The sequence below is a fragment of the Triticum urartu genome, chromosome 7A (assembly GCF_056163025.1).
Source record: "Triticum urartu cultivar PI428250 chromosome 7A, HENAU_Tu73, whole genome shotgun sequence".
NCBI classification, from domain to species: domain Eukaryota; kingdom Viridiplantae; phylum Streptophyta; class Magnoliopsida; order Poales; family Poaceae; genus Triticum; species Triticum urartu.
This window is the reverse complement of record NC_141879.1, coordinates 537,187,900-537,259,988: the sequence shown is the minus strand read 5'-3', so window position 1 is coordinate 537,259,988 and position 72,089 is coordinate 537,187,900. Positions and strand designations below refer to the sequence as shown.

At 43.3% G+C, this 72,089-nt stretch overlaps 1 protein-coding gene across 1 annotated transcript; it reads right to left on the bottom strand.

Moving 5' to 3' along the window:
* Positions 1 to 42,585: 42,585 nt before the first annotated feature.
* MIOX1 (myo-inositol oxygenase 1) lies at positions 42,586 to 46,157 on the bottom strand. The gene is made up of 10 exons (XM_087534520.1): positions 45,929 to 46,157; positions 45,655 to 45,754; positions 44,322 to 44,608; positions 43,846 to 43,905; positions 43,705 to 43,757; positions 43,490 to 43,612; positions 43,325 to 43,394; positions 43,131 to 43,209; positions 42,952 to 43,033; positions 42,586 to 42,847 (listed from the first exon to the last, which is right to left on the bottom strand). Exons 1-10 carry the CDS (start codon positions 45,957 to 45,959, stop codon positions 42,821 to 42,823), a joined length of 912 nt encoding a protein of 303 aa, XP_087390646.1. The 5' UTR covers positions 45,960 to 46,157; the 3' UTR covers positions 42,586 to 42,820.
* Positions 46,158 to 72,089: the final 25,932 nt, after the last annotated feature.

Sequence of the window (72,089 nt, the reverse complement as noted above, 5' to 3'; positions counted from 1 at the left end):
CTTGGCGAAGCCCTGCTGGAGTCCCGCGCTCCTCCACCATCACCACGCCGTCGTGCTGCTGCTGGATGGAGTCTTCCCCTACCTCTCCTTCTCCCCTTGCTGGATCAAGGCATGGGAGACGTCACCGGGCTGCATGTGTGTTGAACTCGGAGGCGCCGTTGTTCGGTGCTTAGATCGGAATCGACCGCGATCTGAATCGCCACAAGTACGACTACCTCATCCGCGTTCTTGCAACGCTTCCGCTTAGCGATCTACAAGTGTATGTAGATGCACTCCCCTTCCCTTCATTGCTAGATTACTCCATAGATTGATCTTGGTGATGCGTAGAAAATTTTAAAAATTCTGCTACGATCCCCAACATGTAATGCACCAGTATCAAAAAGAACAAGGGCTGTAAAAGAGTTAACCAAAAACTTGCCAATAACCGCGTCTGGCTGCTCTTCAACCTCCTCCACGTTGACGTGGTTCACTTGTCCTTTGTTGAATGGATTGGGCTTCTTTCCAGTGCTCCCATTGCCGATTCCATTCTTCGCTTCTGGGCAGTCCGTGGCATAGTGTCCAGTCTTCCCGCACTTGAAACAAGTAACGTGGCTTAGGTCTCTCTTTGCAGGTGTGGCTAGATTGGAGCGGTTCTGATTGCTGCTTGCTCCATTCCCATTCCCATTCCTTGGGATAGTATGACTATGGTTACTTCCTCCATTATGGGTGTGGCTTCCATGGTTATGAACAAGTCCTCCCGAGTTCGGGGTTAGGCGAGGCTTCTACTGAGATCCTAAATTATACCTTCCTTGTCCGTACTTCCTCTTACGGTTCTCAATCTACTGCTGCTTCCCTTCAATCATAAGAGCCTTATCTACCAACTCCTGGTAGTTGTTGAATGTTGCCACCATCAACTGCATGCTCATCTCATCATTTAGCCCTTCCATAAACTTCTCCTGCTTTGCGGCGTCTGTGGCCACTTCATCAGGGGCATAACGAGATAACTTGCTAAACTCATCCGTGTACTGAGCCACAGTATGGTTCCCCTGGCGTAAGTTGCGAAACTCACGCTTCTTCATACTCATAGCTCTAGTTGAGACATGGGCTGTACGGAAAGCTTGTTGAAACTGATCCCATGTCACCGTGGCTATAGGGTAGGTGACAGTGTAATTCTCCCACCATGAGGTTGCTGGTCCATCCAACTGATGTGCGGCAAAACGCACCTTCTCAGCATCGGTACATCCTGCAGTGGTTAGCTCCCTTCCAATCCTGCGGAGCCAATCATCTGCTACTATGGGCTCAATGCTACTGGAAAACACCGGCAGTTGCAACCTCAGAAAGCGGGCTAAGTTGTCAACTGGTGGTGGTGGCGGTGGATTGTTGTTGTTGTTATTGTTGTTGCCTTGGTTCTGAACTAACAACTGCATCAGGGTATTCTGCTGCTGGATCAACTGAGTGAGCTCCGGTGGGAAGGTAAATCCAGGGTCACGTCTCGGGGGCATATGATGGGTTTAGAGGGGAGAGATTAGAATGGAATGAGGTCTAATGAGAAACCACTACCCATATGCACATGAGACAAACACAAACATTTCACTCAATCAATCAAGCAAGGGCATACAATCGATCTAACTATCGTTACAAAAGTGCTCGAACTATACTATTTACATGGTGGAATACTACTATTGATGTGGTGGTCTACTAAAAATATTCTTCGGTTGAAGACTCCATGATGTCTGCTCTAGCTTTGTCTTCATAGTCATCATCGCTATTGTCGGGGTCCAAGTCGGTGTCGTCGATGATGATGTAGTCCTCTAGGCGAATCTCCTTGGGTTCTTCGTCTTCTCCTCCTGGTGCGGGGTCTCCCAGGAATACTCCTAGCTTCATTGTTAGGTCGGCATTCTTATCCATTAGTACGACGATTTCCTCCTCATAATCTTCACGTGTAGCCTTGAGTTCTTCCTCCAGTTCCATGATCCTTGTCATTGCCTTCTTCAGGTCTATCATTCTTGCGCACATCTGGTTCTCCTGGCAACGAATATGTTGGTTTAACTCCTGGATGAAAGCTGCAATTGATCTATCCTTCCTGGTGCTGATCATCTCCCATTGCTCGTCTCGGCGCCCACAAATCTGATATATAGTATCCTTAAGCTCCTTATGATAAACTTCTCCAATGTGTCCCATGGTGATGTGAGCTGCCATACTCTTTCCTAGACTCCAAGTTGGTGCATCGAAGGAAAACTCTATGGGCTTAGTGACTGGCATGAATGTCCTTCCTGGTACTTGAACTTGAATCATCCATCGCTCCTCTTCTGGTAAAGTGGCGTTGTAAGTCCCGGTGAAACTTGGTATTCCAATGTTCAAGTACCTAGTGACTTCCTTCAAGTGTCGTCCAAAGGGGGCGTCTTCATCCGGTTGTGCAAACTTGTTCCTCGCGTCTGCCATCCTAAAGAGTAGAAAATGGAGAGGAGTCAGAAATGAGAAGAGAATAGTGATCTAGGGCTTTTAGCTTAGTGGTCGTGTCCTACACTCAGCTGTGCTCTGATACCATCTTGTAGCGACCCGACCTCAAACGGTCAAGTCTCTGTGCTTCAGTGTCATCCCTGGATCGGTAATGCTGACACACACAGTACTCGAGGATTTATAACAGAGTAGCAATCACACACTTATTACATCGAATGTCTCAAAAGAGAACTTATTACAATAAATATGGCTTAAGGCCATCTAATATGATAACAGCGGAAGGCTTGGAAGATAAAGTGAGTCTATCAACTCCAATGGCATAGCTGAGTTGCACGGCAACGACCTAACGAACCTTACTCCTCGTCTGAAAAGTCTGCAACATAATACGTTGCAGCCCGAAAACGGGCCAGCACATGGAATATGCTGGCAAAGTAACACAATAGAGCAAGAACAGAATAATGCTATCACTACATGCATATTTGGCTGGTGGAAAGCTCTACAGTTACAGTTTTTGCGAAAAGCCAATTTTTCCCTACAACAAAGGAATATATTTTATTTAACTATCATGGTAGTTGAAACATCATTGAGAAGGTTCCTCCAACTCAATCCCAATTAAAGTAATTAACAACCCAACAATATTATTTTAGAGTGATGAGATACTTATGATACTCCAAGTACTAGATACTCAAGATGTCCATAACCGGGGACACGGTTAACCATGATTAGTTTATACACTCTGCAGAGGTTTGCGCACTTTTCCCCACAAGACCCGATCTCCTCCGTTGGATTTCTCGCACTACACGGTGTTTGAGAAACGGATGACCAAGACCCAGTCTTTCAGAAGCATTAACCCCTTACTCCGGGCAGACCATACCAACCTACAACCCTCTACCTGCTGATCCACCTCTTCGGGAGCTTCACGCAACTTACTCAACTATGCTAGAGCCCATAATAGCTTGTGGCTGCACACGGAAGTTTCTAGCATGAAAATATCTCAGTTCCCTTTGATCCTGGGTGGCAGACCATAGGATTATCACACGGGTACTCCGGGATATCCTAGGACAACACTGGATTCCCCAGGTGCCCAACAAACAATCCACCCAGATGTGTATTCAAGTTGCCACCTTAAGTTGAACCATTAATTAACAATCTCACATCTGTCATGGATTTCACTCACCCAAACCACGTCTACGAGCACAGCATAGCGATATAAGCAATTCGTAGAAGTAACTCCCAAGGGTTTGAATATAACAGGGCAATAGGTTCTACCTCATCAACTACTTCCCAACCCACATGTTAATCACAACCTAACCATGCAATGTTTGAGGATTGGAACTAATGCATAAAAACTGGGTGATAAAGGGATACGATCAAAGTGTTACTTGCCTTGCTGATGATCCGCAAAACCTAGGGACTCGTAGTAGGACGCTTCGCACTCCGGGTGTTCTATCGCAAACAAACAATAGCATACATAAGCAATCAAGCAAAGAAACACGAGTAAATCTCAAATAAGAAGATCTAACTAGAAATTTCAACTTAAGAACTCCGGTTTACGAAAAGAATCAAATCAAACGGAGCAACGAAACTCAAACTGCGAAAGAAACAAGATTCGTTTACTAATCTGGACTATGGTCAAATTTTTACAGTAGCAAAAGCTTGTTCAAGTTGGTTAAACGGAAAGAGGGCTTCGAGAAAAAGATCTAGGCGCTTGAATCGCCTGATTCTGACAAACGAGCGAAAAGATAAACTAAAATGAAAATCAAATCAGAAATCGCGATTAAAAATAATCGCGGAAAATCCGAGAAAAAGAAAACTGACGAACAGGCTAAGGAACGAGCGTTCGTTGTCTGCAGCTAACGAGCGAACTCCGTTCATTGAAACGAACGTACGGACGAACGTCCGCAAAGTAACTAAACCGAAAAAACCGGCGAACCGATCTATCCAACAAAAAACTAGGGTTTAAAAAAACCGAACCGGTCTTTATAAAAAAACCGAACGGCGCTATACCTCCGGCGAGGTCCGGCGTGGCGGGCGGCTCCGGCGAGCGGCGGGGCAGCGCGGGACGGCGGCGGCGCGGCTGCGGGCGGTGGGGTTGGCGGCTCTGACGGCGGGGTGGCTCGGGGTTCAAGGGGGGGTCGGGGCGGCTTATAAGAGACGGGGGGTCGGCGGCTTGGAGGAGGGGGCAAGGCGCGGGGGAAACGGAGTCCCGGTCGGACTCCCGTTCGGCGGCGGCGGCGGCGCGGTCTCCCGCTCGGAGACGAGGCGCGGGCGGCTTGGGCCGGCTCGGCTGGGCTTCGGCCCAGTCGGGCGCTAGAACTTTTTTTTAAAATAATTCCGCCAAAACAAAAAATCCTAGAAAATAAAATAAAAATCTAAAAATTCCAAAACAAAATTTTCCCATCTAAATAAAATATTTAGAACAGGATGAACATTTTCTTGGCCCTAAAATGCAACTTTGAAAAACGTGCAATTTTTCTAATTCAAATAAAATAGCAATAAACTCTGGATAGAACAAATATTTGATTTTAATACTTTCCCTCCAATATTTCATTTATTTTGGAGAAGTCATATTATCTCCTCTCATATATTTTATTATAAAATATTTTTGGAGAGAAAAATAATTAAAACCAGAGTTCCTTGTTTCGATGTTTGGTAAAACCCAAATAGGAAAACAGGGAAATCCCAAACTCTCTCCAGGGGTCCTTGAGTTGCTTAGGATTTCGAGGATTGCAAAAAGAAATTCAATAAAATATGATATGCATGAATGATCTATGTATAACATTTCCAAATTGAAAATTTGGGATGTTACAGTTATGCATTAGATCATCATTGCATATCATATTTTATTGCATTTTGGTTTGATCCTAGAAATTCTACGCAACTTAAGGACCCACGGAGAGAGTTGGGGATTTCGTTATTTTCATATTTGAGTTTTCTCAAATTTTGAAAAGAGGATCGTTTGATTTAATTTATTTTCACTTCGAATATTTCTTTTATGAAAATAAAAGGAGAGGGGATAGAATGACTTCCCCAAAATAAAGAAATATTGGAGATTTAATATTAAAATCAAATAAGATTTTATTCAGAGTTTTTATCGCTATTTTACTTGAATTAGGAAAAATATGCGTTTTTCAAAATTGCATTAGAGGCCCACATAAATGTTCACCTTGTCCGGTAGATTTTTAGAGGACGGGGAAATTTTATTTCAGGATTTTTGGAGTCCGTTTAGTATTTCTTTTATTCATTTTTCTGAGCGAAATTATTTAAAAAGAAAAGGGAACCGACCTACGGGCCGTATCCGGCCCGGACTCCTCCCCAGGCTCCCCTTATAAGCGCAGCCTCCTGCCCCCGCAGCCCACCGCCGCCGCCCAGCCCACCCGTGCCCAAACCCTAGCGCGCCGCCAGCCGCCGCCGCCGCCCGCCGGATCTCATCGCCGTTGACCAGTCAGTTTTCTTCGGTTAAATCCCGATTTTTTTTATTTTTCTGGTTTAACTCGTTAGATCGGTTTTTCCGTCGGTTTATTTATTTTGCGGACGTTCGTCTGTTCGTTCGTTTAGACGAACGCCGTTCACCCGTTAGTCACAGACAGCGAACGTTCGTTAGCCTGTTCGTCAGTTTTTCTTTTTCTCGGGTTTTTCACGATTATTTCCGATCGCGATTTCTGATCTGATTTTCGTTTTAGTTTATCTTTTTGCTCGTTTATCGGAATCAGGCGATTCAAGCGCCTGGATCTTCGTCTCAAAGCCCTCTTTCTGTTTAACCAACTTAAACAAGATTTTGCTACTATAAAATTTGACTTCAGTACAGATTAGTAAACGGATCTTGTTTCTTTCGCAGTTTCAGTTTCGTTGTTTCGTTTGGTTTGATTCTTTTTGCAAACTGGAGTTCTTAAGTTGAACTTTCTGGTTAGATCTTCTTATTTGATTTTTACCCGTGCTTATAGTTGAATGCTTATTGTATGCTTGTTTGTTTGCGACAGAGTACCCGGAGTGTGAAGCGTGCTACTACAAGTCTCTAGGTTTTGCGGATCATCAGCAAGGCAAGTAACACTTTGATCATACCTCCTTACTACCCAGTTTTATTGCATTAGATCAATCCTCAAACACTTGCATGATTAGGATCTGAATAAATTGTGGGTTTTGGGAAGTAGTTGAGGTAGTACCTATGCACATGTTTATTTTCAAACCTTGGGAGTTACTTCTACGTTGCTTATATTGCTATGCTATGCTCCTAGACGTGGATTGGGTTTGAGAGTATTCATGACAGATGTTATATTGTTAACTAATGGTTCAACTTAAGGTGGCAACTTAAATACACATCTGGGTGGATTTCTTGAGGACACCTGGAGTACCTAGTGTTGTCCTAGGATATCCCGGAGGACCAGTGTGATCATCCTACGGCCCGCCACCTAGGATCAAAGGGATCATAAGATTATTCATGCTAGAAACTTCCGTGTGCAGCCACAAGCTATTATGGGCTCTAGCATAGTTGAGTAAGTTGCGTGAAGCTCTTGAAGAGGTAGACTAGCAGATGTAGTGGGTTGTAGGTGGTATAGTCTACCCAGAGTAGAGAGTTAATGCTTCAGAAAGACTGTGTCTCGAATCTTCGACCATGGATGTATTCGAGTATTTTGGGGAAAAGTGCGCAAACCTCTGCAGAGTGTATAAACTAATCATGGTTAGCCGTGTCCCCAGTTGTGGACATCTTGAGTATCTAGTTCTTGGATTATCATGATTGATCTCATCACTCTTAATTTAAATTGATTGGGTTTAATGATGACGTTTAATTGGGATTGAGTTGGAGGAACCTTCTCAATGTTTAACAACTACCATGATAGTTAAATAAATTTATTCCTTTGTTGTAGGGAAAATTTGGCTTTTCACAAAAACATATTAACCTTACAGCCTCCACCAGCCATTTATGCATGTAGTGATAGCAATTATTCTGTTCAAATTTCTCTTGTGTTACATTGCCAGCATATTCCATGTGCTGACCTGTTTCGGGCTGCAACGTTCATGTTGCAGACTTTTCAGACGACAAGTGAGGAGCCATAGGTCGTTGTCTTCCACTCAGTGATGCCGTTGGAGTTGATGGACTCACTTTATCTTCCAAGCCTTCCACTGTTATCGATTTAGATGGCCTTAAGCCATATTTATTATTTTATGTTCTCTTTCGAGACATTCGATGTAATAAGTGTGTGATTTCTACTCTGTTATAAATCCTCAAGTACTATGCGTGTCATCATTACCGATCCAGGGATGACACTGATGCACAGAGATCGGAATGTTTGAGGTCTGGTCGCTACAATCAGGTACTAAGTTCATGATAAATTAAAGTTCAATTAATCATATTACTTAAGAACTCCCACTTAGACAGACATGCCTCTAATCATCTAAGTGATCACGTGATCCATATCAACTAAACCATGTCCGATCATCACGTGAGATGGAGTAGTTTTCAATGGTGAACATCACTATGTTGATCATATCTATTATATGATTCACGCTCGACCTTTTGGTCTCAGTGTTCCGAGGCCAGATCTGCATATGCTAGGCTCGTCAAGTTTAACCCGAGTATTTCGCGTGTGCAAAACTGGCTTGCACCCGTTGTATGTGAACGTAGAGCTTATCACACCAGATCATCACGTGGTGTCTCGGCACGACGAACTATAGCAACCGTGCATACTCAGGGAGAACACTTATACCTTGAAATTTAGTGAGAGATCATCATATAATGCTATCGTTGATCTAAGCAAAATAAGATGCATAAAAGATAAACATCACATGCAATCAATATAAGTGATATGATATGGCCATCATCATCTTGTGCCTGTGATCTCCATCTCCAAAGCACCGTCATGATCACCATCGTCACCGGCTTGACACCTTGATCTCCATCGAAGCATCGTTGTCGTCACGCCAACTATTGCCTCCACGACTATCGCTACCGCTTAGTGATAAAGTAAAGCAATTACATGGCGATTGCATTTCATACAATAAAGCGACAACCATATGGCTCTTGCCAGTTGCCGATAACTGTGTTACAAAACATGATCATCTCATACAATAAAATTTAGCATCTATACATAAACCTGGCTCGGATGCCACTGTTGGGGAATGTAGTAATTTCAAAAAAAATCCTACGCACACGCAAGATCATGGTGATGCATAGCAACGAGAGGGGAGAGTCTCGTCTACATACCCTCGTAGACCGTAAGCAGAAGCGTTAAGAGAATGTGGTTGATGTAGTCATACGTCTTAACGATCCGACCGATCCAAGTACCGAACGTACGGCACCTCCGAGTTTAGCACACGTTCAGCTCGGTGTCGTCCCGTGAACTCCGATCCAGCAAAGCTTCGAGGGAGAGTTCCGTCAGCACGACGGTGTGATGACGGTGATGATGATGCTACCGATGTAGGGCTTCGCCTAGCCACCGCTATGATATGACCGAGGTGGATTATGGTGGAGGGGGCACCGCACACGGCTAAAAGATCAATTGATCAACTTGTGTGTCTTGGGGTGCCCCCTGCCCTCGTATATAAAGGAGCAAGGGGGGAGGCTGGCCGGCCCTAGCAGGGCGTGCCAAGAGGAGGAGTCCACCTCCTAGTGGGAGTAGGACTCCCCTTTCCTAGTCCCACTAGGAGGGGGAAGGAAGGAGTGGGAGAGGGGAAAGGCAAGGGGCACCCCCCTTCCTTGTCCTATTCGGACTCAAGGGGAGGGGGCGCGCTGCCCTGCCCTGGCCGGCCCCTCTCTCTCTCTCCATTGGGGCCCAACAAGGCCCATTAACCCCCGGGGGGTTCCGGTAACCCCCCGGCACTCAGGTAAAATCCCGATTTCACCCGGAACCATTCCGATGTCCAAATGTAGGCTTCCAATATATCAATCTTTATATCTTGACCATTTCAAGACTCCTCGTCATGTCCGTGATCATATCCGGGACTCCGAACTACCTTCGGTACATCAAAACACATAAACTCATATTACCGATCGTCACCGAACTTTAAGTGTGTGGACCCTACGGGTTCGAGAACTATGTAGACATGACCGAGACTCGTCTCCGGTCAATAAAAAATAGCAGAACCTGGATGCTCATATTGGTTCCTACATATTCTATGAAGATTGAGGGAGTCCTAGATTAGGGGGTCTCCGGACAGCCGGACTATATCCTTTGACCGGACTGTTGGACTATGAAGATACAAGATTGAAGACTTCGTCTCGTGTCCGGATGGGACTCTACTTGGCGTGGAAGGCAAGCTAGGCAGTACGGATATGGATATCTCCTCCTTTGTAACCGACCTTGTGTAACCCTAACCCCTTTCGGTGTCTATATAAACCGGAGGGTTTTAATCCATAGGACAACATACAATCATACCATAGGGTAGCTTCTAGGGTTTAGCCTCTCCGATCTCGTGGTAGATCAACTCTTGTAATACTCATATCATCAAGAATAAATCAAGCAGGACGTAGGGTTTTACCTCCATCAAGAGGGCCCAAACCTGGGTAAAATATCGTGTCCCCTGTCTCCTGTTACCATCCGCCTTAGACGCACAGTTCGGGACCCCCTACCTGAGATCCGCCGGTTTTGACACCGACATTGGTGCTTTCATTAAGAGTTCCTCTGTGTCGTCGCCCTTAGGCTTGATGGCTCCTACTATCATCAATAGCGATGCAGTCCAGGGTGAGACTTTTCTCCCCGGACAGATCTTTGTGTTTGGCGGCTTCGCACTGCGGGCCAACTCGCTTGGCCATCTGGAGCAGATCGAAAGTTACGCCCCTGGCCACCAGGTCAGGTTTGGAAGCTTAAACTACACGGCCGATATCCGCGAAGACTTGATCTTCGACAGATTCGAGCGCCTTCCTTGTGCAACACGCGGTCACGATGAGTACGATTTAGCTCTACCATCAGACAGTGTTCAAGAAATCGCACCGGCAGCCGCTCCGACCCTTAATTCGGAGCCAGTTGCGCCATCCATGGACAGGTGGATAGACCCCGCCACGGAGGCCGTATCCTCAGCGGCGATCGAGCCGAATATCGACCTTACCCTTCACGAGAGCCGTGTTGCCAAACTGCAGGATCCTTCTCCGGCCACGGACTCCGAACCGCCTGCGCCCGTTCCTGTCGAATCCGATTGGGCGCCGATCATGGAGTTTACCTCCACGGATATTTTTCAGCACTCGCCCTTCGGCGACATACTGAACTCATTAAGGTCTCTCTCCTTGTCAGTAGGGTCCTGGCCAAACTATGTCCGGCAGGATTGGGATGCGGATGATGAAGAAATTCGCCATCCACCCACCACCCACTTAGTAGCCACTGTCGATGACTTAACCAACATGCTCGACTTTGACTCCGAAGACATCGACGGTATGGATGACGATGCGGGAGGCGAAGAGGAACCACTGCCCACAGGGCACTAGACAGCCACCTCATCATATGACATATACATGGTGGACACACCCAAAGAAGGCAATAGCGACGGGACAGCGGAGGATGACCCCTCCAAAAGCAACCTAAGCACCGGTGTCCGCGGTGCCGCTCTAAGTCCCGCCAAGTCAAAAGCGGTGATATCGGCACCGGAGATAATAGCACTCCGGACAGCGCCGAAGACAACAACAATCCCCTCCAGAAAGATTTAGAGCAGGAGGTTGGAGAAGCCAGCCCTCCCAAGAGAGCGGCAAATGGAGAGGCGGAGGATGATAACTACATGCCTGCCTTCGAAGACGAGGCAAGCCTCAACGATGACGAATTTGTCATGCCAGAGGATCCCGTCAAACAAGAGCGCTTCAAGTGCCGGCTTATAGCCACGGCAAATAGCCTTAAGAAAAAGCAGCAGTAGCTTCAAGCTGATCAAGATTTGCTAGCTGACAGATGGACTGAAGTCCTGGCGGCCGAGGAATATAAACTCGAGCGCCCCTCCAAGAGTTACCCAAAGTGTAGGTTGCTACCCCTACTGGAGGAGGAAGCACCGAAACCTACATCCCCGGCATACGACGCGGCTGATCGGCCACCTCGTGGCCGCAACAGAGAGGCATTCCGGCCAAAAGCTCAGCCCGCACCCCGATGCCATTCAAATAAAAGGGCATGGGGAAATACGCCAGACCTGCGAGACGTATTGGAGGACAAAGCAAAACATGCAAGATCGATCTACGGATCACGAGGGTGCGCCACTACGCGAGACGATAATCGTCACGCCGGATACAGTAAAAGTAAGTCCGGCCGGGCCGAACACAGCGGGCAAAACTCATTTGAGCTGCATCGCGATATAGCCTAGTACAGAGGCGCCACACACCCCTTATGCTTCACAGACGAAGTAATGGATCATCAAATCCCAGAGGGTTTCAAACCCATAAATATAGAATCATACAACGGCACAACAGATCCTGCGGTATGGATCGAGGATTTCCTCCTGCACATCCACATGGCCCGCGGTGATGACCTACACGCCATCAAATATCTCCCACTCAAACTCAAAGGACCAGCTCGGCATTGGCTCAACAGCTTGCCAGCAGAGTCCATTGGCTTTTGGGAAGATCTAGAAGCCGCATTCCTCGACAACTTTAAAGGCACTTATGTGCGACCACCAGATGCCGATGACTTGAGCCATATAATTCAGCAGCCAGAGGAATCGGCCAGGCAATTCTGGACACGGTTCCTAAAAAGAAAAATCAAATCGTCGACTGTCCAAATGCAGAGGCCTTAGCAGCTTTTAAGCACAACATCCGTGACGAATGGCTCGCCCGGCACCTTGGCCAGGAAAAGCCGAAATCTATGGCAGCCCTCACGACACTCATGACCTGCTTTTGTGTGGGAGAGGACAGCTAGTTGGCTCGCAGCAATAACATATCAAAGAACCATGGTACTTTGGATACCAAGGACGGCAATGGCAGGTCACGTCGCAATAAACATAAGCGCCGCATTAACAGCAACAATACCGAGGATACGGCAGTCAATGCCGGATTCAAAGGCTCTAAACTCGGTCAGCGGAAAAAGCCATTCAAAAGTAGCACTCCGGGCCCGTCCAGTTTGGACCGTATACTCGATCGCTCGTGCCAAATACACGGCACCCCCGACAAGCCAGCCGACCACACCAACAGGGATTGTTGGGTGTTCAAGTAGGCCGGCAAGTTAAATGCCGAAAACAAAGATAAGGGGTCACATAGCGATGACGAGGAGGATCCCCAGCAGCCGAACACCGGAGGACAGAAGAGGTTCCCCCCACAAGTGCGGACGGTGAACATGATATACGCAACCCACATCCCCAAGAGGGAGCGGAAGCGTGCGCTCAAGGATGTATATGCGTTGGAGCCAGTCGCCCCAAAGTTCAAGCCATGGTCCTCCTGTCCGATCACCTTCGACCGCAGGGACCACCCCACTAGTATCCGTCATGGCGGATTTTCTGCATTGGTCCTAGACCCAATCATTGACGGATTTCACCTCACTCGAGTCCTTATGGATGGCGGCAGCAGCCTGAACCTGCTTTATCAGGACACAGTGCGCAAAATGGGTATAGACCCCTCAAGGATCAAACCCACAAAAACGACCTTCAAAGGCGTCATACCAGGTGTAGAGGCCCATTGCACAGGCTCAGTCACACTGGAAGTGGTCTTCGGATCTCCGGATAACTTCCAAAGTGAAGAGTTAATCTTCGACATAGTCCCGTTCCGCAGTGGCTACCATGCACTGCTCGGGCGAACCGCATTTGCGAGATTCAATGCGGTACCGCATTATGCATATCTCAAGGTCAAGATGCCAGGACCTCGGGGGGTCATCACAGTCAATGGAAACACACTTTCGACAGTGCGGCACCCCAAACTTATAGCATTATATGCATCAGCTCCGAATCATGTCTTGGGTCAATAGTTGGGTTTTCCCGGCTCCCATGTTTTGGTACCTTACGTTCCGCTATATCGGCTAAGGTAGCACTGGGAGAACTACTGCGATTGTGCCCCGGTTCTGCTGGACTAAGCACCTCAGTGGAGAAAGCTAAAACTGACTGTCATGATAAGGCAAGAGACTGGTCGCTGTTCGAGAGGTCTCAAGTCCCTAAAGACTTATGCCGCTTAGAGCGAGGAGTCGGCCCTGTCCGGCTTAAGGCATGTATAGTGCCCCGAATTCGGCCTTCCGAATACTAGGGGCTTCACCGAAATTTAAAATTATAGAATTCTATGGCTAAGTGAGAGTGATAACGCATTATAGTCCGATTGCCTTGTTCATTGTGCTGAGCACCTCCCTCGAAGGACCCAAAAATGGGAACAAGAGTGCTCAGGTTTTATCCCGAACACCCCAGCACTCGTGGCGGGGGGGGGGGCAGAAGCCGACGACTAGCCATCTCTCAAATTCGATAAACAGCCGAACAGAAGGAAATATTTTAAATTCAAACAAGCGTTGCATAGCGCATATGAACAAGTTTTCATAATACATGATTACACGAGCAAGCTTATTCAAATATTACATCTTTTGCACACTCGTCCGCTACAAGACGGGCACCCTTTAGGACACCCTCATAGTACATCTTGGGGTGGCGATGCTCCTTGCCCTGCGGTGGCCTTTCCTTCACCAGCTTCACGGCGTCCATCTTGGCCCAGTGCACCTTCGCACAGGCAAAAGCCCGGCGTGCACCTTCGATGCAGACGGACCGCTTAATGACTTCCAGCCACGGGCAGGCATCCACAAGCCGCCTCACCAGGATGAAGTAGCTGTTGGGAAGGGCGTCGCCAGGCCACATCCGGACTATAAAGCCCTTCATGGCCTGTTCGGCCGCCTTGTGCAGCTCGACCAGTTGCTTCAGCTGGTCGCTCAGAGGCATCAGGTGTTCGGTCCTAGTATACTGAGACCAGAACAGCTTCTCTGTTGAGCTTCCCTCCTCGGCCTGGTAAAACTGTGCGGCATCCGACACGCTGCGGGGCAAATCTGTGAATGCTCCTGGAGAGCTCCGGACTCGGGTAAGTAACAAGTAATTTACTTTCACATGCTTGCTTTGCATATTGAATGCCTTACCCGCCGCTATCTTCTTCATCGCATCAATCTCCTGGAGGGCCTTTTGGGCTTCAGCCTTGGCACTCTTTTCACTCTCAAGGGCCGCGGCAAGCTCGGACTCTCGCATCTTCAAGTCAAGCTCCAACGCCTCGTGCTTCGTCACGAGAGCATGGAGCTCTTGCTGCACCTCGCCCACCCATGCCTCTTGTTTTTCCCTCTCTGTGCGCTCCTGGGCCGCTTTGTTTTCGGCCTCGGATAGCGCTTGCTTCAGGGTTGCCACCTCGGTCGTGGCCCCTGGGAAATTAAAGATGATCCTGTCATTTTATAATCGCATCCTTTTTGTATATATACATATCTATAGACTAGGTATTACTTACCTTTGTTCTCCTCGAGCTGCCTCTTGGCAAGGCCGAGCTCTTTCTTGGACCCTTCGAGGTCCTGCTTCAGTACGGCGACCTCCGCAGTCAGTGCGGCAGAGGTCAGCAGCGAAGCCTGCATACGCATATAGACATACTTATATTAGACTCCTACAGATATTAGTTTATCCTCTATTCGGCTTTTCTTTTTGAACACCAAACAGAGCATCAGGGGCTACTGTCTATGCGGTAATATTTTTCCTATATTTCAAATACTTACCTCAAAGCCTGTTAGAAGGCTGGCACGGTCTTCAGTCAGTCTGCTCTTGGCGGACTGAACCTTCTGGATCACCGCACTCATAATAGTGCGGTGCTCTTTGTCGATGGAAGCACTGTGAAGCGCTCCCAGCAGATTGTCCGGTGCCTCTGGATGGACAGAGGTCACCGGCACAGGCGTCTTGCCCCTTTTGGAAGGAGGCCGCATGCCTGAGTCTGGAACCACTGGAGGTTCCGGCGCGGTGTTCGGCTGAGGGCCGAACTCGGAGCCCTCGGGAGCCTTACTCCCTCTGCTCCTGGAGTCCGAAGGTCGCCTTGAGGTGCCTCCGGGATTGTCTCCCCTCGACCCGGTGCCTCTTGAGATAATACCTCGGCATTGTCCGTAGGGCAAGGGGAGGTGGCGGTCGGAAGTGGATCGCTATCCATATCCGACGAGTCCAAGGAGCCGCCCGATGAAGATACGTCGATACGGGCTTGGGGCGGTCTGCATAATCATATTCGGCGTTAGGAGAAGCAGTGCGACAAAGGTATGCTATGAGTTACTCTGGTATCCGAATACTTACGACTTCGCCAGGGGCTTGGCCCTGAGCAGCCACTCGTCTTCACCTTCAGCGGCGGTGGTGGAGTAGTTCGGAAGGAGGGTCCTCCCCTTCTTGGACCCTTCGGCCCCCCCGGTCGGGGCGGCCTTCCTTTTCTTATCTCCCTCGACTGAAGGGGGAGCATCTTCATCTTCCTCCTCGTCTTCAGGGGAGGAGTGCGTCACGGAGTCATCGGACGATGAGTCCGATATCACCTGGCGCCAGGAACTCTTTTGGGTTCCCTTGGCCTTCTTCTTGGTCTTCTCCGGCACCTTGTAAGGAGCCGGAGTCAGCATCTCCGTCAGGAGAGCGTCCGCAGTGTCTTCAGGCAGAGGGGCCGGACAGTCGATCTTCTCTGATGCCCCCACCCAGTCCTGTCAAAGGCATGGGAGCTCAGACCCCGCGCGTGGTTAAGCTATGGGAAGTAAAAAATCCTACCAGATGTACAAAACTTATCGGATTCGCAGGGCGCTTCGCACTTAGCCCGCGGTCCTCAGTGAGAGAGGGAGGGAACTCGGCACCCTTGAACAGCACCCTCCAGACGTCCTTGTGCGTCGTGTCGAAGAGCTCGCTCAGAGTCTGGTGCTGGGCCGGGTCGAACTCCCACAAGTTGAAATCCCGTTGTTGACACAGGAGGATCCGGCAGAAGAGCATGACCTGGACTATGTTGACAAGCTTGAGCTTCTTGCTTGCCATATTCCGGATACATTTCTGGAGTCCGTCCAGCTCCACCGATGAACCCCAGGATAGGCCCGTCTCTTTCCAGGAGGTGAGCCGCGTGGGGATTCCGGATCGAAACTCGGGGGCCTCCACCCAGTTGGTGTCGCGCGGCTCGGTGATGTAGAACCACGCCGATTGCCACCCCTTTATGGTCTCCACGAAGGAGCCTTCAAGCCATATAACATTGGCATCTTGCCCACCATGGCTCCGCCGCATTCTGCTTGTTGGCCTCCCACGACCTTCGGTTTGATATTGAAGGTCTTCAGCATCAGGCCGAAGTGGGGCCGGATGTGGAGGAAAGCCTCACACACGACGATGAACGCCGAAATGTTGAGGATGAAGTTCGGGGCTAGATCATGAAAGTCCAGTCCGTAGTAGAACATAAGACCACAGACGAATGGATGGAGGGGAAACCCCAGTCCGCGGAGGAAGTGGTGGAGGAAGACTACCCTCTCGTGAGGTTCCGGGGTAGGGACGATCTGCCCCGCAGCGGGCAGCCGATGCGCGATATTCGCGGATAAGTATCTGGCTCCGCGCAGCTTTTTCATGTGTCCCTCCGTGACGGAGGAAGCCATCCACTTGCCTCCCGCTCCGGACATGTTTGGAGAAGGTTGAGGAGAAGGATGTGGACTTGGGCGTTGGAGCTCGAGTGTGCGAGAATGGATGAGCAAGGAGGAAGAAGGCGTGGATAGAAAAAGGATAAACCTTATCCCCTTATAAGGGCGGTCGAAACTATGCGCCCCCACTAGCCTAGTAAAACTCGCTTATCCCCCAAGCACCGTAATTGATGGCGCGGTTGGGTTACACATGCCCGTATTGATGAGAATCCCGTAATAAGGGGGACACGATCTCTGCTTTGACAAGACGTGTCAAGAAACTGCCTCGCGTTATGTGCGGGGCTAGTTAAAGAAAACGGTTTGAATGATCACCGCGCCATGGCATGATGTCATGTTGCCAAAATGTGTCAGCAGATTAGATTTGTGGAAATATTATTCTCTCTACGGTGGTATGTGGAACTTATTTTGCAGGGTCGGACACTATCCTTTTATTCGAACTCTTCTGTGGTGTATCCGGAGGAGGAACCCGCCTTGCAATGCCGAAGACAACACTGCGCGCCGGACTCATCATCATTGAAGCCTGGTTCAGGGACTACTGAGGGAGTCCTGGATTAGGGGGGCTCTCCGGACAGCCGGACTATATCCTTTGACCGGACTGTTGGACTATGAAGATACAAGATTGAAGACTTCGTCTCATGTCCGGATGGGACTCTACTTGGCGTGGAAGGCAAGCTAGGCAGTATGGATATGGATATCTCCTCCTTTGTAACCGACCTTGTGTAACTCTAACCCCTTCCGGTGTCTATATAAACCGGAGGGTTTTAGTCCGTAGGACAACATACAATCATACCATAGGCTAGCTTCTAGGGTTTAGCCTCTCCGATCTCGTGGTAGATCAACTCTTGTAATACTCATATCATCAAGGATAAATCAAGCAGGACATAGGGTTTTACCTCCATCAAGAGGGCCTGAACCTGGGTAAAACATCTTGTCCCCTGCCTCCTGTTACCATCCGCCTTAGACGCATAGTTCGGGACCCCCTACCCGAGATCCGCCGGTTTTGACACCGACAAAGATCTTTATCGGTCAAACCGCATAACAGCATACGTTGTTCCCTTTGTCATCGGTATGTTACTTGCCCGAGATTCGATCGTCGGTATCTCAATACCTAGTTCAATCTCGTTACCGGCAAGTCCCTTTACTCGTTCTGTGATACATCATCCCGCAACTAACTCATTAGTTGTATTGCTTGCCAGGCGTATAGTGATGTGAATTATCGAGAGGGCCCAGAGATACCTCTCCGACAATCGAAGTGACAAATCCTAATCTCGATTTATGCCAACTCAACAAGTACCATCAGAGACACCTGTAGAGCACCTTTATAATCACCCAGTTACATTGTGACGTTTGGTAGCACACAAAGTGTTCCTCCGGTACTCGGGAGTTGCATAATCTTATAGTCATAGGAACATGTAGAAGTCATGAAGAAAGCAATAGCAACAAACTAAACGATCATCGTGCAAAGCTAACGGATGGGTCAAGTCAATCACATCATTCTCTAATGATGTAATCCCTAATCAAATGACAACTCATGTCTATGGTTAGGAAACATAACCATCATTGATTCAATGAGCTAGTCAAGTAGAGGCAAACTAGTGACACTCTGTTTGTCTATGTATTCACACATGTACTAAGTTTCCGGTTAATACAATTCTAGCATGAATAATAAACATTTATCATGATATAAGGAAATATAAATAACAACTTTATTATTGCCTCTAGGGCATATTTCCTTCAATATGATGGACTGATTGAGATGAGAGAAGCTTTTATGAACTTGACCTATCTTGTTTTTGTAAATATGATTAGTTCATCATTCCTGATTCAGCCTATTATGAATGAAACATGTTTGCAATGACAATTAGAGATTATAGTTGCCCATGCCATGCTTAATTATCTAGGAGTTTATAATAGTTTACCTTGCGTGCCAACATGCTATTAAAATGGTTGTGATGTGGTATGATAGGGTGGTATCCTCCTTTGAATGATTCGAGTGGCTTGACTTGGCACATGTTCACGCATGTAGTTGAAACAAAATCAACATAGCCTCCACGATATTTATGTTCATGGTGATTTATATCCTACTCATGCTTGCACTCATTGTTGATTAATCTTAATGCATGTTCATGACTGTTGTCGCTCTCTAGTTGGTCGCTTCCCAGTCTCTTTCTAGCCTTCATTTGTACTAAGCGGGAATACTGCTTGTGCATCCACTTCCATAAACCCCAAAGTTATTCCACATGAGTCCACCATACCTTCCTATAAGCGGTATCTACCTGTCGTTCCAAGTAAATTTGTATGTGCCAAACTCTAAACCTTCAAATGAAATTCTTTTTTGTATGCTCGAATAGCTCATGTATCAACTAGGGTTGTCTATATCTTCCATGCTAGGTCGGTTATTCTCACGATGAGTGGACTTCGCTCATCACTCACGAGAAAATGGCTGGTTAACCGGGATGGCCCAGTCCCATGCTCAAATCAAAATAATTGCAAACAAAACTCCCGCATGATTGTTGTTAGTTGGAGGCACCCGTTGTTTCGGACAAGCCATGGGTTGATGTTTGTTGGTGGGGGGGGGGGAGTATAAACTTTACCATTCTGTTTGGGAACCTCCTATAATGTGTGTAGCATGGAAGATATCGAGATCTCTTGGTTGTTATGTTGACAATGAAAGTATACCACTCAAAAAATTATTTATCTCTGTTTCAAAACTCGAGCTCTGGCACCTCTGCAAATCCCTACTTCCCTCTACGAAGGGCCTATCTATTTACTTTTATATTGAGTCATCATCCTCTTATTAAAAAGCACCAGTTGGAGAGCACCTCTGTCATTCGCATGCATTGCTATTAATTTACATTGAGTATGAGTGTGACTGTATCTCTTTTACCATGAATTACAATGTCTAGTCAGTCCTTGATCTTTAGGGGTGCTATGCGCATTTATGTTTTGCGGTCTTAGAAAGGGCTAGCGAGATACCATCTTGTTATATCATGTTATGATTGTTTTGAGAAAGTGTTTTCATCCAAGATTTATTATTATTGCTCGCTAGTTGATTATGCCATTGATATGAGTAAACATGAGACCTAAATGTTATTGTTAATATGATTAGTTCATAATCTTTGCTGAAAACTTGAATGTTGGCTTTACATATTTGCAACAACAAGATCAAACAGAGTTTGTAAAAGTTTTTATTTATCACTTTCAGTTTGTCAACTGAATTTCTTGAGGACAAGCAAGGTTTAAGCTTGGGGGAGTTGATACATCTCCAACGTATCTACTTTTCCAAACACTTCTGCCCTTGTTTTGGACTCCAACTTGCATGATTTGAATGGAACTAACCCAGACTGACGCTGTTTTCAGCAGAATTGCCATGGTGTTATTTTTGTGCAGAAGTAAAAGTTCTCGGAATGACCTGAAAATCCACGGAGAAACGTTTTGGAATTAATAAAAAATACTGGCGAAAGAATCAGCATCAGGGTGCCCACTCCCTGTCCACGAGGGTGCGGGGCACGCCCCCTGCCTCGTGGCCTCCCTGAGACTCCACCGACCTCAACTCCAACTCTATATATTCACTTTGGGGAGAAAAAAATGAAGGAGAAGGATTCATCGTGTTTTACGATACGGAGCCGCCGCCAAGCCCTAATCTTCATCGGGAGGGATGATCTGGAGTCCGTTCGGGGATCCGGAGAGGGGAATCCGTCGCCATCATCATCATCAAACTTCCTCCATCACCAATTTCATGATGTTCACCGTCGTGCATGAGTAATTCCATCATAGGCTTGCTGGACGGTGATGGGTTGGATGAGATTTACCATGTAATCGAGTTAGTTTTGTTAGGGTTTGATCCCTAGTATCCATTATGGTCTAAGATTGATGTTGCTATGACTTTGCTATGCTTAATGCTTGTCACTAGGGCCCAAGTGCCGTGATTTTAGATCTGAACCTATTATGTTTTCATGAATATATGTGAGTTCTTGATCCTATCTTGTAAGTCAATAGTCACCTACTATGTGTTATGATCCGGTAACCCCGAAGTGACAATAATCGGGACCACTCCCGATGATGACCGTAGTTTGAGGAGTTCATGTATTCACTAAGTGTTAATGCTTTGGTCCGGTACTCTATTAAAAGGAGGCCTTAATATCCCTTAGTTTCCAATAGGACCCTGCTGCCACGGGAGGGTAGGACAAAAGATGGCATGGAAGTTCTTTTCCATAAGCACGTATGACTATATTCGGAATACATGCCTACATTCCATTGATGAACTGGAGCTAGTTTTGTGTCACTCTATGTTATAACTGTTGCATGAGGAATCGCATCCAACATAATTATCCATCATTGATCCATTGCCTATGAGCTTTTCACATATTGATCTTTGCTTTGTTACTTTTCCATTGCCACTATTATGATTGCTACAAAAACTACTATTGTTACTTTTGCCACCATTACTGTTACTTCCATACTACTTTGCTACTAAATACTTCGCTGTAGATATTAAGTCTTTCAGTTGTGGTTGAATTGACAACTCAACTGCTAATACTTGAGAATATTCTTTGGCTCCCCTTGTGTCGAATCAATAAATTTGGGTTGAATACTTTACCCTCAAAAACTGTTGCGATCCCCTATACTTGTGGGTTATCAGTCACTTATGTAATTGGATGTTTATTTCAGTTATATATATATATGTTATTCTACTGTAGACAGAGCAAATCACATGGCTTATTAGCAGCAATCGTCTGTGTATTATTGATCTTCGCACACATTTCTGATTACGGACCTGTTTGCCGCGTATCACACACATCTTGGTCAGTTGAACCGTTTCCATTGTGTTGACTAATCACACACAGTTCATCCTAGTGAACCGTATGCTATATATCGCACACGCCTTCATCTGGTTACCCGTTTCTTTTGTTCCTCCTCATCCCAAACAGTTAATTGAACTGAACTGTATGCCCTGCATCGCATACGCAACTAAAATCTGAACCGTGTTTGATGCATCCGTCATCGCAAATGTTTTTCACCTTTCTGACGGGTTTTTACACCCCCGTTTGTGATTATGGCATCGCACACAGTTTCGTCGAAGGGTCTTTGATCGTAGTGTCGCGTTTGGACCATCCTGCAGTAGTGCTAGGATCAAGCACCGTAAGATCGAACCCACTACAAAGCACCTCTTCCCTTTGCAAGATAAATAGAGCAAGTTGGCCAAACAAAACCCAAATACGAAGAAGAAATACGAGGCTATAAGATATCATGCATAAAAGAGATCAAAGAAACTCAAATACTTTCATGGATATAAAAAGATAGATCTGATCATAAACTCAAAGTTCATCGATCCCAACAAACACACCGCAAAAAGAGTTACATCATATGGATCTCCAAGAGACCATTGTATTGAGAATCAAGAGAGAGAGAGAGAGATAGAGAGAGAGAGAGGAAGGCATCTAGCTACTAACTACGGACCCGAAGGTCTACAAAGAACTACCCACGCATCACTAGAGAGGAACCAATGGAGGTGGTGAACCCCATCCGAGATAGTGTCTAGATTGGATCTGGTGGTTCTGGACTCCGCAGCGGCTGGATGAATATTTCACCGACTCCCCTAGGGTTTCTGGAATATTGGGGTATTTATAGAGCAAAGAGGCGGTCCGGGGGGCACCCAAGGTGGGCACAACCCACCGGCGCGTGCCTGGGCCTCCTAGCGCGCCCTGGTGGGTTGTTCTCTCTTCAGAGCACTCCCAGGCGCAGCCAGAGCCCATTACGTTCCTTCTGGTCCAAAAAAAAATCTCCGTAAAGTTTCGTTGCGTTTGGACTCCGTTTGGTATTGATTTTCTGCAATGTAAAAAACATGGAAAAACATCAACTGGCACTTGGCACTATGTCAATAGGTTAGTACCAAAAAATAATATAAAATGACTATAAAATGATTATAAAACATCCAAGATTGATAATATAACAACATGGAACAATCAAAAATTATAGATACGTTGGAGACGCATCAGCATCCCCAAGCTTAACTCCTACTCGTCCTTGAGTAGGGAAGTGATAAAAACAGAATTTTTGATATGCAATGCTGCCTAACATGTCATATCATATTCTTTTCTTTATAGCATGGACATTTGGACTTTTATATTGTTCAAAGCAATAGTCTAGTTTTGACATGATAATTTAAATACTCAAGCATATCAACAAGCAACCATGTCTTTCAAAATATCAACACTAAAATAAGTTATCCCTAGCCCATCATGCTCAATCATTGATCCATTCATGAAACACAGTCACATATTAACTACACCCAATACTCGAGTACGATCATATTGCCTCCTAGTTGGTGCTTTTATAAGAGAATATGGAGACTCAAATTCAAAAATAAAAATTGCATGAAGTAAAATAAAGGCCCTTCGCGGAGGGAAGTAGGGATCTGTAGAGGTCCCAGGGCTCAAAGCGGAAAACTTAGAGATAAAAACATTTTGGGAGGTGTATCCATCCCACCAACGAAAACGACTTAGAGTTCCCAACACTTTCCATGCTAGATATATCATAGGCGGTTCCCAAACAGAAAATAAAGTTTATTCCTTTTTCCACCATACTTTCACTTTCCATGGCTAACCGTATCCATGGGTGCCTTCCATACCAACACTTTCCAAGGAATTTATTATTTGACAACATAAAGTAAATTCATTTTTTTCATTTCGGGACTGGGCATCCCTAATACCTTTGCCTTACTCTTGTGCAATGACAAGTGAATAAACACTCATCGTGACAATAATACATCTAGCATGGAAAATATAAGCCACCCTTCACCGCTCCGTGAGCGAAACGAACACACACAAAAAATTATTTTGAAAATTAGAGATGGCACATGCAAATTTTCTTGGAACGGCAAAAGAATACCGCATCTAGGTAGATATAGTGGACTCATGTGGCAAAACTGGTTTAAAGGATTTTGGATGCACAAGTAGTGATCGTACTTAGTGCAAAATGAAGGCTAGCAAAAGATTGAGAAGCGACCAACCAAGAAACGAATAATCTCATAAGCGAGCATTAAGCATAATTAACACCAAATAATGCACCACAAGTAGGATATAATTTCATTGCACAATTATTGACTTTCATGCTTGCATAGGGAATCACAAACCTTAACAACAATATTCTTACTAAAGCATAATTACTCATCAAGATGACTCACATATCACATCATCATATCTCAAAACTATTACTAAGAATCTAGTTTATTTTGTCCAATGATCTTCATGAAAGTTTTTATTATAACCTTCTTGGATATCTATCACTTTGGGACTAATTTTCATGTGTTGCTTTTGACAAGCTCAAACAAATATAAGTGAAGATCATGAGCATAATATTTCTTTCTTTCTCTCAAATTAATTTAAGTCAAGAAAGAGAGAATTTCTTAAAAAAATTACTAACTCTCAAATAAATATAAGTGAAGCAAGAGAGCATTTCTTTAAAAATACTAAGCACACCGTGCTCAAATAGATATAAGCGAAGCACTAGAGCAAGTCCATTGCTCATAAAAGATTTAAGTGAATCAAAGAGAGCAATTCTAACAAGTCATGGCATAATTTTGGCTCTCCCAACTAGGTGTTTCCAGCAAGTAATCAAGACTTAAAACACACAATAAAACAAGAAAAGACTCATATCATACAAGACGCTCCAAGCAAAACACATAGTATGTGACGAATAAAAATATAGCTTCGAGTAAAATATCGATGGTCGTTAGAAGAAAGAGGGGATGCCACTCGGGGGGATCCCCAAGCTTAGTTGGTTGCTCATTTCTGGGTAACAGCTTGGGATGCCGGGGCATCCCCAAGGTTAGGCTCTTCTAATCCTTATTCCTTCATCCATCGTAAGATAACTCAAAACTTGAAAACTTCAATCACACAAAACTCAACAAAACCTTCGTGGGATCCGTTAGTATAACAAAGTAAATGACTACTATAAGTGTTGTATCAAACCAATTCATATTTTGTTCTTGCATTATATCTACTGTATTCCAATTTTTCTATGGAAAAAACTCATCAAAGAAAACCATAGAGCCATCAAAATAAGCACACAACACAAAGAAAACAGGATCTGTTAAAACGTAACAGTCTGTAGCAATCTGACTATTTCGAATACTTCTGTAACTCCAAAATTTCTGAAAAATTAGGACGCCCTAAGAAATTTGTATATTGATCTACTGCAAGTTGAATGGGTATTTTTTTCTCTCTCTGGTTAAAAATTAAAAATATTTTCGCGAGTGCAAAAGTTTGTGTTTTTTCAGCAAGATCAAACAACTATCACCCAAGAAAATCCTAATGGCTTTACTTGACACAAACACTAATTTAAACATAAAAAACACAATCATAACAGTAGCATAATTGTGGTAACACTCAAAAACAGGAAGCAAAAAGCAAAATAAATTTTATTCATTGGGTTGCCTCCCAACAAGCGCTATAGTTTTACGCCCTTAGCTAGGCATAAAGCAAGGATCTAAGTTTTGCCATCTTTGGTTCGAGATCCATAAGATGCCCTCATGATTGATTCATATGGCGGCCTAATTATTGTTCTAGGAAAGTGTTCCATACCCTTCCTCAAAGGAAATTGGAACGTAATATTGCCTTCTTTCATATCAATCACTGCACCAATACTGCATAAAAATGGTCTACCAAGAATAATTGGACAAGACGGATTCCAATCAATATCAAGAACAATAAAATCTATGGGCACATAATTTCTATTTGCAAGAATAAGAACATCATTAATTCTTCACATAGGCTTTTTAATAGTGGAATCCGCCAAGTGCAAATTCAAAGAACATGATTCAATATCGGTAAGACCAAGCACATCACATAAAGATTTTGGAATTATAGAAACACTAGCACCCAAGTCACAAAAAGCAAAACACTCATAATTTTTGATCTTGAATTTGATAGTAGGTTCCCATTCATCATGCAATTTTCTAGGAATTGAAACTTCTAATTCCAATTTTTCTTCAAAAGCTTTCATCATAGCATCAACAATATGTTTAGTAAAAGCTTTATTTTGTTCATAAGCATGGGGTGAATTTATCATGGATTGCAACAAAGAAATACAATCAATCAAAGAGCAGCTATCATAATTGAAGTCTTTGTAATCCAAAAGAGTGGGCACATCACTAGCTAAAGTTTTGACCTCTTCAAACCCACTTTTATCAATTTTCTCAACAAGATTTTCACCCTCCGAATCATTGGGACGCCTTCTACCTAAAGTTGACTCTTCTCCAGTCCCTTCTTCATCAATATTAACTTTACTAAACAAGGAATCAATAGAAGAAACACCAATCATTTTAAGATCTTCATCACTTTTGTGAAAGAAATCACTAGAAAACGCTTTTTCTAAAAATTCTCTTTTAGCTCTAAGCATAGCGGTTCTTTTCTTACTTTCATCCATAGAAACATAAAGAGCTTTAATTGATTCATCTACTTTAGGCACAAAAAATTTCATCTTGAGATTTTCCACATCATGAGCAATTCTATCAACACTTCTAGACAAATCATCAATCATACTCAACTTTTCTTCTATGGAAGTGTTGAAAACTTTTTGAGTAATGATAAACTCTTTAATGTTGTTCTCAAGATGAGAGGTGTTCCTATTATTATTATTATAAGATTGATTTCTATAGGAATTACCATAATTATTAGAGGAATTACTAGGAAAAGGCCTAGGATTAAAATTACCTCTATAAGCATTGTTATTGAAATTATTTTGAGAGATAAAATTCACATCTATGGCATCACTATTTTGCTCAATCAAAGTAGACAAAGGCATATCATTAAAATCAATAGGAGCACTTATACTAGCAGCCAATTTCACAAGAGCATCAACTTTTTCACTCAAAGAAGAAATTTCTTCAACCGAATTAACTTTTTTACTAGTAGGAGCTCTTTCGGTATGCCATTGCGAATAATTTGCCATAATATTATCAAGCAATTTGGTGGCTTCACCCAAAGTAATTTCCATAAAAGTCCCACCCGCGGTGGAATCTAAAATATTACGAGAAACAAAATTCAACCCCGCATAAAAAATTTGTATGATCATCCAAAGATTTAACCCATGAGTTGGGCAATTCCTCAGGATTATTTTCATCCTTTCCCAAGATTGTGCAACATGCTAATGTTCAAGTTGCTTGTAATTCATGATCTGGGTTCTAAGGGAAACATTTTTTGTGGGAGAAAAATACTTAGTGATAAAAGCATCTTTGCACTTATTCCAAGAATCGATACTATTGCAAGGCAAAGAAGAGAACCAAATTTTTGCAGAATCACGCAAAGAAAACGGAAATAATTTCGTCTTCACCACATCATTGTCCACATCTTTTTTCTTTTGCATATCGCATAATTCCACGAAGGTATTAAGATGGGACGCGGCATCCTCATTAGGAGTACCGGAAAATTGATCTTTCATAACAAGATTCAACAAAGCAGTATTAATATCACAAGACTCCGCACTAGTGGCGGGAGGAGCAACCGGTGCCGATAAAATCACTGTTGTTGGTATTTGAGAAATCACATAACTTGGTGTTCTCTTGAGTCATGATGACCGCACAACAAGATTGCACTCAAAAAACAGATCCGGCAAGAAAACGGCGGACGGAAAAGAGGGGCGAATAAAATGACAAATTTTTGTGAAGTTGGGGAGAGGAAAACGAGAGGCAAATGGAAAATAATGTCAATTGAGAGGAGATGAGATTTTTGATTAGGAACCTGGTATATGTTGAATATCCTCCCCGGCAACGGCGCCAGAAATTCCTTTTGATGTAGCTTGAAGCTACGTCGGTATTTCCCCAATGAGGAAGGGATGATGCAGCACAGCGGCGGTAGGTATTTCCCTCAGATATGAAACCAAGGTTATCGAACCAGTAGGAGAACCAAGTAACACAACGTAAACAACACCTACACACAAATAACAAATACTCGCAACCCGACGTGTAAAAGGGGTTGCCAATCCCTTTCGGGTAGCGGCGCCAGAAATTGGCAAACAGACGTGAGAGAGTTGTAAATATTGATAGATTGAATGCCAAATAAAATAAATTACAGATTTTTGTATTTTTGGTTTAATAGATCTGAAAATAAAAGCAAGGAAAAAGTAGATCGCAAAGGCAAATATATGAGAAAAGACCCCGGGGCCGTAGGTTTCACTAGTTGCTTCTCTCGAGAAAAATAGCAAACGGTGGGTGAACAAATTACTGTTGGGAAATTGATAAAACTTCAAATACTCATGATGATATCCAGGCAATGATCATTACATAGGCGTCACATCCAAGATTAGTAGACCGACTCCTGCCTGCATCTACTACTATTACTCCACACATCGACCGCTATCTAGCATGCATCTAGTGTATTGAGTTCATGGAGAAACAAAGTAATGCAATAATAATGATGACATGATGTAGACAAGATCTATCTATGTAGAGATAGACCCCATCATTTTATCCTTAGTAGCAATGATACATACATGTCGGTTCCTTTTCTGTCACTGGGATCAAGCACTGTAAGATCGAACCCACTACAAAGCACCTCTTCCCATTGCAAGATAAATAGATCAAGTTGGCCAAACAAAACCCAAATATCGGAGAAGAAATACGAGGCTATAAGAGATCATGCATAAAAGAGATCAAAGAAACTCAAATACTTTCATGGATATAAAAAGATAGATCTGATCATAAACTGAAAGTTCATCGATCCCAACAAACACACCGCAAAAAGAGTTACATCATATGGATCTCCAAGAGACCATTGTATTGGGAATCAAGAGAGAGAGAGAGAGGAAGCCATCTAGCTACTAACTATGGACCCCGAAGGTCTACAAATAACTACTCACGCAGAATTGGAGAGGCGCCAATGGAGGTGGTGAACCCCATCTGAGATGGTGTCTAGATTGGATCTGGTGGTTCTGGACTCTGCAGCGGCTGGATGAATATTTCGTCGACTGCCCTAGGGTTTCTGGAATATTGGGGTATTTATAGAGCAAAGAGGCAGTCCGGGGCACCCGAGGTGGGCACAACCCACCAGGGCGCGCCTGGGCCTCCTGGCGTGCCCTAGTGGGTTGTGCTCTCCTCGGAGTACCCCCAGGCGCAGCCAGGGCCCATTACGTTCCTTCTGATCCAAAAAAATCTCCGTAAAGTTTCGTTGCGTTTGGACTCCGTTTGGTATTGATTCTCTGCGATGTAAAAAACATGGAAAAAACAACAACCAGCACTTGGCACTATGTCAATAGGTTAGTACCAAAAATGATATAAAATGACTATAAAATGATTATAAAACATCCAAGATTGATAATATAACAGCATGGAACAATCAAAAATTATAGATGCGTTGGAGACGTATCATCCACCCTCGGGGCTGAGGGTTTGTACTAGTAGCTATCTGTTTAATCTCTCTCTCTCTCTCTCTCTCTCTCTCGTGTTGTTGAGATGTCATGATCTTGATGTATCGCGGGCTTTGTTAATATAGTCAGATCATATGGTGTTTTCCCCTCTCTATCTTGTTGTGATGAATTGAGTTTTTCCCTTTGAGATTTCATTGTTATCGGATTGAATACTTTTATGGATTTGAGAACACTTGACATATGTCTTGCAATTGAATACTCGTGGTGACAATGGGGTATCGTATTGATTCACTTGATATATGTTTTGGCACTCAACTCGCGGATTCCCGAGGTGACATTGGGGTAATCTATGCATAGGGGTTGATGCACGTTCTTGTCTTTGTTTCTCCGGTAGAAATCTTGGGGCACTCTTGGAAGTTCTTTGTGTTGGATTGAGTATTATGAATATGAATTTGCTTTGGTGTTATTTTAGTACGAACTCTAGGATAGAAAGAATGTAAAGAACAACTTTATGTTATTTTGGTACGAACTCTTGAATAGATTGAACGGAAAGAATAGCTTTGAGGTGGTTTCGTACCCTACAAACAACTTATTCTTATGTTCTCCGCTAGATAGGAACTTTGGAGTGATTCTTCATTGCACTTTGAGGGGTGGTTATATGATCCAATTATATTAGCATTGTTGAGAGTTTGCACTAGTGAAAGTACGGACCCTAGGCCTCATTTTCAAGCATTGCAATATCGTTTTTGTGCTCGTTTACTATTTGCTACTTTGCTGTTTTTATTTATTCAGATTATAAAAATATATTTCTACCATCAATATTACACTTATCATCATCTCTTCACCGAACTAGTGTACCTATACAATTTGCCATTGTATTAGGTGTATTGGGGACACAAGAGATTTCTTGTATTTGGTTGCAGGGTCGTTTGAGAGAGACCATCTTCATCCTACACCTCTCACGGATTGATAAACCTTAGCTCATCCACTTGAGGGAAAATTGCTACTGTCCTACAAAACTCTGCGCTTGGAGGCCCAACACGTGTCTACAAGAATAAAGTTGCGTAGTAGACATTATACCTTTCCTTAGAACGATTGGTGCAATTATTGATATGAAAGAAGGAAATATTATATTTCAATTTCTGTTAAGGAAGGGCATGGAACATTTTCTGAGAAAGAAAATTAAGTTTCCATATGAATCTATTATGAGAGCTACGTATGGATTGCATACCAAAGATGACAATACCTAGATCTATGTTTTATGCCTAGTTAAGGGTGTTAAACAATAGGGCTTGTTGGGAGGCAACCCAATTTTATTTTTGAGCTTTTTGTTTTGCTACTATTCTTGAATAAAATACACATTATTACCTCTGTAGTAATTGTGTTTTGGTGTTTTAATTAGTGTTTGTGCCAAGTAAGACCTTTGGGATGGCTTACAGTGATAGTTCTTTTGATCTTGCCAAAAAACAGAAACTTTTGCGCCCAGAAAAATAATTTTTCATTTTTTACAAAAGCGTGATAAAATACTGATTCTTTTTGCAGAATATTAAGATACAAATTTCCTCTGTTGTCCTAATTTTTCAGAATTTTAGAGTTACAGAAGTATTTGATAGTTACAGCTTACTACAGACTGTTCTGTTTTTGACAGATTCTATTTTCTATGTGTTGTTTGCTTATTTTGATGAATCTATGGGTAGTATCGGGGGGTATGAACCATGGAGAAGTTGGAATACAGTAGATATTACACCAATATAAAAAAGAATGAGTTCACAACAGTACCAAAAGTGGTGATTTATTTTCTTATACTAACGAAGCTTATGAGATTTTTAGTTGAGTTTTGTGTTGTGAAGTTTTCAAGTTTTGGGTAAAGATTTGATGAACTATGGAATAAGGAGTGGGAAGAGCCTAAGCTTGGGGATGCCCAAGGCACCCCAAGGTAATATTCAAAGACAACCAAGAGCCTAAGCTTGGGGATGCCCCGGAAGGCATCCTCTCTTTCGTCTTCGTCTATCGGTAACTTTACTTGAGGCTATATTTTTATTCACCACATGATATGTGTTTTGCTTGGAGCGTCTTGTATGATATGAGTCTTTACTTTTTAGTTTGACACAATCATCCTTGTTGTACACACCTTTTGAGAGGGACACACATGAATCGTGGTTTATTAGAATACTCTATGTGCTTCACTTATATCTATTGAGCTAGGCAATTTTGCTCTAGTGCTTCACTTGTATCTTTTTAGAGCACGGCGGTGGCTTTATTTTATATAAATTGTTGAACTCTCATGCTTCACTTATATTATTTTGAGGGTCTTTTTAAACAGCATGGTAATTTGCTTGGGTTATGAATTTAGTCCTAATATGATAGGCATCCAAGAGGGATATAATAAAAACTTTCATGTAAAGTGCATTCAATACTAGGAGAAGTTTGATTCCTTATGATTTTTTGAGATATAAAGATGGTGATATTAGAGTCATGCTAATGAGTAATTGTGGATTGTAGAAATACTTGTGTTAAAGTTTGTGATTCCCGTAGCATGTACGTATGGTGAACCGTTATGTGATGAAGTCGGAGTATGATTTATTTATTGATTGTCTTCCTTATGAGTGGCGGTCGGGGATGAGCGATGGTCTTTTCCTACCAATCTATCCCCCTAGGAGCATGGGCGTAGTACTTTGTTTCGATGACTAATAGATTTTTGTAATAATGGTGGAAGGGGGATAAATAACTCACATACTTATTACAAAAATCCCCCTTCCACGATTGCTAGCCTCTCTAGTGCTAGCCTCTCTAGTGCTGCGCAACTTTCGTCTGTACCATACACCCATCATATACCTTTCTCAAAACAGCCACCATACCTACCTATCATGGTATTTCCATAGCCATTATGACATATATTGCCATGCAACTTTCCGCCGTTCTGTTTTATTATGACACGTTCCATCATTGTCATATTGCTTTGCATGATCATGTAGTTGACATCATATTTGTGGCAAAGCCACCTTTCATAATTCTTTCATACATGTCACTCTTGAGTCATTGCACATCCCGGTACACCGCCGGAGACATTTATATAGAGTTATATTTTGTTCTAAGTATCGAGTTGTAATTCTTGAGTTGTAAGTAAATAAAAGTGTGATGATCATCATTATTTGAGCATTGTCCCATGTGAGGAAAGGATGATGGAAGCTATAATTCCCCCACAAGTCGGGATGACTCTCCGGACTTAAAAAAATAAAAAAGGCCAAAGAAGCCCATTCAAAAAAAGAGAGAAAAGGAGAGAAGGGTAAATGTTAGTATCATTTTTCCATACTTGTGCTTCAAAGTAGCACCATGATCTTCATGATAGAGAGTCTCCTATGTTGTCACTTTCATATACTAGTGGGAATTTTTCATTATAGAACTTGGCTTGTATATTTCAATGATGGGCTTCCTCAAATTGCCCTAGGTCTTCATGAGCAAGCAAGTTGGATGCACACCCACTTAGTTTTCTTTTGAGCTTTCATAAACTTATAACTCTAGTGCATCCGTTGCATGGCAATCCCTACTCACTCACATTGATATCTATTGATGGGCATCTCCATAGCCCGTTGATACGCCTAGTTTATGTGAGACTATCTCCCTTTTTTGTCTTCTCCACAACCACCATATTCTATTCCACCTATAGTGTTATGTCCATGGCTCACGCTCATGTATTGCGTGAAAGTTGAAAAGGTTTGAGAACACGTATGAAACAATTGCTTGGCTTGTCATCGGGGTTGTGCATGATTTGAATATTTTGTGTGATGAAGATGGAGCGTAGCCAGACTATATGATTTTTTAGGGATAAGCTTTCTTTGGCCATGTTATTTTGAGAAGACATAATTGCCTTGTTAGTATGCTTGAAGTATTATTGTTTTTATGTCAATATTAAACTTTTGTTTTGAATATTATGGATCTGACCATTCATGCCAAAATAAAGAAAAAATACATGGATAAATATGCCAGGTAGCATTCCACATCAAAAATTCTATTTTTATCATTTACCTATTCGAGGACGAGCAGGAATTAAGCTCGGGGATGCTTGATACGTCTCCAACGTATCTATAATTTTTGATTGTTCCATGCTATTATATTATCTGTTTTGGATGTTTTATATGCATTAATATGCTATTTTATATTGTTTTTGGGACTAACTTACTTATTAACCTAGAGGCCATTGTCAGTTTCTGTTTTTTCCTTATTTTTGAGCTTCGCAGAAAAGGAATACCAAACGGAGTCCAAACGGAATAAAACCTTCGCGGTGATTTTTCTTGGACCAGAAGATACCCAGGAGACTTGGAGTGCGAGTCGGAAGAGCCACGAGGCGGCCACAAGGGTGGAGGGCGCGCCCCCTACCTTGTGGGCCCCTCGGTGGCCCCTGACCTAACTCTTCCTCCTATATCTTCACATATATTCCCAAACCACGAGAAGCATCCACGAAAACACTTTTCCACCGCCAGAACCTTCTGTTCCCGTGAGATCCCATCTTGGGGCCTTTTCCGGCATCCTGTCAGAGGGGGATTCGATCACGAAAGGCTTCTACATCAACTCTAATGCCCTTCCGATGAAGCGTGAGTAGTTTACCTCAGACCTATGGGTCCATAGCTAGTAGCTATATGGCTTCTTCTTTCTCTTCGATTCTCAATACCATGTTCTCCTTGATGTTCTTGGAGATCTATTCGATGTAATCTTCTTTTGCGGTGTGTTTGTCGAGATCCGATGAATTTTAGATTTATGATCAACTTATCTATGAATATTATTTGAATCTTCTCTGAATTCTTTTATGCATGATTTGATATCTTTGTAATTCTCTTCGAACTATCGGTTTAGTTTGGCCAACTAGATTGGTTTTTCTTGCAATGGGAGAAGTGCTTAGCTTTGGGTTCAATCTTGTGGTGTCCTCTCCCAGTGACAGTAGGGGCAGCGAGGCACGTATTGTATTGTTGCCATCGAGGATAAAAATATGGGGTTTACATCATATTGCTTGAGTTTATTCCTCTACATCATTTCATCTTACTTAATTAAAGCGTTACTCTGTTCTTCATGAACTTAATACTCTAGATGCAGGCAGGAGTCGGTCGATGTGTGGAGTAATAGTAGTAGATGCAGGCAGGAGTCGGTCTACTTGACACGGACGCGATGCCTATATTTCATAATCATTGCCTTGGATATCGTCATAACTTTTCGTTTTTCTATCAATTGCTCGGCAGTAATTTGTTCACCCATCGTATTATTTGCTATCTTGAGAGAAGCCTCTAGTGAAACCTATGGCCCCGGGGTCTATTTTCCATCATATAAGTTTCCGATCTACTATTTTGCAATCTTTTACTTTCCGATCTATAAACCAAAAAATCCCAAAAATATTTACTTTATCTTTTGTTTAGTTTTATCTATCTCTATCAGATCTCACTTTTGCAAGTGACCATGAAGGATTGACAACCCATTTATCGCATTGGGTGCAAGTGTTTGATGGTTTGTGTAGGTATTGGTGATTTGTGCATTGTCTCCAACTGGATTGATACCTTGGTTCTCTAACTGAGGGAAATACTTATCTCTACTTTGCTGCATCACCCTTTCCTCTTTAAGGGAAACACCAACGCAAGCGCAGGAAGTAGCAGGCTCTCTTAGAACCAAACATTTGTGCAACGGATGCAAATAATTGCTGCAAATATGATAGTGATGAATGAAGGTGCGATCCTTTGAGAGGTGATCATCTTTTCTACATTTAAAGCACCACATATTGGTCTTATTTTGTGAGGCAGCTAATACTTCTCCAACGTATCAATTTTTTTATTGTTTCATGTTATTATATTACCAATCTTAGATATTTATATGCTATTTTACATGATTTTTGGTGACTAACCTATTAACTCAGTGCCTGTGCCACTTGCTATTTTTTCTTGTTTTTGGCTTTTTGGAAAATCAATACCAAACGAAGTTCAGACACGATGAAACTTTACAATGATTTTTTTGGACCAGAAGGGACCCTAGAAGGTTCGGGAGGAGGCCAGAAGATCGACGGGAGAGTCACGAGCTCACCTGGTGTGCCCCCCTGAGCTCGTGGGTCCCACGTAGCTCTCTTTGACCTGATTCCAACTCCATAAATTCCCAAATACTCCCAAACCAACAGAGAGCCACCCGAAAACACTTTGTCCGCCGCCGCAAGATTCTGTTCTTCCATGATCCCATCTGGAGGCCTTTTCTGGTACTCTGTCGGAGGGGCGATCGATCACGGAGGGCTTCTACATCGTCCTTGCTGCACCTCCAATGATGTGTGACTAGTTTACCGCAGACCTACGGGACCATAGCTAGTAGCTAGATGGCTTCTTATTTCTCTCTGATCTTCAATACAAAGTTCTCCATGATCTCCATGGAGTTCTATCTGATGTAATTTTCTTTTGCGGTGTGTTTGTTTGGATATGATGGATTGTGGGTTTATGACCAGATTATTCATTGAAAGTAATTGAGTCTTTTCTGAACTTTATTATGCACGATTGTTATAGCTTTGTATTTCTCCCCGATCTATCCATTTGGTTTGGCCAACTGGATTGATTTATCTTTAATGGGAGAGGTGCTTTGTAATGGGTTCAATCTTGCGATGTCCTCACCAAGTGACAGTAGGGGTAGCGAGGCACGTATTTGTATTATTCCCATTAAGGGTAAAACGACGGGGTTTGATCATATTACTCTTGGTTTTATTCTGTCTACATTATGTCATCTTGCTTAAAGCGTTATTGTGTTTGTCATGAAATTAATACCATAGATGCATGCTTGATAGCAGCCGATTGGTGGAGTAATAATACTAGATGCAGAATCATTTTAGTCTACTTTCTACGGACGTAATACCTATATACATGATCATTGCCATGAATAACATCATAACTATGCGCTTTTCTATCAATTGCTCAACAATAATTTGTCTACCTACCATATGCTACTTATTTGAGAGAGAAACCTCTAGTGAAAACTATGGCCCCCATGTCTATCTTTATCATATTACAAAACCAAAAATACATTACTGCAATTTTACTCTTTTATTTTATTCTGTAATTTATATATCTACCACTACCAGATTTGATCCTTGCAAATAACGAGTTCAAGGGGATTGACAACCCTCTTGCTCGCGTTGGGTGCAAGTATTTGCTCTTGCGTGTGTAGGTACTGTTCAATAGGCTTTGTGTGATTCTCCTATTGGTTTGATAACCTTAGTTCTCATTGAGGGATATACTTATCAGGCACTATATTTCTTCAACCTTCCTCTTCGGAGGAAATCCCAACGCAACTGACAAGTAGCAGAAAGAAATTTTGGCGCGTTATCGGGAGACGTCATCAAAACCTACAAGTACTTCATTTACATTATCATTTTTTGGTCTACTTTTTATTTGCTTTCATTAGTCTTGTTACAAAAAAAATATCAAAAGCACACAAAAAAGTACTTTGTTAGTTTCCTCATTACTTTCTATCATGTCTGAATTTGTTACTGCTAAAGGTGAGAGTGAGGATAGAAAATCTCATGAGAATGAAACTCCCCGTAAATTTGGATACTAAAACTTCTGTGACAGGAAGTGAGAATATTATAGAAAAGTATTATTCAAGAGTTCTTTACTTGTACCGGATCATTGGTGTCTAATGATATTCCTATTCTTAAAAGAAGCAATAGTTATGCCTAGGCTATCTCTGCACTTATTATTAAACTTGAAAGAAGATTTATGTGTATTCATCCCACTTTGCAAATATTGTTCTTTGAGTCACCTGTTAAAAATAATCCTAAGGCTAAAAAGTTAACTCCAATTTTTCCATGAATGAATTTGATTATGTAATATGAGAAGCTAGATAAATCTTTGACTTTTATAATATGAGTTATGAGTTCCCTATGATAGATGAGATCATCATGCTTTTGATGATGATCTCAAGATATATGTCTTGAGACATCATGCTTTTGATGATGATCTCAAGACATATATTGCCATGGCATTTTTAGTTTAACATACATGGCAAGTTAACCTTTTATCTTGCCATGGATTTTTTTTACTTTTATTGCCATGGCAATTTTACTTTTAACATACATGGCAAATTAAGTTTTTTTGCCATGGCAAGTTAAGATGTTCAAAAACATGGTAAACTTGCCATGGTAACTTAAGATGTTCAAAAACATGGCAAAGTTATAGATGTTCAAAAACATGGCAAACTTGCCATGGTAACTTAAGATATTAAAAAACATGGCAAACTTTAAGAGTCTTTTAATTAAGTTTGTTCTAAAACACAACAAACTTCTTTAATTAACATGTTAAAAAACATGCAAACTTGCATGACAAAGTTATAGATGTTCAGAAACATGGCACACTTGCCATGGCAACTTAAAATATTCAAAAACATGGAAAATTTGCCATGGAAATTTAAAATGTTCAAAAACATGGCAAACTTGCCATGGCAAAGTTATAGGTGTGCAAAAGCATGCCAACTTCTTTTAGTTAAGTTTGTTTGAAAACATGGCAAACTTCTTTAATTAACATGTTCAAAAACATGCAAACCTACCATGTCAACTAAAGATGTTAAAAAACATGGCAAAATTGCCGTGGCAACCTGTGATGTTCAAAATCGTGGCAAAGTTATAGATGTTTAAAAACATGGCAAATTTCCATGGCAATTTAAGATGTCAAAATTTTTTGTTCAAAACTTGCCATGGCAAAAAGTTTTGGTCCTTTGAAATTTGTTTTGGCATGAAGATTACATGTACGATGTGATTACAACTTAAGATGTTTTCTCCATTTTTCCAGATTTTTCTATCTGTCTAGAGAGAACATTTTCACCATATCTTTTTTGCATATGTTGCCATGATGGCAACTTTCGTAGTGTAAACTTCACTTTTTTTGCCATCTTGTATCCATGTTGTATCTATATATATGTAAACTTCATGGCAACTTTTTCGTATTTCGTAAACTTCATAGTGATGGCAAATTTTCATAGTTTAAAGATGCATATTGCCATGACTTCTTCCTTGTTTGAGCCATTTTGAAAAATAAACTTGAACATGGCAAAAAAGAAACATAGAATGGCAAAAGACCATGGCAATTTTGTTGTGCAAAAGACCATTGTTTAGTAGTCAGAAAAACTGGGCTTCACTAATCACAACTCAATACAGGCTTTATTTTTCCTTTTTTCATAGGGAAAAGGCCTATAGGGCCCAGTGGATGGGGTGTTTGCGCCGAGGCACTTCTCCTCCCAAACGAGTCGTTCGATTGATGCCCCACCCATACCAAACTAAATGTTTGATGGGGTCCTCCCAGACCAAACGTTCGGTCCGTATCGACATCCAAAGGAAAAGGGGCAGGGATCGAAGCCTGCTAGCCACTACACCCATGTCCAGTTCATGATAACTAGTCAGGCCAGACATACTTGATGCGAAAGGAGGCGGTTTCCACTAGTTTTATTTCTCTTTTCTTTTTTCATTCGGTTTTCTTCGTTTTCCCTCTGGTTTTAGTCGTATTTCTCTTTACTTTCTCTTTTTGTTATTTTCTCCAGTTTTCTTTATTTCTTTCTTGGTTTTCACTGCCTTTTCTTTTCTTTCCCTTTTCTTCAGTTTTTTTCTCATTTTTCAACAATTTGTTTTTTTTACTCTCGGGTTTCATTATTGTTCTACATATCTAAATCTAATACATTTTTCTAACACACGTCTAACCATCTTTAAATGCTTATTAATATTTTTATAAATGTTTGATTAACATTTTTAATAGCAAATTCATATTTTTAAATACATGGTCAACATTTTTCTATACATATTTAAATTTTTATTTTTCAAATGCTTTATTAACATATTTAAAATACAAGTTTAACATTTTTCGATTACATGGTCAACATTTTTCTTATACACATTTAACATTTTTTAAATACAACATAATCATTTTTTGAAATACATGGTCAACATATTATTATGCACATTTAACATTGAATGCATTGTCAACATTTCACTATACAAATTTAACATTTTTTAAATACAAATTTAAGATTTTTCTAATATAAATTTAACATTTTTAATACATGGTCAACATTTTTACTATTCACATTTAACATTTCTCAAAGAAAAGTTTAGCATTTTTTAACACATGGTCAACATTTTTACTATACAAATTTTACATTTTTCAAATGCAATTTTAACACTTTTAGAATACATGGTCAACATTTTTTCTATACACATTTAATATTTTAAAAATACAAATTTAACATCTAATTAATACATGGTCAAGATTTTTACTATACACATTTAACATTTTCAAATACAAGTTTAACATTTTTAATAGATGGTCAACATTTATTCTATACACATTTAACATTTTTTCAAAATAGAAATTTAATATTTCATAATGCATGGTCAACATTTTTACTATACACATTTAACATTTTTCAAATACAAATTTAACACTTTTTCAATATATGGTCAACATTATTTATATACACATATAATATTTTTCAAATAAAAATTTAACATTTTTTTAATACATCGTCAAAATTACTACTGTACACATTTAACATTTTTCAAATACAAGTTTTAATATTTTTGTAATACATGTTCCAAAAAAAATTCTATACACATTTAACATTTCAAATACAAGTTTCATTTTTTTCCTATAAAAATTTAATGAGTTTGTCGTGAAATCTAATGGGTTTCCATCTAACCTACCCCAATTTGTTTGGGACTAAAGACTTTGTCATTTTAGTTGTAGACATTTAATATTTCAAGTAGAAGTTTAATACTTTTTAACACATGGTCAACATTTTACTATACACATTTAACATTTTTAAAATAAAGTTTTTACTATTTTTTAATATATGGCCAACATTTTTCTCTATACACATTAAACATTTTTCAAATACAAATTTACCATTTTCTTAATAAATGGTCAACATTTTTTCTATACACATTTAACATTTTAAAATTTAAGTTTAACATTTTTTAATACATGATCAACACATTTTCTGTGCACATTTAACGTATTTTAAATGTTTGATTAACATTTTCATATACTTGCTTAATTTTGTTCAAATGCTTGATTATCATTTTTTAGTTCATGATCAACTTTTGTAAACATTGTATATATTTTCTTTGCGGGGAACATTGTGTATCTTTTGTATACATTTTTCATACATATGGTCAACACTTTTTTCTATTCACTTTTATTATTCTTCAAATGCATGATTAACATTTTTCAAAGTATTATGTAAAATACATTTTCGAAAGTGTAAACAAATGTAAAAAATAAATAAATAATGAAACAAGAAACGTGAGAGGAAAAAAACTAGGCTGTGCCCTCCAGTGCACCAGGGCCAGCTCATCTGGAGCTGTCCTGACACGACGGTTTCCCTGGGTCTTGCTTAAAGCGATACATAGGGCGCCGTTCTCGGGCCAGCTAGGAGCTATGTCTTGCCCGCAACAAGATATTATGGACTGGCCCAACACTATGGCTTCTGTAGTGATTTTGATAAATTTCTATGGACAGGTTTGGACCGGTTTTAGAATCTTCGTGTGGTCTTTCTTTCTCTTTGTTTATATGTGTTTTTATCAATATTCTCCATTTTTGTTCTTGTTTAATTGATTCATTTATTTTTTATTTTTAAAAATAGATATCGACTTTTTAATACACGATGTACATTTTTTTCATACATGTGGAACAATTTATCGATACACATTGAACATTTTTCAAATACATGATGAATATATTTTGAAATACATGTTTGAACATTTTTTTTGAATACATGTTGAACATTTTTTCAATGGTAGTACGAAAATTTTCTAATATCACTTGAATATTCTTTTACATTGTAAAAAAATGTCACAAACATATTTCTGAAATGCGTGGCATTTTTAGAAAGTGTACGACAGATTGTTTTAAATTATGCGAGTATTTGTTTACAATGTATAAACATTTTCTCCAAATATCTCCAGTTGTTTTTCTAAATTTCTGATATTTTGGAAATGTCACGAACATTTTTTTGAATGGTATAAGCATTTTTGAAAAGTTCACAAACAATTTTTAATAATGCATTAACATTTTCTAAATGGCCGGTGAATTTTTGAGGAGAGACGCACAAGACAGGGGCTCACCCGAGGCAGACCCACCGTCTACCGGAAGTGGATTTTGAATCACCGCACGATTCGAGATATGAGAGATTGCCACCATCGGTGATGCCACATCCGTTACCATCATCGTGTGGACGAGGGCCATTGGCGCTGTGATCCTCGGTTGAGAGAGGCGCTGTTAATTCTACCGGTTTTGCTATTTCTCGGGTACCTGAAATTTTATGTTGCATCAGTCACTTTTATATTCTTCCTCTTGTTCCTTCCTCCTTCTTCCCAGCCTTGCCGGAGAAGATCAAGCCCACTATCTATCTTAGGGGAAGCCATGGCCTCACTATCTATATTAGTAGAAAGTCACAACCCCATTATCTATCTTACAGGTGGGCGGCGGGGGTGAAGGGGATTGCCAGAGTTTCACCGATGGTGCGGGGCTTAGAGAGATGGTCGGAGAGGTGGCCAGTAACGGCGGTAGGGAGGTTGAGGGGTGGGCGGCCGACGAAGTGGTTCGCGGCAATGCCCGTCGGCCGCGGGGTGGTGGAGGCAGGCGGATCGGCAGGGTAGGGCTGCAGGGGAGAGGAGCTGCCGTGCGTGAGGAAGAAGATGATCATGTCGCGGCATGATTGAGCTAGTTGGATATTGATCCGGTGGTCATGAAAGAAAGTGACTGATGGAAACGTTTTTTTAGACACCTATTAAATAGACGGTCCCTAATTCTACTCCCCACGAAAAAAGCAATATTCTTGGAGCATCTTCAACAAGTGTAAGATACGTGTTGATAAATTTGTTAGCTAGGACATATGAAAGATGTGGCGTTAAATAACCAAGGAGAGAGAAGAAAGTTGTACTCCCTTTGTCTGGGTGTATTAAATCACTTCTTATTTTGGGCTAATGTTTGATCATAGATTTAACAAATAAAATGTAAACTATATGTCACAACAAATAGACTGTGTGAAACCTCTTTTGTAGCACATTGGAGGTGCCCTCATGAAACTTTTGGGAAGGAATTTGCGCACGTGTTTCAGCTTCCAAGGAGCAGATTCCGTTTACCAGAGAAGAGCGCAAGCAGCACATACTTCCGCACATAACTGTATCTGTATGTAATTGCAAGGTGAGCAAAATCATTTCGCTTACAACCTGTAGAAGTAGAACAGAGCACACTCGAAAGACAACAAATACCGGCAAATAAATTTTATTAGGTATACGCCACAATACGCATGGCTGATGGCCCTACTGGCAACGCTCACTCAACTTGGATGTGTCATGATCCGTATATATAGTAGTATCACGCACCATACACGTACGACAGCTTGGAACAATCTTTCTTTCTTTTTGCTTTCGAAGGTAAATAAACTATATAATATGTTGTCTGGGCTCCGTTCCCTGTCTGGGTGCGGCCTCCTCACCATCGCAGCTTCCCCGGGAAGTACTGGGAAAATTCAGACAGGAAGCATAGCGTCAGATACTTTGTCGATCACAGGACTCTGAAGAGAGATGTCAGTGAGTGCAGTGAAACAAGATCACTATTATTACCTTGTCGATGAGCGACATGTAGTAGGGCTTCACTTCCTCGACGTCGATCCTGACGCTGCTCTTGCTGTACAGGTCATACTTGCTGCAAGAACGATGAACAAAGGAAAGGAGCGTGCTCAGCTCCTGCATTTCTCCCATCATTTGAATATACTCCATTTCATTTCTGTAGATCGGCTTACTTGAAGACGTGCAGCCATTTGAGGTTCTCCTTGTCCTCCTCGTTCATCAGGTGCATGTAGGCTCCATGCTTGTGCAGGGCTGAATCGTTCGTGCATACCAAAACATTTGCAAGGTTTTAGTTGCTTTGAAACTCAAAACTTCTACCCTGGCAGGCAGGAAGAAAGTAATCGAAGCCATTGCGGCGCGCGCTTACGGTAGAAGGAGTGGTATCTGATGATGAACAGCCCTGCGGAAGGAAGGGTGGTCTTGTTCTCCTTGGCAACCTGAAGACGGGCATCGCGAAAACACTTCAAGAACTTCATCGTTTGGCGACGAACGAGGGCGCCACGGCGAAGGCGAGAAGCGAGGGAGGGCGTACCAGGCACATGTAGTCGTCATGGCCCCATGACATGAGCACGTTGTCCAGCCCGCACCCCTCGGAGTAGGCCCCGAACTTGGTGTTGAACTCCGGGTTGTGGTAGTCAGGGTTCTCCTTGAAGTACTGCACGCATCGCAGGGACAGAGGCAGAGTCAGAGTCAGAGAGCAAGCAAAGCTTCAGCCTTCGATCGGCTCATAGGCGTCCAAGTGCTTACCTTGAAGTGGACGTTGCATTCGTCGAACGCGCAGCCGACGGGGAAGGTGTCACCTGAAGAAAGACGCCATGAAGCTCGTCAGAGATTCGGAGCTGAATTTGGGACAGGCTCTGGAGAGGTTTGAGTTGCCGATTGATTTACCTACGACTGCCCACTGAGGAAGCTCCCCGAAGCTGGGATGCAGCAGCACCTTGCCCAGATCTGCACACCGTGGCAACTCACGTGAGAAAAAAAGAACCGTATGCGGGGCCGGTCTGTCCGTCGGTGGACCCTAAGTACTCCCTCCGTTCCACAATGTAAGACCTTTTTTGACACCACGGTGTCAAAAAAACGTCTTACATTATGGAACGGAGTGAGTAGTTAAGATTGTAAAAAAACGACTATGGAACCTTGTAACACACTATTCTCTCTTTCACTTATTGCAATCCTAGCTAGTTAGACCTTAGGTAGTTAAGATTGTAAAAAAAAAGATTCACGATTCTAAAAGAATCTGAGGAGGGATCTGATTCTCAAGATTCTGAGAGAATCGGCAAAAGAGTTACTAATGGACGAGATAAATCTTTTGCCTCTGTTTTAGAAAAAAAGAAGGCTACACATGTAAAAGTTAGTTAAGTTACCATGGATGAGGCCAGTGAGGTGGAGCCAGTCCTCATCGGGGTAGTCCTTGCGGATGGCCTCGGCGGTCTGGAGGAGGTGCTCGATCTGCGGCATGTCCAGGTCAGGGTCGCTGTCGTCGATGAACTCGTTGAGAAGCTCGATGCACTCCCAGATGCTCATCTCCGTCTTGTCCAGCCGCCCGTATGCGTCCCGGATCCGCCGCACAAACTCGTACGTCTGGTTGATGTGGTTCACGCGGTAGAACTCCTCCACAGTCTTCTTCCGCTCCGACTCCGCGTCGTAGTCCCTGGACGCATGTATCAATTTCCACTTCAGTATTGTTCGTTTGTGGTACATACCACTTCTATATCACGTCTTATATTTAGGAACAGGGGTTGTAGTAGTTATCAATCTGATACGCGGAAAGGTTTGATAAGCATGTGGCACGGAGTGCGTGTGGGGACAATGCCCTGCCATGCGAGCTCTGCTTATCGCGGAAAGAAAAAAAACGGAAGGCTTTGAAAGCTGAGATCCAGAAAAATGTTTTTGATGGACAATTTTAGTCAATTTCCTAGCATATCCCGTGGGAGTTTCTTGCCGAGTTTTATTTATTTATATATTGCGAAAAATGATAAGATTCTTGCCCAGCTTAAGTTCTGCTACTCCAATTTTAGTCAATTTCCCTAGCAGGAGGACAGCGTGTTATTAGTTTCAGCTCCTTCTAGGAGGTTCTTCCCAATACCGTTATGGATAACATTCTTGTCTATCTTAGGGTGTGGGGGGCGGGAACTAGGGGGTGCAAGGGAAGCAACAATCTCCTTGTCTATCTTAGGGATGCAGAGGGTGCATGGGGAAGAAGCAACCTCTTTGTCTATCTTAGGGGTGCTGCGGGGGTGCAGGTTCATCGGAAAATCTCACGTGGTTTGCCTGTTTAGAGGGATGCTCGGAGGCGAAGGCAAGCATGACGGTGGGGAGAGGTTGAGGGGAGGACGGGGCGTCGAGGTTGCCGCTGGAGCGCCGCCGGCCGCGGGTGGCGGCAGCAGGCGGCCCTGCCGGTGGCAGCAGGCGGCGGGAGGAAGGAGAATACGGGACAGAACACATCTGTTCGGGAGAGAATTGTTGGAGAAAGAAGACATAATCTGGTGCGCTGGTTTTTGATCTAAGGCTTCAGAAATTTCAGCCGACTCCCTTTGTTTTGTCCTTTCTCGTGGGACGCAAACAAAATTTCAACAGGAGGAACATGGTTCACCCCTTAAAAGGTGCAAATGTATGTACATCTGACTTGAATTGATATTATTTTTTTCAACCCAAGAACCATGGGAGCTCGAGGAAAGAAAACCCATGAGAACTCACCTGAAGGTGTGGCCGAAGGCGTTGGAGTCCGGTACGGTGAAGCCGCCGTCGAGCACGAGCTCCGCCGGGTCGCCGGCGACCTTCCTCTCCGCCGCCGCATCTGCAACCGGCCAACAGAAATTCGAACCAAATTATCAGCATCATGCCGCCTGTCCCACAGCGCGCTGTTTGCGCACTCAACCTCCGAGAAACATGAACAGAAACTCAACAAGAACAGGCGAGGGAATTATTAAAGAAGCACGCACGCAAATGAGATGGGTAAGAAGAGTCTCACCGAACTGAGGCTGCTCGATGATGATGGTCATCTTGAACCGGGAAAAGATTGCCGACCGGAGCTCGCAGCAGCAGCGAGGGCGGCAGGGAAGCACGGTCCGAGAAGACGGTAATAGATGGGGTATGCTCGGCTCTGCTCTGCAGGAGGCAAATCGCGAGCGGTACTTATAGGAGGGCCGAGGGGAGGAGGGCTTGTTGGGGTGGGAGATGGTAGCGGGGGCGGAGGGGGATGGAGGAGCCGAAGGGTAAAACGTGACGGGGTGTTGATGGCGCTATCCTGCGGATTTTGGATTTATTAAAGGGGGTCGGTGACTCAGCCATGGCGTGGAGCTCCGCCTGTGGATGACAGCAACAGCTCATGTCGTCTGTTTTCTTCCTTTTTGCTAGGGCCTGTTTTCATTTCCTTCCTCGTCCGGTTTCCGCTCCGTTATTAATATCTTTTATTACACCCTATATATACATTTTAGGTGCTTCCCAGTGCTTCATGGTGGACAAGTGTTAAATATGCCACATAAGCAAAAAAATGACATGGCACAACATTTAATGAAGGGAGAGAGTATTTTGATGACCCAAAAAGAATCAATGCCAAGCGTGAAAACCTATGCAAACCACTTAAATGAAACAACTTGGCCAATGCATGAAAGACTTTAGGTGCTAACTCATTAAATAAAGTGTGCTTAGCAACAACAAGTTAAGCACCTATGCATTGAGGAGATGAGTTGGTAATGTATTTAATGCACTTAGCACCTCATCTAAGACCTCTCCCAATACTCCCTCCTTTTCGGTTTATAAGACTTATCTCAAAATTTTAGTTTTTCCATTTTATAAGGCTCAATTTGATTGTTCCTCATCACATGTTCAGACTTCAAGGTGCATTAAATCATTGCATGCAAGTATTAAGAGAAAACTGACCAATGCATGCACTTTATGCATGCATGCATTGCAATTAATGCATTCGTAAACATATTTTTTTGAAGAAAACAAGAGCATTAATTGGGTGCTTTTGCAAACTACAAAAAATATTTCACCACTCATCATCTACCTTGGTTGGTGAGATTTTTGAATTGAGCCTTATAAACCGAAAAGGATGGAGTAGATAGTTGCTTAGATGAGGTGCTAAGCACATTAAATAGTTTAGCAACCATAGTCCCCAATGGTGCTTAAGTTGTTGTTGCTAAGCTCCTTTCATTTAATGACTAAGCTACTACTAAACTCTCTCATGCATTTGTGAGCTTGCTTCATTTAAATGTTTGACCTAGGTTTGCGCGCTTGGTATTGGTTCTTTCTGGGATCACCAAACTCATCTCTTTCCTCTTAATTGTCTTGCCACATCAGATTTTTTGTCTACATGGCAGGCTTAGCACCTGTACAAGTTGGAGCTGGGAAGGGCCTAAGCACCTTTGCATTGGAAGAGGGTTTATAGAGGAAGTATTTTTGTTCCAGAGATATTAAACTGGCTGCTTATGACCTCTTCCTCTAACGAGAATGAAAAAGAAGAAAAAGAAAAACTTAAGGCCACTTTAGTTCAGTCGATTTTATCAGAAAATAGAGGGTTGAGATCTTATGAATTTTTTATATGTGAGTTGTTTGATTCATATGACAAAGTACTGGATGGTTTTCCTAAATAACGTTTTGAAACTCAAAGGGCAAGAACTAATGCTTATGCGTACGCTTAAAGAAAGTGCTCATTCACTCCAACCTATTTGGAGACGGTCTTTGTTTTTGCTATGGTGCATTCACACATATTTTGGTACAAATTAAATCATGTACTATTCAACTGGGCATGAAATTACAATCATGTGCCCCCCTCCCCCTCAATTTTAAAAGACTACGAATGAAGGAAGACTTTATCTTTATGTTTTATAGAACAAACAGATTTTTACGAATCCAAAATGATTGGCATTAGGTGCCATTTTCTCAATGGAGATTAAGGAGGAAGGAGGGTACCACCCACGTGAAATTCACACGAGGGGGAGGTTATTAGTATGGGGGGTTCCGTATTACCTCTGTTAGTATCCATTTGTGCATTTAAGATTCCCCTTCACCACCCCCTCCCCCCTCGAGAGACGGGCGACGGGACTTTGCCAGAGGCAGGAGCGGCGGTGGTCTCACTCAGAGATCACTTCTCCCCATACTTCGCTATCTCCTCGTTGAGGCGGCGGAGATGGCGCGTGCCCATCTCGACCGTGGTCGTCGACTGGTCGATGATCCAGGCTGTTGCGAGCTCCCGGTCCTTGAGGATCTGCCACGGCGGGACGTCCTCCAGGCTCACAACGTTCGGCCTGTTCCGCCGTTGCCGCTCCCTATCTGCACTCTCCTCCGCCGTCAAGGCGCTCTGAGATTTTGGATTTGTTAAGTGGGTCAGTGACTCGGCCATGGGGTGGGGCTATACCTGTGGATGATAGGAACAACTCATGTCGTCTGTTTTCTTCCTTTTTCCTAGGGTATATTTTCATTTCCTTTCTGTCTAGAATTCGCTTCGTTATTTGTAATATAGAAGAAAAAGAAAAACTTAAGGCCACTTTAATTCAACCGATTTTATCAGAAAATAGAGGGTTGAGATCTTATGAATTTTTCATATGTGAGATGTTTGGTTCATATGACAAAATACTGGATGGTTTTCCTAAATAACATTGTGAAACTGGAAGGGCAAGAACTAATGCTTATGCATACGCTTAAAGAAAGTGCTCATTCACTCCAACCTATTGGAGACAGTCTTTTGTTTTTGCTATGGTGCATTCGGACATATTTCAGTACAAATTAAATCATGTGCTATTCAAATGAGCATGAAATTACAGCCATGTGTTCCCCCCCCCCCCCCTCAATTTTAAAACTCTACGAATGAAGGAAGTATTTGTCTTTGTGTTTTACATTTTGGTTGGGCATAAAAAGACGAGTAATGCTATAGTGATGGAACAAATAGGTTTTTACGGATTCATAATGGCCGGTATTAGGTGCCATTTTCTCAATGGAGATTAAGAAGGAAGGAGGGGCCCACCCACGTGAAATTCGGGGGGGGGGGAGGTTATTAGCATGGGGGGTGGGGTTCCGTAAAACCTCCGTTAGTATCCATATGTGTGTTTAGGACCCCCCCCCCCCCCCAATTCTGAAATATAAAAGGTGTATACATTTGTACAAATGTCAATCTTTTTAATCTTTTGTTTGCTTTAAATATCAACATCGAGAATACGAAATCAGTATCATTAGATTGCATGAAATATATTTTTATATTTTATTAATTTAGTATTTAAGATATTCCTAGTTTGTCCTATGAACTTATCAAATTTCATAATGATTGACTTCGCGAAAAAAATTATATGCCTAATACTTTGGAATGGAGAAAGTATATATTTTTAACTAATTTCAGTTGTCTGGATTTTCCTGAAATCTAAGCCACAAAAGTGACACATTACATTACAATTGTAGTCATTAGCAAATGTGCAATTCTTTCCCCTTGTAAAAGAAGTGCAATTCTGTTAGTCCTAGGTTGCATGGAGAGCAAAGTGGATACGATGAGGATAGTTGTATGTTCATTTAAACGCTATGGAAATTTGTTAAAATTAAGAAAGGATTAAGCTACTTGGTAATAGAGAGTGTTACCGTCTGCGTTGTAGGGATAATATGACAAATCGACCAAAACATAAAGCAAACAGAAAGAAAATGGACAAATCATGGGGCCGTTGGCCCAAAGCTTTATATTTTAGTATGCTCTTTGTTTGCATTAATCATTAGCTTACCATGCACGTTGATAATAAAATCACTAAATCTAAAATATAATCATTACCTAATCCCAATTACAAAAGGTAACAAAAAATGGGGAAATACCATTTTGAAAAGCGAAGCCAATAAGAAATGGCCATGCATCATGTAGGCTCTTCAAAAATTATATTTAAGTAATTTTGTCTACAGACAATGTATATACTAGACATATTTGAGGACCCAAGATATGGGAAACACCAATCGCCATATCCGCAAAATATTAATGATATAAAGTCGACCATACATACTCTCTTGAAATGGGTATGAACTTGATTTGTTCTGTCATAGCTGCCGAGCTCTCAACTTCTCTGGAAAGGCCAAAGGCCATATAATAAAGTCGACCAACTCTTATAAGTCTTAAAGAAATTAAAATTACAAATTGGTCCTTGTGACATTGCCTTCCTCCCGCGGTCGTCAACAGCGCTCTGTGATCAAAACTAGATGTTGCCTCTGGACCTCTAAAGCACCATCAGAGCAAAAAAAATGTTGTTGACGCGGCGATCAGAGACAGAAGATGCCTAAGATCAAGGCCTGGAATCAAATCTATCTAGGAGAAGAAAACGAAGAAGAGGGTTGGACGATGAAAGGATCAATATAGTTGACTAGAGGGGGGGGGGTGAATAGGCAACTAACAACTTTTAGCTTTTCTTTACCAAATTAAACTTTGCATCAAAGTAGGTTGTCTAGATATGCAACTAGGTGAGCAACCTATATGATGCAACACACACAAGCACACAAGCAAGAAAGGAAAGTAACACAAGTAATCTTGCAAAAGTAAAGGGACGAGATGACCAAAAGTGGAGCCGGTGAAGACGAGGATGTGTTATCGAAGTTCCTTCCTTTTGAGGGGAAGTACGTCTCCGTTGGAGCAGTGTGGATGCACAATGCTCCCCAAGAAGCCACTAGGGCCACCATATTCTCCTCACGCCCTCACACAATGCGAGATGCCGTGATTCCACTATTGGTGCCCTTGAAGGCGGCGACCGAACCTTTACAAACTAGGTTGGAGCTCTCTCCACAACTTAATTGGAGGCACCCAACGAAACCACGAAGCTTCACCACAATGGAATATGGCTCCGAGGTGACCTCAACCGTCTAGGGTGCTCAAACACCCAAGAGTAACAAAATCCACACAAGAAAGTATGGGGGAAGCAAATATCCTTTGGTGGAAGTGTAGATCTAGGTCTCCTCCTTCAATCCCTAGCAAATCAACAAGTTTGAGTGGCTAGAGAGAGAGAGAGAGAGATCGGGCAAGAGAGCTTGAGGTGCATTAATGGTGGAGTGAGAGAGGTCAAAGGTCAGAGTGGTAGGTGGGAGAAGCACCCTTATATAGCAACCCTAAATTCCAGCTGTTACTGTGTTTTTAGCACTGCAGCGGTACAACCGGTCCTTGTCTCGGTACAACCGGGACTCACGGTGTATCTGCAGAACCCTACCAGGCGGTACAACCGGGCCAGCAGGCGGTAGTATCGGTTAAGAAAATAACCAGACTAACCGCCTAGCCACCGCACAACTACCGCATCAAAACAGAAGCTTGACCGGTACTTGGGCGGTGCATGGCCGGAACAACCGCATGGCCTTGAGCTCTTGGGTGGCTAAGTTCTGAGCAGAAGAACCGCTCAGACCACCGGTGGTACCGATCATCGAGGAACGACCGGACCAACTGGTCCACTACCGCCCGAGAACCGCATCAAACCAGAACCTTGAGCGGTACTTGGGCGGTGCATGGCCGGAACCACCGCCCTAGCTTTTGCAGAGCATGGTGGCGGTACCACCGCCCGAAAGCAGCGGTACAACCGCTCGATCAAAGCTGGTGAGCGTTAAGAACCAGCGGTACAACCACTCCAGAGAGCGGTACAACTGCTGGGAAGTAACAGTGAGCAGAAGAAGATAAGGGGAACTCTCTCTCACACACCTGAGAAAGACAAAGGAGGGGTGAGGAAGGTGTACGTGAATAGATTCCCCTAGTTCTTTCCAATGAGGATTCCCTCTTGATAGTATGGGTTCCCTACGACCAAAGAGATAAAAAGCATAGAGGACTCCGTCTTCGATCTTTTCCTACGAGAGAGAATAGATTTCCGATGTAGGCCTAAGCATCGAGAATCTAAAACATTTAGCACAAGATTAGACCAACAAAGGGTTGTCATCATCATCCAAAACATAAAGTAGGGAAATGCCCTTTCAATCTCCCCCTTTTTGGTGGATGATGACAACAACACGATTTGCAAGAGAGAAGTCTATGAAATCTAGTCAGAACTCCCCCTAGATGTGTGCCCCAAAATGAACTAGCTGTAAGAAAGCATGGGCACACTTTCAGGGCTAGACTCCCCCTAGATTTTATAGACTCACCACTCTACGCACATACTATGAGAGACAACATAACAGATAGATAGCAATAATAATAATAATAACCGACGAACTGAAATAAAAAAGGAGTAGCACAAGTCTCACACACAGCAAGAAACGAAGCAAGACCACGAACAAAGTTCAACACAAAAGAGAAACACGAGAAAATGAGAAACCCATGCAAATCCCAAGACCTATAGAACCCTCTCCCCCTTTGGCATCAAGACACCAAAAAGGAAAAGAGCGAAGCTAGCGTCCCAAAGCTCAGTCCTCCTCCTCTGACTCCTCGGTCGCATCTGGGTCCTCATCAGCAGAGTCGTCATCGTCGTCGTGATCGGATCCCTCCATGGCATTGTCAGCTGCAGCAAAAGAGGTGGATGGCTGGGGAGGGGCTTCATCATCAGTCCAGGTGCTATGGGTAGATATCCAACGCTCCTCCAGGGTGATGCTCTTCTCAGAGCCATTCTGAACCGGCATATCGAGGTGCTTCATCATTGCAATTTGGCGACGCCGTGCAAGCTTCTCATTGACATGTGCCGCATACATCTTCTTCTGGATGTAAGTTTGGAGACAAAAGGTCTTCTTCTTCACCTTGGCAGTGAGCTTGGCCACCCAAGAGGGCTTGGCCCCTGGCTCCATCTCAAAGTCCTCATCGTCAGAAGTGGCATAGACATCCTCAAGAGCATTGGCAGGGAAGCGAGGCTCGGCGTGCTTCTTCTTCTTAAGAAGCTTGACCTCATGAACAGTGAGATTGTCTGGAGAAGTGAGGAGCTCTCCAGGATGACGAACAGCCCACACAGAGTTCAAAAAGCACATGACAAACGGAGCATAGATTGGGACCTTACGGTAGATGACCATGTTGTACATCTCATGCCACAGCCAATTGGACACATCAAACGTTGCACCAGTCCCCACCATGGTCTTCATAGCAACCATCAAGTCAACCAGATAGCCATGAATCTCATCTTGATTGCCCACCTTGGGCAAGAGCACATTACGAAACACTCGGTGCATGATGTCATAGACCTTCTCCAAATCCTTGGATTCTCCAATAATCCCACGGCCCCGAATGTACAGAGGGGCAAGTTTCTCCTTAGGCATGGACTCAAGATGGTCATGAGGACGAATGCCACCCCTTCCTTCCAGACCGGTATCATCATACCGAATAGCATTGCAAAAAGCCCTCCAGGGAACTTGAAAGAGCTCATCACGACACATGAAAGTGAGAGTGCGCGCGTCATCTTCTCCAAAGTGAACCGTGGCATAGAACTGATGGATGAGTTGAACATCAAAGTCACAGTTGACTGACATGAGCTTGACAAGATCAAATTCCTCGCAGAGAGCCAATGCCTCACCAAAATACTCCAAGTTGTTCCTCCAATGGTCAAGATCGATGGTCCACTGCTTGGCATACCTGTTCTTGTTGTGCTCAAAGAGTTCATGAACAATTCGTACTTGCATCTCATTCCGGAACTGAACAGTGGTCCAACGAGGAGCAATGGGAACCTCATAAGGATTCTTCGAGCGGAAGGCTTCCCAATTCTTGGCTTTCCAACGGTGCAACGGCATTACCACACGTTGCTTTGTAGCGGCAGACTTTTCACGGCGAGTGGGCTTGGTGGGAATCACAACCTCTTCTTCGTCATCAGACACAACCGGACGCAAGGTCCGTCGTGCCCTCTTCTTGGTCTTGCGAGGAGCAGAGCAATAAGTAGAGCCACCTGAACACACGCACAAGGAGAACACAAGAGACCCAGCAAAGATGAGAGGATTGCACACACAAATAGAAGAAAAGATATATTGCACAAACTTAGAAAATGAAACAGGGCTACATGGTGCAGATATCCCGGTTGAACCGGTTCTCCTACCGGTAGTACCGCTCCAGGGGTTGTACCGCCCGCAGAGGCGGTAGAACCGCTGAACAGTGGTACTACAGGTAGAGACTAGATTTAACCGCGAAATATGAATCATGCGAGCCATATTCTACTCTCAAAGACGTGCAATCTAAGCAGGAGGAAAAAAGTGATCTCTTCCACCCAATAGTTTAATCAATAAACGCGGAATGTCAAGTAATGCCCTAGAACAAGGGGAACAAACCCTAGAACGAAGAACGAAGGTCAATGGGGCATTACTGGCATCCATGGGAAGAAATCGGGAAGGAGGGGGCCTCCTTGGAGAGGATCCACGGAGACCCCACGGATCCAAAGCGCGAGAAGCACTCCGGGGCAGAGGCAATGGCGGTCGGCGGCTAGGGCACAAGATGGGAAGGGCTGGGGAAGAAAGAAAAGAAACCCCCACCAGCCCCGAGGGGAATATATAGGCCCAAAGTCGCGCAGCGGTTGTACCGCTCAAGGGAGTTGTACCGCTGCCCGGTACGAGCCAGTGGTTACGGGCGGTACTTCCGTCGCCAAGAGGCAGCGGTAGTACCGCCATAACCAACCGGTAGAACCGGCCAGACGGGCACCCCAGTGGTTGAGCGGTGGAACTGCTCAGCCACCGCTGGGAGATCGCCTCGAGAGCACCAGCGGTAGAACCGCCTGTGACCCCGGTTGTACCGCCCGGTCACCATCACCAAAGCCATGGACAAGAGTGTGCAATTAGACTAGATGGCTTGAGGAAGGGAAGGCTAGGGATAGAGAAGGCACGGGGAAAAAGGTGGGTCTCCAAGAAGAAAAAAACAAAAAGAAAAAGAAAGAGAACCACACTTGGAGACTCCTACACCTAGCGTCGAAGAAAACAAACTAAGGCATGGACAAGAAGGACTAACACAAGGCACAACACAAACAAGGGGGTCAGAGGCCGTAGCCACCTATGTATGAGTCAATTGGTATGGCACCGTGAAGAATTATCCTTGGGCCCATGACCAAAATTCGTCTTTCAATAAGATAATGTGAAAGAGTTGATCAATTTATGCATAATGGGGGGAGGAAGAGTTCATTGAGAGAACACCACTCCCCCTATGTCCATGCCTGCATCTAAACAAGATAACAAGTTGAGTATGGTGGGGTGTGCAAGGGTTCAAGAAGCATTGCTCGAATCAATTATATTTAGCTCATGCCTTAACTCGCGAAATCTTGATTCATCCAACGGCTTCGTGAAAATATCTGCAAGGTTATCATGAGTGTTGACATAGTTGAGCTCGATCTCCCCTCGCCTAATGTGATCCCGGATGAAGTGATACCGAATCTCAATATGCTTCATCTTGAAGTGTTGCACCGGGTTGAGAGAAATCTTGATGGCACTTTCATTGTCACACCAAAGAGGCACATTGTCACAAATGACACCGTAATCCTTTAAAGTTTGCCTCATCCATAAAAGTTGAGCACAACAACTACCGGCAGCCACATACTCCGCTTTCGTGGACGAGAGAGACACACAACTTTGCTTCTTGGAAGACTAACTCACCAAAGAGCAGCCAAGAAATTGGCACCCTCCGGAAGTGGACTTCCTATCCACTTTGTCTCCTGCCCAATCCGAGTCCGAATAACCTACAAGCTTGAAATTTGCTTCTCTTGGTTACCATAAGCCAAAGTTTGGGGTATGAGCCAAATATCGAAAGATTCGTTTGACCGCCACATAGTGACTTTCCTTAGGTGCAGCTTGAAACCGTGCACAAATTCCCACACTCAACATGATATCCGGTCTAGATGCACAAAGGTAAAGCAAGGAGCCAATCATGGAGCGATATACCTTTTGATCCACCGCTTTACCATTGGGATCAATGTCAAGTTGGCACTTGGTGGGCATGGGAGTGGATGCCGGCTTGACATCACTTAGCTTGAATCTCTTAAGCATGTCTTGAGTGTATTTGGCTTGGTTGATGAAGGTTCCTTCTCTCCTTTGCTTCACTTCGAACCCGAGAAAGAACTTCAACTCTCCCATGGAAGACATCTCGAACTTTGAGGTCATGAGAGCGGCAAATTCCTCATTGAAAGCTTTGTTAGGGGAACCAAAGATAATATCATCAACATATAATTGGCACACAAACAACTCCCCTTTGACCTTATTAGTAAAAAGAGTGGGGTCGATTAGCCCAACTTCAAAACCACGGTCTTGTAACAACTCGGTAAGGTGGTCATACCATGCACGTGGGGCTTGTTTAAGGCCATAGAGTGCCTTATCGAGTTGATACACATGATCGAGAAAGTAGGGATCCTAGAACTCGGGGGGTTGCTTGACATAAACCAATTCATTAATAGGACCATTAAGAAAAGCACTCTTCACATCCATTTGTTGTAACTTAAAGTTATGATGAGAGGCATATGCAATCAACATGCGAATGGATTCAAGACGAGCAACGGGAGCGAAGGTTTCACCGTAGTCGATACCCTCGACTTGGGAGTAGCCTTGTGCTACCAAGTGAGACTTGTTGCGAATGATAATCCCATGAGCATCTTGCTTGTTCTTAAATATCCACTTGGTTCCAATGACATTGTGGTTCACCGTCGGCCTTGGCACCAATCTCCACACTTTGTTGCGCTCGAAGTTGTTGAGTTCTTCATGCATGGCATTGAGCCAATCCGGATCTTCGAGCGCCTCATAGACCTTGTGGGGTTCGACACAAGAGACAAATGCGTGATGTTCACAATAGTTTGCTAATTGTCTATGAGTGCTTACCCCCTTTCTTAAGCTTCCAAGCACATTCGTCATGAGATGATCCTTGGTGGAGAGCTTGGAAGCAACCTTGGCGGCACGACGCTCCAATTCCTCCTCGGTGGTGAGTTGAGGAGCGGTCACTTGATCATCTTGAGCGACGTCTTGAGCTTGTTCTTGATCTTGAACTTGCTCAGAGGAGAGAACTTGACCTTGGGCATCACTTGGTGTGTCAACACCGTCTTGAGCATGATCTTGCCCTTGGTCTTGTTCATGAGGATGAGGGCCTTCACTTTGTTCTTCGGAAGCATGTGGGCCTTGGGTTGGTGATGGCTCCACTTGAGTGGAGCATTGTCCTTCTCCTTCGGCCACAAGGGGTTCCTCAACGGGTAGGATAAAACCAACACCCATTCTTCTTATGGCTTGAGGAGGAATTTCATCACCTACATCACAAGTGCTACTTTGCTCCACTTGGGAGCCGTTATTCTCATCAAACTCCACGTTACACGTCTCCTCAATAAGTCCCGTGGATTTATTGAGGACACGGTAAGCATGAGAGTTTGTAGCATAACCAACAAATATGCCCTCATAAGCTCTAGCCTCAAATTTAGACAACCGAACACCTTTCTTGAGAATGAAACACTTACACCCGAACACCCGAAAGTACTTGAGGTTGGGCTTGTTACCGGTGAGTATCTCATATGGAGTCTTGTTCAAGCCCTTGCGGAGGTAGAGCCGATTGGATGCATGACATGCGGTGTTAATGGCTTCGGCCAAAAAGTTGTACGGAGACTTGAACTCCGCCATCATGGTCCTTGCCGCATCCATCAATGTCTGGTTCTTCCTCTCCGCAACACCATTTTGTTGAGGGGTGTAGGGAGCGGAATATTGATGCTTGATCCCCTCATCACTAAGAAACTCATCCAAGGTGTAGTTCTTGAACTCGGTGCCCTTGTCACTTCTTATTGTCAAGATCTTTGCATTGTGTTGACATTGTGCTTCATTTTCAAAGTCAATGACGGTTTGTTGCGTCTCGCTCTTCCTCTTGAAGAAATACACCCAAGTATATCTTGAGTAGTCATCCACAATCACCAAGCAATACTTCCTACCCCCAATACTATCAAAGGATGGAGGCCCAAAGAGATCCAAGTGAAGGAGCTCCAAAGGCCTCTTTGAGTAAATGATAGTCGTGGGAGGGTGAGCCTTCTCATGTAGCTTTCCTTCGATACAAGCACTGCAAGCACGATCTTTAACAAAACTAACATTCGTTAGTCCATGGACATGGTCCCCCTTGAGAAGACTTTACAAAGATCTCATATTGACATGGGCTAAACGGCGATGCCAAAGCCATCCCACATCAACTTTAGCCATTAGGCATGTCGCGGTCTTAGTGGGTCGCTCCGAAAAGTTAATCACATATAGACCGTTCTCGACATGCCCAACAAAGGCTACTTTAAGAGTCTTGCTCCACAGGAGGGCCACAGTATCAATATCAAAGAAAGTGGCAAAGCCCATGATTGCAAGTTGACGAACGGAAAGTAAATTGTATGCAAGGGACTCAACAAGCATGACCTTCTCGATCATGAGATCATGAGAGATGACTACCTTGCCAAGTCCCAATACCTTAGAAGATGAGGCGTCACCCCACTCGACATTGGTGGGCATAGATGGAATCTCGTGCACGTCCACCACCAAGTCCTTGCTTCCAGTCATATGATTTGTAGCTCCGCTATCGAGCAACCATGATCCCCCACCGGAAGCAAACACCTACAAGAGATCAATGCTTGGTTTTAGGTACCCATTTTGTAATGGGTCCTTTGATGTTAGTAACAAGGGTCTTAGGAACCCAAATATACCATTCAATGTACTCATGAGGAGAGCCAACAAATTTGGCATAGACATGCCCATCACTAGCACGACATAACACATAAGAAGGATTAAAGTCGCCGGCTTTGTTGAGAGGGGTGGCATTGCCCTTTTTGACACCGCCACCCTTCGCATTGTTCTTCTTCTCCTTGGAAGCACTCTCTCCCTCCTTCACAAAAGTTTGCTTGAGAGGAGGAGGTTGTTTGGTCTTGTTATCCTTCTTCTTGTTCTTGGGGTTGGGCGCGAACCCAATCCCCTCCTTGGCCACAACTTCCTTTTGATTTATCAAAAGGTCGTTTAGGTTCTTCTCCCCTTGTATGCATGACACAAGACCTTTCTCAAGTTGCTCCTTCAACTTAACATTCTCCTCAATAAGATGCACATGCTCACAACAAGGGTTAGTAGCACTTGCATTATCAATTAATAGCATACGAGGAAATGTGGCTTTCTCCTTGGTTAGCTTTACTTGGAGTTGATCATGAGACTCTTTGAGGCTCGCATGAGCACCCTTCAAGACCTTGTGAGCCTTGTCGAGTATATCAAACTCCTCTTTGAGTCTAACAAGATCAACCCCAAGTTTGGCCTTCTCGGAGTTTAGCACACAAGAAACAACGATAGCATGATCAAGATCTTTCTTTAACTTAGCATGGTCATCGTTGTGTGACTCCTCAAGAGCCAAACGAAGACCATGCTCTTCCTCAAGAGCATGGGAAAGATCCGAAATCTCATCGACATAGTCATGACTATGCCCCTCCATCTTGGAGATGGTATCTTCATGAGACTCGATCATGTCATTGGCTTCACCAAGTTGTTCCAAGAGAGAAACAAAATGCTTCTTGGATTTACCCTTGAGTTTACCCATAAAGGACTCAAACTCATTTTCTTCCACATTAGATCCCTCACATTCGTCAATGCAATCCATCAAGGAAGGATTATTAATGATGGTAGTTTTGATGTTGGGAGTTACCTTGTTGGTGGCTTTAGCCATGAGGCACTTGGCGGTGATGTTCTCATTGGGTGAGTCGAAGAGAGATATTCGTGGAGTTTTTGCAATGGCAACGGAGGCCATGGCAACCGACTCACCATATTCATCATCATCGTCGTCCTCATGGTACTCTTCTTGAACCACCAATGCCTTGTGAGGGGTTTTCTTGATAAAGTTGCTCTTGTTGAGGAAGGACTTGGCTTTGTCCTTTCGAATGAGCTTGCCACCATTGTCTTCCCTCTTCTCATATGGGCACTCTGCAACAAAATGACTCACATTGCCATAGTTGTAGCAAGTCCTTACACGTTGCTTGCTCTTCGTTCCACTTGAGTTGTTCTTGTTGAAGTTTGGCCTTGAGTTTTTCTTACTCCAAAATTGCCTTGAAGCAAGTGCCATGTGTTCATGATATGCATACTTTGTATCTTCGGGATTGCTTTCCTCTTCTTCTTCTTCAACGCAAACCTTAGCCTTCAATGCAAGGTTGGGATTCTTTGCCCTTTGAGAACGAAGCACCACGTTGTCGGCGATCTTGTCCAAGATGTTCATAGCCACAAACTCATCCAACACTTCACTTGAGGTCAAAGTGTGGAAGTCCGGCCTTTGATGAATAACGGAGGACATGGCCTTGTGGTAAGGCATCATTGCCTTGAGGAATTTGCGCTTGATCCAATTGTCATCTGTGTCCTTGCTCCCGTGATCTCGGAGTGAGACCACGAGTTTGGTTACTCTCCGATAAAGCTCACGAGGTTCTTCATCTTCTTTCATTGCAAACTCATCGGCTTCATCTTGCACTACTTCATAGTTGGAGCGTTGAATGCTTGCGCTTCCCCGGTAGAGAGAAACAACACAATGCCATGCATCTTTGGCCAAGGCGAAGGGCCGAAGATGAGGTAGATCTTCGGGTGGAATTTCATCTTGAATGATGAAGAGAGCATTCTCATTGAATTGATTATTCACGGCTTCTCGAGGAGTGAAGTTTCTTGGATCATGCGGATGGAAACCTTCTTCAATGATTCTCCAAAGATTAGTGTTCACATGATTTAAATGTCGCTTAAAGCGATAAACCCAAGAATCAAAGTCCTCATTTTTCACAATCTTAGGTGGAGAACCGGCATGATTCAAATGAGTGGAAGGAACTGGTCCACCATAAACAAGTGGTGGTTCCACATGAGCAAAGATGCCGGTGCCATTTTTACCACTAGAAGAAGGAGCATTTTCACTACTAGCTTCCCCCTTGTCGGAGATAGCATCTGTCACCTTGTCAGTGGGGTCACCCACTTTCAACGGCACGGTGGAGAGTTTAAGCCCTTCAATGAATTTAGTAAACATGCTTTCAACCTCGGTCGTCATGGAGGTTTTCAATGTCTCCAAGGCCACATTGAACTCCTCACGAGAGAACGAGGTTCCCCCATCACCCGTAGACGAGATCGGATTCACACGGAGTGTTCCTCCAGACCGTCTACGGTATCAACCATACTCCTCGAACGGCAAAGTCCTTAATAAAGAGATGAGGCTCTGATACCAATTGAAAGGATCGATATAGTTGACTAGAGGGGGGGGTGAATAGGCAACTAACATTTTTTAGCTTTTCTTTACCAAATTAAACTTTGCATCAAAGTAGGTTGTCTAGATATGAAACTAGGTGAGCAACCTATATGATGCAACACACACAAGAACACAAGCAAGCAAGGAAAGTAACACAAGTAAGCTTGCAAAAGTAAAGGGACGAGATGACCAAAAGTGGAGCCGGTGAAGACGAGGATGTGTTACCGAAGTTCCTTCCTTTTGAGGGGAAGTACGTCTCCGTTGGACCGGTGTGGAGGCACAATGCTCCCCAAGAAGCCACTAGGGCCACCATATTCTCCTCACGCCCTCACACAATGCGAGATGCCGTGATTCCACTATTGGTGCCCTTGAAGGCGGCGACCGAACCTTTACAAACTAGGTTGGAGCTCTCTCCACAACTTAATTGGAGGCTCCCAACGAAACCACGAAGCTTCACCACAATGGAATATGGCTCTGAGGTGACCTCAACTGTCTAGGGTGCTCAAACACCCAAGAGTAACAAAATCCACACAAGAAAGTACGGGGGAAGCAAATATCCTTTGGTGGAAGTGTAGATCTAGGTCTCCTCCTTCAATCCCTAGCAAATCAACAAGTTTGAGTGGCTAGAGAGAGAGAGATCGGGCAAGAGAGCTTGAGGTGCATTAATGGTGGAGTGAGAGAGGTCAAAGGTCAGAGTGGTAGGTGGGAGAAGCACCCTTATATAGCAACCCTAAATTCCAGCCGTTACTACATTTTTAGCACTGCAGCGGTACAACCGGTCCTTGTCCCGGTACAACCGGGACTCACGGTGTATATGTAGAAACCTACCAGGCGGTACAACCGGGCCAGCAGGCGGTAGTACCGGTTAAGAAAATAACCTGACTAACCACCTAGCCACCACACAACTACCACATCAAAACAGAAGCTTGACCGGTACTTGGGCGGTGCATGGCCGGAACAACTGCATGGCCTTGAGCTCTTGGGCGGCTAAGTTCTGAGCGGAAGAACCGCTCAGACCACCGGTGGTACCGGTCATCGAGGAACGACCGAACCAACCGGGCCACTACCGCCCGAGAACCGCATCAAACCAGAACCTTGAGCGGTACTTGGGCGGTGCATGGCCGGAACCAACGCCCTAGCTTTTGCAGAGCATGGTGGCGGTACCACCACCCGGAAGCAGCGGTACAACAACTCGATCAAAGCTGGTGAGCGTCAAGAACCAGCGGTACAACCGCTCCAGAGAGCGGTACAACTGCTGGGAAGTAACAGTGAGCAGAAGAAGATAAGGGAAACTCTCTCTCACACACACCTGAGAAAGACAAAGGAGGGGTGAGGAAGGTGTACGTGAATAGATTCCCCCAGTTCTTTCCAATGAGGATTCCCTCTTGATAGTATGGGTTCCCTATGACCAAAGAGATAAAAAGCATAGAGGACTCTGTCTTCGATCTTTTTCTACGAGAGAGAATAGCTTTCCGATGTAGGCCTAAGCATCGAGAACCCGAAACATTTAGCACAAGATTAGACCAACAAAGGGTTGTCATCATCATCCAAAACATAAAGTAGGGAAATGCCCTTTCAGATGACCATCCTAGAGCCGGTCATATAGATTTCGAGAGGTATAACCTCACCAGATCCCTAATGACGCCAAAGTTAGTCGAATGTAGCGGTGGGAGAAGGAGCCATAGGACCAAGATGCAAAATAGAGCATTCCACTCTATCGAAAGACACCTTCAAAGACCACCCACATTTCGCGAAGAAACACTAGGTTTATCACCATAACAGTAGTGATCAACTTGTTAGGGCATATTTTACCCTTAGTAGTTTTGGTGATTGATGACAATGTGTTTTACGTACTAACCGTGTGCATTGAGTATTTCAGAGAGTATATGAAATGGAACGCCCCTCGATGGTTAAGAGTGAAGACGGTTGTTTTCCGACGATTTCTTTTTGGTGGACTTGAGTCGTAGGAAATCCGTACTATCAAGCAGGGCCGTCTTCAGAAATTTGGGGGCCCGGGGCAAAAGGCGAAATGTGGCCCTATTTTTAAAATATTCTATATAACTATAACATACTCTCATTTAGCAGTTTGGTATCATATTTTGAAATTTATCTAAAATTAATCCTAATAATAGAGTAAAAGGTTATATAAGTAATAAACTAACCCATGTTCTACCTAAAAGCATAACAAAAGTCATCATTCAAACAATACATGCATGAGTTATAGGCTTGTCATTTATTATATGATAAGAAAAGAAACTAGGACCATACCTTGAAATTTGAATGATCAACCATACCAAAATCTTTGACGATTGAGTAACTATCTCCGAAAAATAGTTCTAGCAATCCAGGTGAAATTTGGGAACGGATCCTCTAACATAGAGGAGAGAAGTCAGGTAAGCTACAGTGCAAGCTAGTGCAAAATGGAGAAGGAAAGGCAGGGGTACTGTAGCGAACACTGTAGTGGCATGTTACTGTACACAATTACTGTTCATAGAAATAAATCTGAAATTAATTTTATTGCACCATAATTTTGTTTGTATGTAATTTTTGTAAATGTCTACAGTAGATTTTTAATTTGCAAATTAATTCAAATTATTTTAGTCTTAATCCTATGGATGTGAAGAAGGAAAGTCAGGGTTACTGTAGCTTACATGACTTCTCTTCTTCATGTTAGAGGATCCGATTCCGTGAAATTTGAACTTTTGATTATAAAGCATAAAATAATTTATTACTATTTATCAATCAAGCCGATGTACACTGGCTAATGCTCAGCTTATTAATTATTAACGTGGTCATTTTCTGTACCAAAATTTTGAAGACAAATAGCATATCTGCATATGTACGATTGTTAGCATGACTGAAGGAGTGCGCACTTTGATCTTGGATCAGAAGATGCAGAGTTGTTTCCATTTTCGATATCCAAAATTCAAAATACATAACCCTATTATCTTAAGCAAATCGAGTCCTATCTGAAACTAATAGGCCTCGAACACTCACGTGGGGATGCTTGAGGGAACTATACATGGCGTCTGGCGACAACCAGTGACACAGGAGGAGAACTGGACGAGGACGGCGACGGGAGGGAGAGCAGCAGGATTGTAGTAGGAGCGTTCAGATCGTGGACAGAATCCTGGTCCCTGATGCGATCGGGCTAGGCGGCTGCGAGTGCGGTACTGCGAGATGGGCATGTAGGACGAGACGACGAGCAGCATGCGATCAAATAACCTGATTGGGCTACCGGGCCTTTTATGTTTCCAGTGATTTCGGGGCCCCAAAATATCGGGGGGCCTGTGCGGTCGGCCAACTTGGCCTGCGTTATCGACGGGCCTGCTATCAAGAGGGGGTACGTAGTGGAAAATTTAGGGTGGAATCAACACTTACACATTTCATTTGCATCCTTCTTTCCTTCCCAGCACTTGGAGTTCCTCTTGTTTCTATGCTTGGGTTTCTTGGTGGCATCTTAGCGGTAGTACCGCTCCTAGCAGCGGTAGTACCACTTCATGTGGTACTACCGTGATCTAGTACCGCGGGTACCTCTGCTTAATTTTGGGCTTATGTTGCCCTCCCCGTTCTTGTGGTGGTAGGTCGGTGGTATAGGGCGGTTGTACCGCCTTAAGCGGTAGTACTGTGGGTGAAGGGTGGTAGTACAACTTAGTGCGGTACTACAACTCCTTCCACCGATGGTCTACCATTGCACATTTATTACCCATCAAATCTCGTGTTCACATCAACGGTAGTAGGACGGTGGTAGACCGTGGTTGTACCGCTTCAAGCGGTACTACTGCCCTACACATCCCCACTACCGCGGGTACCTTCACGCAGTGCTATACGCAGTAGTAGTACCTCTCGTAGGGTCGGTAGTACCGCTCTGGTGGAACTACCGTGCTCGTGGCTCGCCCACTTGCACTCACTGGCCTCTACCACTGCTCTAGAGCGGTAGTACCGCCAAGCTAGATGAATTTATCTCCATGATAAAAGGTAAAGAAGAGGTAAATCTGAATGCTATCATTAGTGAAGAAACTAGTGATGTGAATTTTATAGCTCATAATAGCTACAATCCTAATTGGAAAAATAATGGATGTGCTGCTAGAATTCCTTATCCTAGTAATGGAGGAGCGTCCAATAATTTTAATGGAGCTAATGCTAGTAACAGAAATACTCTAGAAGAAACTCTTAAATTTTTTATTGCTAGTCAGGCTAAGCAGAATGAAAACTTCAAGAATATGTTGAAGAACCATGATAACTTACTTGGTGAATGAACCAGTAAGGTTGTTGGACTAACGAATGATGTGCAGATACTTGAAGGAAGATCCAAGGATATGGAAGCACGAGTGGCTAAAATAGCAGAGAGCCAACACTATTTTTGGCTAAGTTTGTAGGTAAACCAGAGCCTAATCCAATTGAAGAAGTTAAAATGGTAAGAAGCAACGAAGAGAAAGCCAAAGAACTTGACACATGCCATATGCCAGAGTACAATTATACCGTTGCAGATTTTGTTAATATGATATCCATGAAGTATCCACTACCGGAGGTAACTAACAATAAAGCATGTAATGTTTTTGTTGAACAAGTTGCAACCAAGGTACATGAACTTGATGATGAAAGGAAGAATCTCTACAGTAAGTTACCAGCCAAGTAAGAGGATGCTTTTGTTGGGGAACGTAGCAGAAATTCAAAATTTTCCTACGTGTCACCAAGATCTATCTATGGAGAAACTAGCAACGAGGGGAAGGAGAGTGCATCTACATACCCTTGTAGATCGCTAAGCGGAAGCGTTCAAGTGAACGGGGTTGATGGAGTCGTACTCGTCGTGATCCAAATCACCAATGACCAAGTGCCGAACGCACGGCACCTCCGCGTTCAACACACGTACAGCCCAGTGACGTCTCCCATGCCTTGATCCAGCAAGGAGAGAGGGAGAGGTTGAGGAAGACTCCATCCAGCAGCAGCACAACGGCGTGGTGGTGGTGGAGGAGCGTGGCAATCCTGCAGGGCTTCGCCAAGCACCACGGGAGAGGAGAAGGACTTGGGAGAGGGGAGGGCTGCACCAAAGGCAAAGGTATGGCTGCCCTCCCACCCCCCCACATATATATAGGGGCAAGGGAGAGGGGGGGCGCAGCCTTGGCCCTTCCTCCAAGGAAGGGTGCGGCTAGGGAGGAGTCCCTCCTCCCCAAGGCACCTCGGAGGTGCCTTCCCCCTTTAGGACTCTTCCTTTCCTTATCCCTTGGTGCATGGGCCTCTTGGGGCTGGTGCCCTTGGCCCATATAGGCCAAGGAGCACCCCCTTACAGCCCATGTGGCCCCTCGGGGCAGGTGTCCCCACCCGGTGGACCCCCGGGACCCTTCCGGTGGTCCCGGTACAATACCGGTGACCCCGAAACTTGTCCGGTGACCAAAACAGGACTTCCCATATATAAATCTTTACCTCCGGACCATTCCGGAACTCCTCGTGACGTCCGGGATCTCATCCGGGACTCCGAACAACATTCGGTAACCACATGCAAGCTTCCTTTATAACCCTAGCGTCATCGAACCTTAAGTGTGTAGACCCTACGGGTTCGGGAGACATGCAGACATGACCGAGATGTTCTCCGGTCAATAACCAATAGAGGGATCTAGATACCCATGTTGGCTCCCACATGTTCCACGATGATCTCATCGGATGAACCACGATTTCAAGGACTTAATCAATCCCGTATACAATTCCCTTTGTCTATCGGTACGATACTTGCCCGAGATTCGATCGTCGGTATCCCGATACCTTGTTCAATCTCGTTACCGGCAAGTCTCTTTACTCGTTCCATAACACATCATCCCGTGATCAACTCCTTGGTCACATTGTGCACATTATGATGATGTCCTACCGAGTGGGCCCAGAGATACCTCTCCGTCACACGGAGTGACAAATCCCAGTCTCGATTCGTGCCAACCCAACAGACACTTTCGGAGATACCCGTAGTGTACCTTTATAGCCACCCAGTTACGTTGTGACGTTTGGCACACCCAAAGCACTCCTACGGTATCCGGGAGTTGCACAATCTCATGGTCTAAGGAAATGATACTTGACATTATAAAAGCTTTAGCATACGAACTACACGATCTAGTGCTATGCTTAGGATTGGGTCTTGTCCATCACATCATTCTCCTAATGATGTGATCCCATTATCAACGACATCCAATGTCCATGGTCAGGAAACCGTAACCATCTATTGATCAACGAGCTAGTCAACTAGAGGCTTAGTAGGGACATGGTGTTGTCTATGTATCCACACATGTATCTGAGTTTCCTATCAATACAATTCTAGCATGGATAATAAACGATTATCATGAACAAGGAAATATAATAATAATCAATTTATTATTGCCTCTAGGGCATATTTCCAACAGTCTCCCACTTGCACTAGAGTCAATAATCTAGTTCACATCGATATGTGATTAACACTCAAGGTCACATCCCCATGTGACTAACACCCAAAGAGTTTACTAGTCAATAATCTAGTTCACATTTACCATGTGATTAACACTCGATGAGTTCTGGGTTTGATCATGTTATGCTTGTGAGAGAGGTTATAGTCAACGGGTCTGAACCTTTCAGATCGGTGTGTGCTTTACAAATCTCTATGTCATCTCCTAGATGCAGCTACCACGTTCTATTTGGAGCTATTCCAAATAACTGTTCTACTATACGAATCCAGTTTACTACTCAGAATAATCTGGATTAGTGTCAAAGTTTGCATCGGCGTAACCCTTTACGACGAATCTTTTACCACCTCCATAATCGAGAAAATTCCTTAGTCCACTAGTTACTAAGGATAACTTTGACTGCTGTCCTTTGATCCATTCTTGGATCACTCTTGTACCCCATGACTGACTCATGGCAAGGCACACTTCAGGTGCGGTACACAGCATAGCATACTGTAGAGCCTACGTCTTAAGCATAGGGGACGACCTTCGTCCTTTCTCTCTATTCTGCCATGGTCGAGCTTTAAGTCTTAACTTCATACCTTACAACTCAGGCAAGAACTCCTTCTTTGACTGATCCATCTTGTACACCTTCAAGATCATGTCAAGGTATGTGCTCATTTGAAAGTTCCATTAAGCGTTTTGATATATCCTTATAGATCTTGATGCTCAATGCTCAAGCAGCTTAATCCAGGCTTTCCATTGAAAACACTTTCCAAATAACCCTATATGCTTTCCAGAAATTCTACGTCATTTCTGATCAACAATATGTCAACAACATATACTCATCAGAAATTCTATAGTGCTCCCACTCACTTCTTCGGAAATACAAGTTTCTCATAAACTTTGTATAAACCCAAAATCTTTGATCATCATCAAAGCATACATTCCAACTCCGAGATGCTTACTCCAGTCCTTAGAAGGATTGCTGGAGCTTTTGCATACTTATTAGCATCTTTCAGGATTGACAAAACCTTCCGGTTGTATCACATACAACCTTTCCTCAAAAATCATCGAGGAAACAATGTTTTGATATCCTAGCTGCAAGATTTCATAAATAATGCAGTAATCGCTAATATAATTCCAACAGACTCTTAGCATCGCTACGAGTGAGAAAGTCTCATCGTAGTCAACTCCTTGAACTTGTCAAAAAACATCTTAACGACAAGTCGAGCTTTTTAATGGTGACATTTACCATCATTGTCCGTCTTCCTTTTAAAATTCATCTGTACTCAATAGCCTCACGACCATCGAGCTGTTCTGTCAAAGTCTACACTTTGTTTCCATACATGGATCCTCTCTCGGATTTTATGGCCTCGAGCCATTTATCGGAATCCGGGCCCACCATCGCTTCTCCATAGCTCGTAGGTTCATTGTTGTCTAGCAACATGACTTCCAAGACAGGATTACGTACCACTCTGAAGTAGTACGCATCCTTGTCATCCTACGAGGTTTGGTAGTGACTTGATCTGAAGTTTCATGATCACTATCATAAGCTTCCACATCAATTGGTGTAGGTGCCACAGGAACAACTTCCTGTGCCCTGCCACACACTAGTTGAAGAGACGGTTCAATAACCTCATCAAGTCTCCACCATCCTCCCACTCAATTCTTTCGAGAGAAACTTTACCTCAAGAAAGGACCCGATTCCAGAAACAATCCCTTATTGCTTTCGGATCTGAGATAGGAGGTATACCCAACTGTTTTGGGTGTCCTATGAAGATGCATTTATCCGCTTTGGGTTCGAGCTTATCAGCCTGAAACTTTTTCACATAAGCGTCGCAACCCCAAACTTTTAAGAAATGACAGCTTAGGTTTCTCTAAACCATAGTTCATATGGTGTCATCTCATTGGAATTACATGGTGCCCTATTTAAAGTGAATGTGGTTTTCTCTAATGCCTAACCCATAAACTATCGTGGTAATTCGATAAGAGACATCATGGTATGCATCATATCCAATAGGGTGCAGTTATGATGTTCGGACACACCATCACACTACGGTGTTCCAGGCTGTATTAGTTGTGAAACAATTTCCACAATGTCTTAATTCTGTGCCAAACTCATAATTCAGATATTCATCTCTATGATCATAGATATTTTATCCTCTTGTCACGACGATCTTTCAACTTCACCCTGAAATTACTTGAACCTTTCAATAATTCAGACTCGTGATTCATCAAGTAAATGTACTCAACATCTACTCAAATCATCTGTGAAGTAAGATCATAACGATATCCACTACACGCCTCAGCACTCATTGGACTGCACACATCAAAATGTATTACTTCCAACAAGTTGCTTTCTAGTTCCATTTTACTGAAAACGAGGCTTTCAGTCATCTTGCCCATGTGGTATGATTTGCATGTCTCAAGTGATTCAAAATCAAGTGAGTCCAAATGATCCATCTGTATAGAGTTTCTTCATGCATATCTACCAAAAAACATGGTTCGCATGTCTCAATCCTTTCAAAAATGAGTGAGTCCAAAGATCCATCAACATGGAGCTTCTTCATGCGTTTTATACCGATATGAGTTAAGTGGCAGTGCCACAAGTAGGTGGTACTATCATTACTATCCTATATCTTTTGGCATGAACATGTGTATCACTACGATCGAGATTCAATAAACCATTCATTTTAGGTGTAAGACCATTGAAGGTATTATTCAAATAAACAGAGTAACCATTATTCTCCTTAAATGAATAACCGTATCACGATAGACATAATCCAATCATGTCTATGCTCAACGCAAACACCAAATAACAATTATTTAGGTTTTAATACCAATCTCGATGGTAGAGGGAGCGTGCGATGCTTGATCATATCAACCTTGGAAACACTTCCAACACATATCGTCAGCTCACCTTTAGCTAGTCTCCGTTTATTCCGTAGCTTTTATTTCGAGTTACTAACACTTAGCAACCGAACCGGTATCTAATACCCTGGTGCTACTAGGAGTACTAGTAAAGTACAAATTAACACAATGTATATCCAATATACTTCTATCGACTTTGCCAGCCTTCTCATCTACCAAGTATCTAGGGTAATTCTGCTCCAGTGGCTGTTCCCCTTATTACAGAAGCACTTAGTCTCGGGTTTGGGTTCAACTTTGGGTTTCTTCACTAGAGCAGCAGCTGAATTGCCGTTTCATGAAGTATCCTTTGTTCCCTTGCCCTTCTTGAAACTAGTGGTTTCACCAACCATCAACAATTGATGCTCCTTCTTGATTTCTACTTTCGCGGTGTCAAACATCGCGAGTATCTCAAGGATCATCATATATGTCCCTGATATATCATAGTTCATCACGAAGCTCTAGCAGCTTGGTGGTAATGACATCGGAGAACCATCACTATTTCATCTGGAAGATCAACTCCCACTCGATTCAAGCGATTGTTGTACTCAGAAATTCTGAGCACAAGCACAACAATTGAGCTTTTCTCCTTAGTTTGCAGGCTAAGAAAATCGTCGGAGGTCTTATACCTCTTGACGTGGGCACGAGCCTGAAATCCCAATTTCAGCCCTCGAAACATCTCATATGTTTCGCGACGTTTCAAAACGTCTTCGGTGCCTCAACTCTAAACCGTTTAACTGAACTATCACGTAGTTATCAAAACGTGTATGTCAGATGTTCGCAACATCCACAGACAACGTTCGAGGTTCAGCACACTGAGCGGTGCATTAAGGACATAAGCCTTCTATGAAGCAATGAGGACAATCCTCAGTTTACGGACCTAGTCCGCATAATTGCTACTATCAACTTTCAACTAAATTTTTTCTCTAGGAACATATCTAAACAGTAGAACTAAAGCGCGAGCTACGACATAATTTGCAAAATCCTTTTGACTATGTTCAGGATAATTAAGTTCATCTTATGAACTCCCACTCAGATAGACATCCCTCTAGTCATCTCAGTGATTACATGATCCGAGTCAACTAGGCCGTGTCCGATCATCACGTGAGACAGACTAGTCAACATCGGTGAACATCTTCATGCTGATCGTATCTACCATACGACTCATGCTCGACCTTTCGGTCTTCTGTGTTCCGAGGCCATGTCTGTACACATGCTAGGCTCGTCAAGTCAACCTAAGTGTTTGCATGTGTAAATCTGTCTGACACCCGTTGTATGTGAACGTTGGAATCAAACACCCGATCATCATGTGGTGCTTTGAAACAACGAACTGTCGCAACGGTGCACAGTTAGGGGGAACACCTTCTTGAAATTTTAATGAGGGATCATCTTATTTACTACCGTTGTTCTAAGCAAACAAGATGCATAAACATGATAAACATCACATGCAATCAAATAGTGACATGATATGGCCAATATCATATTGCTCCTTTTGATCTCCATCTTCGGGGTTCCATGATCATCATCGTCACCAGCATGACACCATGATCTCCATCATCATGATCTCCATCATCATGATCTCCATCATCATGTCTTCTTGAAGTTGTCTCGTCAACTATTACTTCTACTACTACAGCTAATGGTTAGCAATAAAGTAAAGTAATTACATGACGTTTATGTTGACACGCAGGTCATAAATAAATTAAGACAACTCCTATGGCTCCTGCCGGTTGTCATACTCATCGACATGCAAGTCG

What these genes read in the sequence shown, in the direction of transcription:
- MIOX1 (XM_087534520.1), bottom strand. Translation starts at nt 45,959, where the DNA reads ATGACCATCATCATCGAGCAGCCTCAGTTCG. An exon ending in GCCTTCGGCCACACCTTCAG is followed by an intron (nt 44,609 to 45,654) that starts GTGAGTTCTCAT and finishes ACATGCGTCCAG; the next exon opens with GGACTACGACGCGGAGTCGG. An exon ending in ATGACGACTACATGTGCCTG is followed by an intron (nt 43,395 to 43,489) that starts GTACGCCCTCCC and finishes GCCCGTCTTCAG; the next exon opens with GTTGCCAAGGAGAACAAGAC.